This window comes from Artemia franciscana, unplaced genomic scaffold (assembly GCF_032884065.1).
Source record: "Artemia franciscana unplaced genomic scaffold, ASM3288406v1 PGA_scaffold_74, whole genome shotgun sequence".
Taxonomy (NCBI): Eukaryota; Metazoa; Arthropoda; class Branchiopoda; order Anostraca; family Artemiidae; genus Artemia; species Artemia franciscana.
Window position 1 is genome coordinate 279075 of NW_027062709.1, and position 72089 is coordinate 351163.

Sequence of the window (72089 nt, forward strand, 5' to 3'; positions counted from 1 at the left end):
ACTGGATTTGTTAAACCAAAATTTGTTCAACCAAAACCAAAACAGGCGCCTAGAGCATTTAGAGCGTCTTGGGTCATGACTTGATTCCGGTTCTCGCCGAATTGGACAAGACTTGAAATTGAGATTTTGATTTCCTTGGTAATAGTAACTAAAGTACAGTTATTGTTACTAATTCAGTTATTGATGGGCCGCTCCTGTAAATATTTTGTTTCTTATAAGGATTGACAGTCTTTGCATCGGGGCCACCCCTATATCATCATACTGAGAGAATTTGTGTTCCTAACTTGTCATCTCAGTCAGGAGTCAGTATTTGACTTCTACCAGTCTTACCTCGCCTGCTAAATTATTTAGAAGTTAGAGCATATTTTGTATGTTTCAAAATTACAACCAAGTATTTCAACACATTCTATACCCATTCTATATACAACCCATTATATAGAAGTGTTAACATTTTTTATGTTTCAAAATTATTTCAGTATTTCAATATCGATAGTGCTGCAAGCGAAATAATAAAATGACAAAATGTTCGAACTATAGTGGCTCAGAAAAAAGTATCTTTGCTACAATTGTGGATACTTTTTGTTGTTTAAAGCTTTTTCAAAGTTCTTTAATAAGTCATGGTTAAATTGATTTAGAAAATCTAAAACCAAACTCATCCCCTAAGGTTTTGTTTCATGACAAAATCTCATTTCCTAATGTCTTTTTCTTGACTTATATAAGCGTGCATCACATACGTACGTACAAACGTGCAGACGTACGTACGTGCGTCTTTCAGAATCCCACGACTCAAAAATTTTCGTATTTACTCACAAATTTTCTGTGTCATATAACTTGAACTTTATCAGTTAATTATATAACCCTCAACCCCCCCCCCCTTCACTGGGATCGAACCTCTTGAATAAAAGACTCATACGTGCGTGCATCAGCTCAGTTACATAGAACTTGCAACATGTTAATATTTATTTTGGTAGTTATGCCCCATGACTTGCAATCAATCTAACTTATTTGTCTCTTTCATGGAAATTATATGCGAGATATACCTCAGTAATTACAATAGATTCATTAATTATTTTAATTATATTGTAAATTTTTAATTATTTAAACTGATTAATGTTAGTAAGACGCAAAATAGCATATTTATGTTAAAGCTCGTTCAATCTATAATAATCTAAATGTATGGCCCTTGCTCTATCACACTCTGTCTGTCTGGGTCTCTCTGTCTGTCTGTCTCTCTCTCTCTCTCTCTCTCTCTCTCTCTCTCTCTCTCTCTCTCTCTCTCTCTCTCTCTCTCTCTCTCTCTCTCTCTCTCTCTCTAGAAAATAGGGAGAAACACCCCCTAAAAGTCATAGGATCTTAATGAAAACCATCAGACTCAGCGTATAAGAGAACCCTATTGTACAAGTTTCAAGCTCCAAGCTACAAAAATTTTTGTTTTTATCTTATTTTTTTTTATCCCCAGGGGTCGTAGTATTGACCCAGTGGTCCTAGAATGTTGCGAGAGGGCTCATTCTAACGGAAATAAAAAGAGCTAGTGGCCTTTTTAAGTGACCAAAAAAATTGGAGGGCACCTAGGCCCCCTATCACGCTAATTATTTTCCCAAAATCAACAGATCAAAATTTTGAAATAGCCATTTTATTCAACATAGTCAAAAAACCTTATAACTATGTCTTTAGGGACGACTTACACCCCCACATCCCCCGTGGGAGGGGCTACAAGTTACAAACTTTGACCAGTGCTTGCATATAGTAATGGTTATTGGCAAGTGTACAGATGTTTTCATGGGGGAAGAAAATTTCCATGAGGGGAGCGCACGATTTTCTAGCATTACTTAAAAAAAAACAAGTGACATTAAGGAGCGACATTAAAACTTAAAACAAACAGAAATAACTTCGTATATGAAAGGAGCTGCCTCCTCATCGACACCCCGCTCTTTACGCTAAAGTTAGACTCTTTCTCTCAACTCTTTTTTTTAAATCAGCAAAAAACTTTAGTGTAAAAAGCAGGGCGTTGATGAGGAAGTAGCCCCTTTCATATACGAAGTAATTTCTGTTCGTTTTAAGTTTTAATGTCGCTCCTTACTTTCAGTTAAAAAACTTGTCTTTTTTTTATTTAATCATAACAAGAAGCTGCTGGTTTTCCGCCTCTTAGGACACTCACCTGTTTGAATCACCAAATTTGAATGTTTGTTGAAAACTTTTTTTTTCATGTATTTGAACTTTCGTTCTTTACTCGACAACGAAATGTTCAGTCGGCTTGCACAGTTTCTAAAATACGGGATTTTCTTCAGGATTTCAGCAAATTTAGGGGAAAGTGGTCAGAACTTATTTTTCGGATTGAAAAGACAGAAAGAGGCAAATTACATGGAAATATAAGAAATCCTGGGAAAGTCCATAAGAACATCCAGGATGTAATTATTGCTGAGTATGACATCGTCTCCATGGAAAAAAAAATCTAATTTTAAGCAGAACAATGGCACCAAAACAAAAAAAATGGAAGGGAAAAAGATTTTTTATTTTTTTTATGTACATACAAAATAAGAGCATTTCCAAAATCGAGCGGATCGTTGAGGACGGAATTGCCTTTTTCATATACGGAGTATTTTCTGTTTGTTTTCAGTATTAATGCCGGTCCTTACTTTAATTTCTGAATGTTTTGAATTAATGCATGTTTTGATTTCGGCTCTCCGCACATGAATAATTGAACTAAATTTGCATATTAATTTGTTGTTGTTTTTTGGCTCACTGCCTTTCCCATAGTTTTGATCTGACAGTTTTGAGAAAAAAGGGGTGGGGGTGGAGGCCTAGTTGCCCTCTAGTCTCTTGTCTACTTAAAAAGGCAACAAGAACATTTAATTTTTTAAGAACGTTTTTATTAGTAAAGAGTAAACGTAACTTACGAATTAACTAACCTCTATATTCGTTTACTTTTATTACGTATATGAGAGGGTTTGCACCCTCTTGAATACCTCGCTCTTTACATAATTAGTTGGAATTACTAAAAGACTTCAGAGTAAAGAGCGAAGTATTTAGGAGGAGATGAACCCCTCAAATTTGTACTAATTTCTGTTCGTTTCAACTTTTAATGCTGGTCCTTACTTTTAGTTGAAAAAAAAAAATATTGATATTTTTTTTTATTGTTTTTGTTTTAAATAATGCTAGAAAATCCTGCACCCCTTTATGGAAATTCTCTTCTTCCAAGACAAATTCCTCCAAGGAAAGATCCTCTCACGTAGTCCCCTCCCCTCAAACCCATCCCCTCCTCCCAAACAAAGAAAAAACCCCCTGAAAATATCTGAACACTTCCCAATAACCATTACTGTATGTAAACACTTGTCAAAGCTTGTAACTTCTAGCCCCTTCCCCTGGGACTGCGAGAAAGTAAGTCATCCCCGAATACATATTCATTAAGTTTTTCGACTATGTTGAACAAAATGGCCATCTCAAAATTTGATCGGGTGACTTTGGAAAAAATATGAGCGTGGGAGGGGGCCTAGGTACCCTCTAATTTTTTGGTAATTTAAAAACGGCGCTAGAACTTTTCATTTTAGTTAGAATGAGCCCTCTTGCGACATTCTAGGACCACTGGGTCTATACGATCACCCCTTGGAAGAAAAAAAGAAAAAAAAACGTATCTGTGATCGGTCTGCTGATAAAAATTACAATTTTCTACAGATATGAGTTTGAAACTTCTATGGTAAAGTTCTCTGAGACGCTGAATGCGATGGTGTGCTTTTCGTTAAGATACTGTGATTTTAAGGGCGTGTTTCTCCCTAAATCCAAAATAAGGCTATTTTTCTCAGGCTCATAACTTTTGGTAATTAAGATTAAATTTGATGAAACACAATTTTTTAAATCAGCATAACAATTTGATTTTTTTGATGTATCTATTAGTATCAAAATTCGATTTTTTAGAGGTTTGTTTACAATTGAGCTGGGTCGCTCCTTACTACAGTTTGTTACCACGAACTGTTTGATAAAAAGTTTAGCTCACTCGCTATAGTGGTCAGAAGTGCAAAGGCAAAAAATTAGGCAGAAAATATTAAATTTTTTTATAGATGGTGAACAGCTTCTTTTTTTTTTTTATTTCGGGGCGGCTTTTATAACTTACCATTTTTGTATTAATATTTTTATACCATTTTAATTTCAACCGATTTATTAGAACTTTAACCCTCAACAGATTTTAGATTAAATTTGCGACCATTTCGACTACCTACCTACGACACAAAATTGTCAAGGTTCCCTTTAAATTTCAGGTATTTCTCTGTTCACAAGTTTATTGAAGTATTCTATTATGCCCCTCCCACCCTAAAGGAAATCCTGGATCCGCCCCTGCCCCCAGAAAACTTTCCTCCCCATCAAAAGTTTCCATGTGGAAAATCCCCAAGCAGAAATTTCACCGTACCCCCCCCCCTAAAAAAAAAATGTACGCACTTTTCAATAACAAATATTATGCGTAAACAATGGGTGAATACTATAATTGAAAGACCTTTGGCCAGAAGTTGTGGGGGTCACGGTTGTTTCGTATGGCAAAGTTATTGGCCTTTCAACTAATTTGAACAAAATAACTGCCTTCAAATTTTGATAAGACAACTTCGAGGTAAAAGGGAGGGGGGCCTAGTTGCCCTCCAGTTTGTTTGGGCACTATAACCTTTAAATTTTGTTCAAATAGTTCAAATAGGTTCAAATTTCCTTTTCCCGATATTCTAGGACTATTGGTTTGATGCAATCACCCCATGGGATAACAACAAAAAAAAGAGACAAAAAAAAAACAAATAAACACCCATCTGTGATCTTTCTTTTGACAAAAAGTACAAAATTCTGCATTTTTGCAGATGGGAGTTTCAAAGCTCTACAATAGGGTTGTTGGGTACGCTAAATCATATGATATGATTTCCATTAATATCCATTAATATTTAGAGGGTTTACCTTCCTTTCGAAAATCAGGGAAATTTTTCTCAGGCGGGTAGTTTTTTTATAGGTCACATTAAACGTTTTCATTATAACGAACTTTTAAATAAATATCAAATGAATTATCTGGAAATACTTAAAGAAATGTTTAACTAATTTCGGAGGTTCGACAAATGATGATGCAGCGCCATTTATTTTGAATTGTGTTTCTAATAGAGCGGATTTTTTTTTTAAATAACCACATGGTAAAGATGAATTCTATAATTGTTTAGTTCATTATTTTTTTTTTTTGCAATGTGTTAATATTTGTGATTTGGTAAATTTATCATATTTAGTTTACCTATTGTTGCTAAAAAGAGGGATATATTAACAGGATAAGCTTGTTTTGGTGTTACTTGGTTGTTTTACATTTGCTGGTTTTTCTTTCATAGGCATGTATTTTGGGGGTGATACCTGACACGGGTATGCCAGGGATATTCTGTGGTAGCCACAACACTTGGCTGGGTAGAGAATTTAAAATGGCAAAACCCTATAGGCCAGTGTATTCTCCTGATGAGCCCTTGTGTTGGGTTGTTGCCTCTGAATTATTTGTCTTTATTATTTTTTCTATTATTTGGTAAATGACGACTTATACTTATTGACGACATGACTGCCTGTCCATGGATTATTCTTTATGGTTGATTGTGTTTGGCTATGCTGTTTAACCTATGTGATTGTATGGATGAGTAGGTTTAAGCCTCATTCAAGTGCTGGTTTATATTAATCACTAATTTAGGAAAACAGTCTTCCTTTTCTCCTTCTGTCCCTTTTTTTTTTTTTTACGAGTTTGTGCTGTTGCATTGGTGATTTCTCTTTTCATGATATATATATATATATATATATATATATATATATATATATATATATATATATATATATATATATATATATATATATATATATATATATATATATATATATATATATATATATATATATATATATATATATATATATATATAGATTATACATATATAGATATATATATATATATAAGTTGTCTGTATATATATATATATATATATATATATATATATATATATATATATATAGATTATACATATATAGATATATCTATATATATAAAAATAAGTTGTCTGTGTGTGTGTGTGGGTCTGTCCGGTGACGTCATGTTTGTGTGTTGACTGACGTCATGTTTTCGACTGACGAAATTACAGACCGGGACATCGGGACACAAATGACAACCGGGACACCGGCATATCTATCTTCTATATATATAAAAATAAGTTGTCTGTCTGTGTGTCTGTCTGTCAGGTGACGTCTTGTTTCTGTGTCGACTGACGTCATGAAGTTAGTTGTCGTCATTTTTGCTATGACGGTGACGTCATTAAAGATATTTAAGACATATATGTTCACGTAGAAATCTATTAATGTTTAAGTTTAAAGTGACTGATGAACTTACAATGGCAAAAGCCGATGAAGATACTCAAAGAGTCTATGCCAAAAAACTTGCTGCTGATAGAGAAAGTCAGAAAAGAAAGCGTGCCGAGGAATCAAAAGAACAGCAAGGGAACAGGCTTGAGGCTAAAGAACGCAAAACCGCGCAGTGAGATGAAAATCCACCTGGACAGCGAGAGTCAAAACATATCAAAACTGAAAATGATAGCGATGATGATTGGGTTTGGGATTTTGACTTGGATAAGGTCATCAATCCCTACCAGGTTTTAGTTAAAAAAACAAAGGTTTGGCGATATGTATTTCATAGTGAAGCTGAAAAATAAAGAAGAAAAAGAAAACTGAAAAAAGAAAAAATGTAAAAAACTAAAAAATACTAAAAAGAAAAAACACTCAAAGAGAAATTACAGACCGGGACACAAATGACGACCAGGACAGAAGGAATATAAATAACGACCGGGACACTCAAAGAGAAATTACAGACTGGGATACCGGGACACAAATGACGACCGGGACACAGGGAATATAAATGACGACCAGGACACAGGTATTTAAGAATATCGTTCAGAGACAAATTTTTAATTGTAAGAAGACCGTTGAAAGAGAAATTTCTAATTGTAAAATGACTGAAGAACCTACAATGGCAACGGTACCACCATCGAAGTAGATAACCAGTGGGTTGTTCCATATTCCCCATTATTATCAAAAACATTTAATGCACACTTAAACGTTGAATACTGTAACTCCGTAAAGGCAATCAAATACATATGTAAATACGTCAACAAAGGCAGTGACATGGCAGTTTTTGGCTTGCATCCCGAAATCAAAGATTTCGTACAATATCAGGCTGGAAGATACATAAGCAGTAATGAAGCTGTTTGGCGAATTCTTTCATTTCCGATACATGAACGTAGTCCAGCTGTTGTTCACTTAGCGGTACATTTACAGAATGGTCAACGTGTTTATTTCTCGGAAACCAACGTGCAACAAAGAGCCATGAATCCACCGGATACAAAGTTAACTGCTTTCTTTTCGCTATGCAAAAATGATTCTTTTGCAAAAAACTGCTGTATACTGAAGTGCCTTCGTATTACACGTGGAATACTAAAAATGAAGTATTTGAACGTCGAAAACAGGGTAAGTCAGTCGACGGCCAACCTACCATCTTCAAAGATACCACGATAGGAAGACTCTACACCGTTCACCCCAATCAACATGAATGCTTCTTTCTACGCCTGCTTTTGGTGAATGTACCCGGTCCGACATCCTTTGAGTATTTGAGAACTGTAAACAGTACTATACATGACACTTACCGTAGTGCATGCCAAGCTCTGAATTTATTGGAGAATGACCAACACTGGGATAACTGCATCAATGACGCGTGCGAAACGTCAACCCCAAGTCAAGTTCGTGCATTGTTTGGCATCATTTTAACAACTTGCTCTCCATCAGCTCCAACAGAGTTATGGGAAAAATATAAGTCAAAAATGTCCGAAGATATACTCCATCGAAAACAGTTAGAGACGTCAGATATGACTTTTGATTTTACATCAGAAATTTATAACTACACTTTAGTTATTATAGAAGATTAGTGCGTACGTATGGCAAACAAACCTCTTCAGGATTTGGGAATGCCTTCACCTAACCGTATCGCTGCTGTTTCGACATGTGTAGAATTTGATCGTGAACAAAGTTACAGTATGAGTGATCTATTGTCGTATGTACAAAATAACATTTCCAAGTTAACGTCGGAACAAAAAGACATTTATGATACGATAGACTCAATTTCAGGACGTATACAACTACCTGCTGATTAGTGTAATTTAGTGACGTCCAAAAATGAATTGATTGAAAAAGTATTTCTGAATATTCTAAAAAATTATAAAAATAATAAATGGCTAAGTGAAAGAGCGATTCTCACACCCAAAAATATAGACGTCCACGAAATCAACAATATTGTTTTGAACAAGATTCGAGACCAGGCAGTCCTTTACAAGTCAGTCGACACAGTTTTGGAACCAAATGAAGCGGTTAATTATCCATCTGAATTTTTAAATTCCATAGATCCTTCAGGGTTTCCACCACATGTGCTACAACTAAAAATAGGCTTACCAATAATACTTTTAAGAAATATCAACCCACCAAAGCTTTGCAATGGCACGCGACTTGCCGTAAAAAAAAACAATGGAAAACCTAATAGAGGCCACAATCTTGACAGGGCCTTTTGAGGGTGAGGCTGTTCTTATTCCTCGCATTCCCATGATTCCAATGGATCTGCCTTTTCAATTTAAAAGATTGCAATTCCCAATTCGATTAGTATTTGCAATCACCATTAACAAAGCTCAAGGTCAATCATTAGAAAAATATGGTATAGATCTTAATACTGATTGTTTTTCCCATGGACAATTGTACGTTGCATGTTCGAGGGTCGGTAAGCCTGACAATCTATTTATATGCAGCGACAATTAGACAGCGAAGAATGTTGTATATTCGCAAGTTTTACGCAGTTAATTTGTATTGTATCTATCTATCTATCTATCTATTTAAAAACGAGTTGTGTGTATGCATGTTTGTTTGTTTGTAAAAAGAGCGTTTGCATATGACGTCATTATTAGTACATACGGCTTTGTATATGCACAGACAATGGGAAAGCCAAGAATGTTGTATATTCGCAATTTTTACGTAGTTTAACTCTTGCAGACGAAATGAATGCTTGCCTGAAAAATTCTAATTTATGGGCACACGTAAAAATATTAAAATTAACTACAAATATGCGTGTCCGATTGCAAAACGATGACTCTGGTCAAACATTTTCAGATCAATTGCTGGCAATTGGAAACAGAAAGCTCCCAGTAGTGGGAAAGCCAAAAATTTTGTATATTCGCAATTTTTACGTAGTTTGAAACACATATATAAATCCATCTATATTCACAGGTGGGACACAGGGACACAACTACAATGACGCGTAACTAATATGGCGCGTAACGACTTACGCGCGCAGGGGGGCTTGGGGGGCGCGAAGCGCCCCACCAACTAGGTGTTGGGGTGGCGCGAAGCGCCACCCCAACAGCTAGTAGGGAATATAAATGACGACCGGGACACTCAAAGAAAAAGCGACCGGGACACAAGGAATGTTCGATTAGCAATCACCATCAACAAAGCACCGGGACACAAATGACGACCGGGACACAGGGAGTATAAAGGACGACCAGGACATAAGTAAAAGAAACTAAAAAAACTAAAAACAGTTCAAAACTACAAAAAAAACTAAAACGAAAAAAAAAGAAACTAAAAACTATTAAAAAAACTAAAAAAGCTAAAAAACTAAAAAAACTAAAATAGAAAAAAAATAAAGGAGAAAAAAAATAAATAAATAAAAAGGGGAAAAATACAAAAATTGATTTCATCATATACAATTTCAATAACGAATGTATATACAGACCGGGACACCGGGATACAAATGACGACCGGGACACAGGGAATATAAATGACGACCGGGACACAGGGACACAACTACAACAGGGACGCCGGGGGGGCACAGGGGGATATATAAATGACGACGGGGACACAGGGAATGTTCGATTAGCAATCACCATCAACAAAGCTCAAGGGCAATCATTAGAATCATGAGGTATAACTAAAAAAAACTAAAAAAAGGTAAAAAACTAAAAACTAAAAAAGACACCAATTCAAAAACGAATGTATATACAGACCGGGACACCGGGAAACAAATGACGACCGGGACACCGCGACACAAGGAATATAAATGACGCCCGGGACACTCAAAGAGAAATCAAAGACTGGGACACCGGGACACAAATGACGACCGGGACACAGGGAATATAACAGACGACCGGGACACAGGGACACAACTACAACGGGGACGCCGGGGGGCACAGGGGGATATATAAATGACGACGGCGACACAGGGAATGGTCGATTAGCAATCACCATCAACAAAGCTCAAGGGCAATCATTAGAATAATGAGGTATAGATCTGAATACGGATTGTTTTCCCATGGACCATTGTATGTTGCATGTTCAAGAGTCGGTAAACCTGACAATCTATTTATATGCACAGACAATGGGACAGCAAAGAATGTTGTATATTCGCAAGTTTTACGTAGTTAAAAACATATATATATTTATCTATCTATATTCACAAGTGGGACACAGGGACACAACTACAGTGGCGCGTAACTAATATGGCGCGTAACGACTTACGCGCGGGGGGGGGGGGCAAAGCGCCCCCACCAACTAGGTGTTGAGGTGGCGCGAAGCGCCACCCCAGCAGCTAGTCTATATATATAAAAATAAGTTGTCTGTGTGTTATGTATGTCGAGTGTCGTCATGTTTGTGTGTCGACTGACGTCATGTTTATCGACTGACGTCATTATAAGGATTGAGCTGTATGCGTCATGAAGTTGTTTGTCGACTGATGTCATGTTTGTCAACTGATGAAATTACAGACCGGGATACCGGGACACAAATGACGACCGGGACACCGAGACACCGGGAATATAAATGACGACCGGGAACCTCAAAGAGAAATTACAAACTGGGACACCGGGACACATATCACGACCGGGACACAGGGAATATAAATGACGACCGGGACACAGGGACATAACTACAACTGGGACGCCCGGGGCACAGGGAAGATATATAAATGACGACCGGGACACAGGGATTGTTCGAAGAGAAATTACAGACCGGGACACCAGGACACAGGAAATATAAATGACGACCGGGACAATCAAAGAGAAATTACAAACTGGGACACCGGTACACAAATGACGACCGGGACACAGGGAATATAAATGACGACGGGGACAAAGGGACATATCATTAGAATAATGAGGTATATATATATATATATATATATATATATATATATATATATATATATATATATATATATATATATATATATATATATATATATATATATATATATATATATATATATATATATATATATATATATATATATATATATATATATATATATATATATATATATATATATATATATATATATATATATATATATATATATATATATATATATATATATATATATATATATATATATATATATATATATATACTAGCTGTTGGGGTGAAGCGTGTCTGTGTGTGTGTGTCGAGTGACGTCATGTTTGGATGTCGACTGACGTCATGTTTGTCGACTGACGTCATTATAAGGATTGAGCTGTATGCGTTATGAAGTTGTTTGTCGACTGACGTCATGTTTGTCAACTGATGAAATTACATACCAGGACACAAATGACGACCGGGAGACAGGGAATATAAATGACGACCGGGAGCCTCAAAGAGAAATTACAGACTCGGACACCCGGACACAAATCGCGACCGGGACACAATGAATATAAATGACGACCGGGACACAGGGACACAACTACAAAGGGGACGCCGGGGGCACAGGCGGGATATATAAATGACGACCGGGACACAAGGATTGTTCGAATAGAAATTACAGACCGGGACACCGGGACACAAATGACAACCGGGACACCGGGACACAGGGAATATAAATGACGACCGGGACACTCAAAGAGAAATTAAAAACTGGGACACCGGGACACAAATGACGACCGGGACACAGGGAATATAAATGAAGACCGGGACACAGGGACACATCATTAGAATAATGAGGTATAGATCTGAATACGGATTGTTTTTCCCATGGACAATTATATGTTGCATGTTGAAGAGTCAGTAAACCTGACAATCTATTTATATGCACAGACAATGGAATAGCGAAGAATGTTGTATATTCGCATGTTTTACGTAGTTAAAAACATATATATATATATATACATATACATATATATATATATATATATATATATATATATATATATATATATATATATATATATATATATATATATATATATATATATATATATACAGGTGGGACACAGGGACACAACTACAATGGCGCGTAATTAATATGGCGCATAACAACTTACGCGCGCGGGGGGGCTTGGGGGGCGCGAAGCGCCCCACCAACTAGGTGTTGGGGTGGCGCGAAGTGCCACCCCAACAGCTAGTATATATATAAATGTAATGTCCGTCCATCTGCCTGTCCGTCTGTCTTCACTAAGTATGACGTCAATATATAAAAAAACTAACTAAAAAAAACTTAAAAGAATTAAAGAATTTAAGAATAAAAAAAAAAATAAAAACTAAAAAACTAAAATAGAGAAACCAACTGAAAGAGAAAAAAAAGAAACTTTAAAAAAAAACTAAAAAAAACCCTAAAAATAAGGAAAATAAAAAAAAAACTAAAAAAAAAAGAAAATTAGAAGGCAGACAAAAACTAAAGAAAATTACTAAATGAAAAAAAAACTAAAAAAAGAGAAAAAAAGAAGAAAAAACTAAAAAAGGAAAAAAACAAAAAAAAAACAGATGAAACTAAAAAAAGAAAAACTAAAAAAGAAACAAACTAAGAGAAAAAAACTAAAAAAAGAGGAAAAGCTAAAAAAAAAACTAAAAACAGGGGAAAAACTAAAAAAGAAAAAGCCAAAAAAAGAACAACTAAAATAAAAGACAAAAAGAAAAAACAGAAAGAGAAAAAAAGAAAAAAGGGCCAAAGAGAAAGGGCCAGATTAGGAATGTCCAATTTACATGATCAATTCAATCCAAAAATAACATAGCGTTGCCAGGACCTGGAACACAAGGAACGATAAGAATCCATATATAAACGCCTGCCGCGCGCCATGCTGGGGCCCGGCGGTGAAGCCGCTGGGGCCCAGCACAGTCTGTGGTTTGAACACAAGGGACAATGAGAATCCATGTATAGAAGCCTGCCACGTGCCATGCTGGGTCCGGCGGCGAAGCTGCTGGGACCCAGCACTGTCTGCGGTTAGAACACAACGGATAAAGAGAATCCATATATAGAAGCCTGCCACGTGCCATGCTGGAGCCCGATGATGAAGCCGCCGGGACTGAGCCGGTATATAAATATATTTCACATAATCATCAATATTTGATTCTTTGATGTTCATTGTTATTAAGACTCTGTTTCTTTTAGTTACGGTTACTTATGATTTTTCCGGTTATTTCTTATCTTATGGGGGGGGGGAGAATGTTTGGCTGCAATTTTAGAAATTTTCTAAGAAGAAATAACTCAATTCTTGCACGAGTATGTTCCTAACAATATCGTATGATTTTTACTTAAAATTGTTCTTTCTAAGTTTAAGAAAGTTTGTTGCAAAAATAAAACAAAAAATTGAAATTAAAGAACAATGAATTATTATTTCCTCGCGATAGCAGGGCACGAACCTGAATGCCGACATTCTAGCGGCAGAGACGTATACCAGATACCAGTATATAACCAGTATATACCAGTATATAAGGAATACCAGATACCAATACATAACCAGAATAGGAATGTCTAATTTACGTCATCAATTCGATCCAAAAATGACATAGCGTTGCCGGGACCCGGAACACAAGGGACAATGAGAATCCATATATAGAAGCCTGCAGCGTCTCATCCTGGGGCTCGGCGGTGACGCCGCCGGGGCCCAGCAATGTGTGCGGTTAGAACACAAGGGACAATGAGAATCCATATATAGAAGCCTGCCGCAGTTCATGCTGGGACCTAGCACTGCCTACTGGGTCAATTTTTTGTCTGCCACGTGCCATGCTGGGGCCCACCGGCGAAGCTGCTGTGACCCAGCACCATCTGCGGTTAGAACACAAGGGATAATGAGAATCCATATATAGAAGCCTGCCGCGTGCCATGCTGGGGCCTTGCGGCGAAGCCACCAGCTAGTATATATATATTTTACATAATCATCAATATTTGATTCTTTGATATGTTCATTGCTATTAAGACTCTGTTTCTTTTAGTTATGGTTACTTACGACATTTCCGGTTATTTCTTATCTTACGGGGGGGAAATATTTTGCTGCAATTTTAGAAATTTTCAAAGAAGAAATCACTCGATTCTTGCACGAGTACTTTCCTAACAATATCGTATGATTTTTACTTAAAATTGCTCTTTCTAAGTTTAACAGAGTTTGTCGCAAAAATAAAACAAAAAATCATCATTGAGTCAATAAATTATTAAATTCCTCGCAATAGCAGGGCACGAACCTGAACGCCTTCATACCAGAGGCAGAGACGTATCTGCTATACTATCCCGAGGTACATATTTATAGGATTTATTGAAATAGTGATTTGTGTAATCAATTATAACAGCTGATGTCATTTGAAATAATAATTTATTGACAGTTTTTACCAAAATAAACAAGTTTTAATAATTAATTAATCTGTCATGTTTCTTTTGCAAAAAAAAAAAAAAAAAACAAAATTCCGCAATTTTGCAGATGGGAGCTTCAAAGTTCTGCAACAGGGTTGCTGGATACGCTGAATCATATGATGTGATTTCCATTAAGATCCATCAGTTTTAGGGCGTGTCTACCCCTGTCGAAAATCAGGGAAATTTATCTCAGGCGGGTAGTTTCTAATGGGTCACATTAAACTTGATCAGATATATATATTTTAAATAATCATCAATATTTGATTCCTTGATATGTTCATTGTCATTAAGACTCTGTTTTCGGCCACTTATGAGGTTTTCGGTTATTTCTTATCTTATGGGGGAAAATATTTGGTTTCAATTTCATAAATTTTCAAAGAAGAAATCACTCAATTCTTGGACGAGTATGTTCCTAACAATATCTTATAATTATTACTTTAAATTGATCTTTCTAAGTTTGAGAAAACTGGTTACAAAAATAAAAACAAAAATTAAAGTTAATATAAGAGTAACAAAATTCCTCGCGTCAGCTAGGACCGAACCTGATCTTATTTCTGATCGGTTATTTCTTATCTTATTGGAGAAAATATTTGGTTTCAATTTCATAAATTTTCAAAGAAGAAATCACTCAATTCTTGGGCGAATATGTTCCTAACAATATCTTATAATTATTACTTTAAATTGATCTTTCTAAGTTTAAGAAAACTGGTTACAAAAATAAAAACAAAAATTAAAGTTAATATAAGAGTAACGAAATTCCTCGCGTCAGCTAGGACCGAACCTGATCTTATTTCTAATCGGTTATTTCTTATCTTATGGGGGGAAATATTTAGTTTCAATTTCATAAATTTTCGAAGAAGAAATCACTCAATTCTTGGACGAGTATGTTCCTAACAATATCTTATAATTATTACTTTAAATTGATCTTTCTAAGTTTAAGAAAACTGTTACAAAAATAAAAACAAAAATTAAAGTTAATATAAGAGTAACGAAATTCCTCGCGTCAGCTAGGACCGAACCTGATCTTATTTCTGATCGGTTATTTCTTATCTTATGGGGGAAAAATATTTGGCTTGGAAACAAATTTAATCACATATAGAAAAAAGAGGGATAAGGAGATGAAAACAACCTAGCCTATAAAGCGCTTTAATACCTAGCTTGGCAGCTAATTTTTCGAAAGCACCAGTAATATCTGTCGCACAATACTTTTTAACTAGTTTTGTATTCTGACAAGAACGAGGTAGATATAAAAGAAATTTACAGTACAGATAATAATTTATACGAATGCGTTTTAGATCACCGGCCAACAGAATTGGCCGAATACCAGTACAGAAGAGTATAGAATGATCACAAAAATTTGAGTAAACCGAGTTAGCGCTCTTCTCCTATAGTGTCCACAATTTGCTACAATCTTAGAGTAAAAGAGCCTCAGCTTATCACTAATATCTTTGACAGCACGAGACCGGAGAGCATTCATAGAATCGCAAACTGTTATATCAAACCAACGAAATGATTTAACACGCGGAATACTAAAACCATCACAGTATAGTGATTCTGAACAATTACTACCTTTGAAAACAATAAATGTACACTTGTCAATATTTCGGTACAGGCCGATATCGCAGAAAACAGAAGTAACTGACTTCAGTGAACGGGCAAGACCAGATTCAGTTTGACAAATCAGTAGAAGGTCATCCGCATAAGCCAGATAAGAGCTATCAGATGGTCCTAGTAGGTACGTAGTCGATATATTTGATAATACATTTTCAATACAAGCATTAAAAATACACGGTGAAAGAACTCCCCCTTGTCTTACACCGCAAATAACAGGGATATGACCAAAATAAGAATTATCTAATGACTTAAGGCAAAGGTAAGAATGGGTGTACCAAAAACGAAGCACGTGAATTACCAACTGATTTACTCCTCTCTGGCATAATGCTGTCCATGCTTGAATATGACAAACTCTGTCAAATGCTTTAGACAAGTCTACGGTTGCGAAATGAAGTACTCGCCAAATCAGTGAACCCCTCCCCCCAACTCCCTCAAAGAGAGCGAATCCAGTACGATTCTGTCAATCACGTATCAAGAACATTTGTTTATTCTATCCACCAAGCTTTATCCCGATTCTTCCTCTCCAAGTGTTTTTCCAAGATTTCCTCCTCCAACTCCCCCCAATGTCAAAATATCTGGTCGGGATTTGAAATAAGAGCTCTGAGACATGAATTCCTTCTAAAAATCAAATTTCATTAAGATCCGATCGTCTATTCGTAAGATAAAAATACCCCAATTTTCACGTTTTCCAAAAATTCCGGTTTTCCCCTCCAACTCCCCCCAATGTCACAGGATCTGGTCGGAATTTAAAATTAGAACTTTAAAGCACAAGATCCTTCTAAATATCAAATTTCATTAAGATCTGGTCACCCTTTCGTAAGTTACAAATATCTCAATTTTCAAAATTACCCCCCCCCCCCAATTCCATCAAAGAGAGCATATCCGGTCCGGTTATGTCAGTCACTTATCTTAGACAGGTTTCTATTCTTCCCATCCAGTTTCATCCTGATCTCACCGCTTTAAGTATTTTCTAAGATTTCCGGTCCCCCCAACTGCCCCCCCCCCCCCAATTACGCTTGATCCGGTTGAGATTTAAAAGAAAAGATCTGAGTTACGGAGTTCTTCTAAATATGAAGTTTCATAAAGATCCGATCACTCCTTCGTAAGTTAAAAATACGTCATTTTTTCTTATTTTTCAGAATTAATCCCCCCCCCCATTAGAGCGGATCCGTTCCAATTATGTAAATCACGTATGTAAGACTTCTGATTATTTTCCCCACCAAGTTTCATCCCAATCCCTCCAATCTAAGCGTTTTCCATGATTTTAGGTTCCCCCACCCCAAACTTCCCCCAATGTCACCAGATCCGGTCAGGATTTAAAACAATTGCTTTCAGATACGATATCCTTCTAAATATCAAATTTCATTGAGATCCGATCATCCATTCGTAAGTTAAAAATACCTCATTTTTTCTAATTTTTCAGAATTAACCCCTCCCCCAACTACCCCAAAGAGAACGGATCCATTCCGTTTATGTCAATCATGTATCCAGGACTTGTGCTTATTTTTCCCACCAAGTTTCCAAGTTTTATGTTTCCCCTTCCCAACTCCCCCCCAATGTCACCAGATCCAGTCGGGTTTAAAATAAGAGCTCTGAGCCACGATATCCTTCTAAATATCAAATTTCATTGAGATCCGATCACCCGTTCGTAAGTTAAAAATACCTAATTTTTTCTAATTTTTCAGAAATACCCCCCCCCCCACCAACTACCCCAAAGAGAGCGGATCCGTTCCGTTTATGTCAATCATGTATCTAGGACTTGTGTTTATTTTTCCCACCAAGTTTCATCCCAATCCCTCCACTCTAAGTGTTTTCCAAGTTTTAGGTTTCCCCCTCCCACCCCCACCCCCCCCCCCAATGTCACCAGATCCGGTCAAGCTTTAAAATAAGAGCTCTAAGACACGATATCCTTCTAAACATCAAATTTCATTGAGATCCGATCATCCGTTTTTAAGTTAAAAATACCTCATTTTTCCTAATTTTTCAGAATTACCCCCCCCCAACTACCCCAAAGAGAGTGGATCTGTTCCGATTATGTCAATCATGTATCTGGGAATTGTGCTTATTTTTCCCATCAAGTTTCATCCTGATCCCTCCACTCTAAGTATTTTCCAAGATTTTAGGTTTCCCCCTCCAACTCCCCCCAATGTCATCAGATCCGGTCGGGATTTAAAATTAGAGCTCTGAGACACAATATTTTCCAAACATCAAATTTCATTAAGATCCCATCACCCACTCATAAGTTAAAAATACTTCATTTTTTCTATTTTTTACGAATTAACCGGCCCCCCACTCCCCCCAGATGGTCAAATTGGGAAAAAGACTATTTCTAATTTAAGCTGGTCATGTCCCTGATACGTCTGCCAAATTTCATCTTCCTAGCTTACCTGGAAGTGCCTAAAGTAGCAAAACCGGGACCGACAGACCGACAGACAGACCGACAGAATTGGCGATTGCTATATGTCACTTGGTTAATACCAAGTGCCATAAAGAGAAAAAACAGCATTACCATATAAAACTGTATTTGATCTTTCGAATGACGCCGAACTATCCGTAACACCGCATTCACTAACAGTTAAATAAACACTGAAGTGACGCTGAAATATCCGTACAGAAACTGAAACTGATCCGTACTTTTAAACTGAAAGTAAGGAGCAATATCAAAGCTTACAACTATAAGAAAATATTGCACGTTTAGGACTTATACGGCTAAAACATACCCGTAAATATGGAGGGGGGATGAACCCTGAAAAAAAGCTTCAAATGAACGTTATAAGTCCATACACAATCAATTTTTATTAAATGATATTAATAATCTATTTTTAATGCGCTACAAAACGACAATACACAAGGGGAATGCTAGAAAAAAAGAAACAACAAGTAAAAAGAAATTACCATCTAAACCTGTGTTTGATCTTTTGAACTACGCTGAAATATCCGTATTCACTAGCAATTAAATAAAAAATAAGTTTTTTCAACTTAAAGTAAGGAGAAATATCAAAGTTTAAAACTAAAAGAAAATATTGCTTATATAAGAGGTCTGCTCTCGCCTAATTACCTCGCTCTTTACGCTAAAGTTTTTTTTATAACATTTAAAAAAGCTTATTATTCTAATTAAACGGTCCAGGAGTATCAAGAGTCGTTCGTAAGAAATTTGGGCAAAAATAAAACTTTAAGGTAAAGACCGGGGTATTGAGGACAGGTTGGCCCCCCTCATATGTGTGATAACTTCTGTTCGTTTTAAGTTTTGATGTTGCTCTTTCTTTCAGTTGATTTTTTTTTAATTTAGTTTCTGATCGCTTTTGAATAGAGTATTTTGAAAATTTATTCTCATGTATAGTACCCTCCCCTGTCACCAGGAAGATTACCTTCAGACACTTCCATTTTAACTTAAAATTACCCTGAAAAATTTCCCAGGGCCCGTTTTCAGGTGAATTTTTGTCTTAGCGCACTTTCATTTGAAAAAGACTTTCATTTAAAAAGATTATTTTAAAATCACGTCAAAATATTCTGCTCTGTGGAAAAATTTTCCTGCAAATAACCAACTCCCTAATAGAAAGTTGCTCCCACAAAAAAATTCTCTTTGGCAAATTTATCCCGTGGGAAACTGCCCTACGGTAAATTTCTCCAGTAAAAAATCCTCCCTCGTGCCAAAATATACTCTAAATACCTCCAGCCTGGTAAATTTTTTCCCCATGACAATTCACCTTAAAATCTCAAATGTAAAATTGAGTCGGCAAAGCAAAAGTATGAATACAAAAAGAAAAGGAAGTATAAGAATTTTGGCAAATTTCCAAAGCGCAAAACTTTCAAAGTAATTCAAAGTAATTTCTGCTCGTTTTAAGTTTTAATGTTGCTCCTTACTTTCCGTTAAAAAAAAAACCTTTTTTTATTTAATTACCACAAAAGCCAACTGGGAGGTGAAAATCTTTATTTCATAATCACAAGGAAGGGAAATTTAAAATCCTAACTTCTTTAGGCTGTCGAAATGATATTTCGGGATTGTGATTTCCCAACGGGGTTGAGAAGCAAAATATTCACTTGTTTTTACTGTCAAAAATTTATTTTCGAGTCTTGCTATGGCAGTGGTGCAGATAAATTGATATTTTTACTGTTTTGGTTTTTTGGGTTTGATTTTCTTGCAAAACAGGGTGGTTTTTACAACAGTGTTGTTTTTTAGGGGATTTATATAATAGAAAGTAAATGTATAGGGAGTGCAAAAATTATTAATTTAAGTTTTAGATTTTGGTAAGCAAATGGTGGGCACTTTACTGCCTATGTTTTACGCTAGAGTTTAACTCTTTCTCACAATTCTACTTTTTAAATCAATAAAAACTTTAGCGTAAAGAGCGATGCGTTGAGGAGGGGACAACCCTTTTAATACACGGAATAATTTTTGCTCGTTTTAAATTTTAATGTTGCTCTTTACTTGCAGGTAAAAACTTGTTTTTTAAATTTAATTTCTACCTCATTTTAATTAATGCATGTTTCGATTATGACTCAGCGCACATGAATAATTAAAACAAATTTGCATAATTGTTTTTTTTTGGCTAAATGGCTGTCTCATAGTTTTGATCGGACAATTTTGATAAAAAAAAGGGTTGGACGAGGAGGCCTAGTTGCACTCCAATTTTTGGTTGCTTAAAAAGGCAACTAGAACTTTTTTTTACGAAAGTTTTTATTAGTAATAAATATACGTAACTTACGAATTAAATTAAGAAACTTAATTCTATATTTTTATATTTTTATTACGTATATGAGGGGGTTCTCCTCCTCGTCAATACTTCACTGTTTACACTGAAGCTTAAATATGGTCCCAATCCTTAAAGAATGACCCCTGAATCACAAAGGCCGTTGAATAAATAGTTGAAGTTTCTAAGACTATTTTAGCGTTAAGAGTGAGGTATTGTGGAGGAAACGAAACCCTTTATATACGTCATCATTTATGTTCGTTTTAGGTTCTAATGCTACTACTTACTTCCACTAGAAAAACTTTTCTTTTATTTATTTTCTCTTTGTTTTTGTTTTTTTAAATAATGCTAGAAAATAGTGCGGCCCCTTCATGGAAATTGTCTCCCCTCATGATAAATTTCTCGAGCGAAAGATCCTCCCACGCAACCCCCTCCCCTGATCCTCCTTTATCTTCAAAAAGTTTCCCTGAAGGTTTTTCACTTGCAGCCCCTCCCCCGGAGACTGTAGGGGATTAATGCAACCCAAAAGACATAAATATTAGGTTTTTTGACTATGGTGAACAAAATAGCTATCTCAAAATTTTGATCCAGTGACTTTTGGAAAAATGAGCGTGAGAGTGCCCTAAGTGTCCTCCAATTTTTTTGTCACTTGAAAAGGTCACTAGAACTTTTAATTTCCGTTAGAATGAGCTCTCTTTCGACATTCTATGACCACTGGATCGATACGATTACCCCTGGGGAATAAAAAAAAACAAATAAACACACATCCGTGATCTGTCGTCTGGGAATGAATATAAAATTCTACATTTTTCTAGATAGGAGCTTGAAACTTCTATAGTAGGGTTTTCTGATACTCTGAATCTGATGGTGTGATTTTTGTTGAGATTCTTTTATTTTTAGCGGGTGTTTTCCCCTATTTTCTAAAATAAGGTAAATTTTCTCAGGCTTGTAACTTTTGATGAGTAAAACTAAACTTGATAAAACTTAAATATTTAGAATGATCGTATTAATTCAATTCTTTTGATGTAACTATTGGTATCAAAATTTCATTTGTTAATGTTTCGGTTACTATTCAACCGGGTCACTCCTTACTACAGTTCGTTACCACGAACTGTTTGATTTTAGGATAAATAGATGACAAAATACTTACAAAGAGCACTAAACTAATAGAAGCCTATTGATGGGACTAGCCATTATAAACACTCACCAAAATATTGAGGTAGACATCGACCCTGTAATAAATGGATATGGCGGTTGTGGAAATACAGAATTAGACTTTTTTTTTTTATAAAATTGTGAATTCTGTAACTTAAGCGAAATATATAGAAATTTATAAAGTGGAATGATAAGCTACGTTGTTATGAAAAGTAAAATTTTGATTTGCTAATTTTTGAGATTTTTTCAAAGTTGGCACTGTTTATTAAAACACTATTTTTAAAAGTAAGAAGTTACTAATTGATGCTCTATACTTTGCCTATACTTAAAACCCTCGTTTTATATACAAATTGTCACAAAGAGTGCATGACCACAAAAGATGATTCAAGACTAATCTTTTTTTACATTAAAAGTTTAACTCATTCGTTATAGCGGTCAGAAGTGCAAAGGCAAAAATCATGCAGAAAATATTAAATTTTTTTTATTTATTTATTTTTTCTATTATTTTTTTTATTCATGGTGAACAGCTTACATTTTTTTTTATGGCGGAGAGGCTTTTATAACTTACTATTTTGGCATTAATATGTGTATGCCATATTAATTTAAACATATTCATTAAAACTTTAACCCTCACCAGATTTTAGATTAAATTTACGACCATTTCGACTATCTACCTACGATACATAATTGTCGAAGCTCCCTTAAAATTGCAGGTAATTCTTTGTTCACAAATTTATTGAAGTAACCTATTATGGGCCCCTTCCTAGAGAAAATCCTGGATCTGCCCCTGCCCACAGAAAGACCTTTGCCCAGGGAATTTGGAGGTCATGTTGTTATCTATGGCATAGTTATTGGCCTTTCAACTAATCTGAAAAAACTACTGTCTTCAAATTTTGATAAGATAACTTTGATTGAATGAGGGGGGAGGGGTATGTAATTTACTTGCAGTTCTTTAACACAAACTGTTTGATATCATGATTATGGTAAGATCGAGACAAATAAAGTAGGTATTTAGACACCGAAAGTACATCACTCGAATTGATTTTAGTCGCTTCTTTTTCTGATTAGCTTGATTTGATGCCCCCCCCCTTGGCACTCATCACTAATATCTCTCCCTGATAGCCCCTTTACATGATTAATTAATGATTAAAGGTATAGAAAACATACCTTCTATTTCTATTTCGTTATTATTAAAAGTTCAGAAGAAATATTCAAGTACCGAAATTCCTGTACATTCAACAGGGAAGTAATAATTTCTCAGCAAATATAAAGTAGTTAGTTAGGTTCAAAAATAAAAAATCTGTACACTCAGCAATCGTAATGTAGTCATTCATGCTCACTAAGATTTTGTTTATTTACTTTATTAGACCAAAATTCTAGATGTATGTTTCCAGCTGTGGTGAAAGGCGACACTTGCCCCCCCCCCCTCCACCGCTTAGAATTTGGAAAAAAGCATAATTTACAAAGTGCTTTGAAAATGATGCTCTTTTTAAGTGTAAAATTTTTCCTCTTTGATTTCTGCAGATACCTTTTTAAATTTAATCCACGATCGTTTTTAACACAGGAAAAAGAGAAAAACTTGGATACATTACACTTGATATTAAGTTCTGCAAACGTAAGCCCCTTGCTCTATAACACTCTTTTCTCTCTCTCTATCTCTCTTGCTCTCACTCTCTCTCTCTCTCTCTCTCTCTCTCTCTCTCTCTCTCTCTCTCTCTCTCTCTCTCTCTCTCTCTCTCTCTCTCTCTCTCTCTCTCTCTCTCTCTCTCTCTCTCTCTCTCTCTCATCTTTAGTACTATCCTCATTTTTTCTCTTTTTATGGTATGGTAACAAGAAGCTGGTTTTCCGCCTCTTAGGAGACTCACCTGTTTGAATCAACCGATTTGAATGTTTGTTGAAAGCTTTTTTTTTCATTTATTAGAGCATTCGTTCTTTACTCGACGACGAAATATTCAGTAAGCTTGCACAGTTTCTTAAAAAGGGTATTTTCTTCAGAATTTCAACAAATTTAGGGGAAAATGGTCAAAGCTTATTTTTCGGATTGTGACAATACGCAAGAGCTTATTTTTATCTAAATTAAAAAAAAGTCAGAAACAGGAAAATTACATGGACATATAAGATATCCCGAGAAAATTCATAAGAACATCCAGGATGTAACTGTTGCTGAGTATGATATTGTCTTCTTGGAAAAAAGAAATCTCATTTTAAGCAGAACAATGACACCAAAACACAAAATGGAAGGGACAAAGACTTTTTATTTTTTTAATGTAAATACAAAATAAGAGCATTTCCAAAATCTAGAAGGATAATTTGTTATGTTTTTTAAAACAGAGGAACGAAAAACATATCATCATAATTCTAGGCGGAAGATACCCCACATCCCGATTGGCGTATCTGTTTCTACCTAAGAAAGGCATAGAAAACATACCTTCTATTTCTATTTCGTTATTATTAAAAGTTCAGAAGAAATATTCAAGTACCGAAATTCCTGTACATTCAACAGGGAAGTAATAATTTCTCAGCAAATATAAAGTAGTTAGTTAGGTTCAAAAATAAAAAATCTGTACACTCAGCAATCGTAATGTAGTCATTCATGCTCACTAACATTTTGTTTATTTACTTTATTAGATCAAAATTCTAGATGTATGTTTCCAGCTGTGGTGAAAGGCGACACTTGCCCCCCCCCCCCACCGCTTAGAATTTAGAAAAAAGCATAATTTACAAAGTGCTTTAAAAATGTTGCTCTTTTTAAGTGTAAAATTTTTCCTCTTTGATTTCTGCAGATACCTTTTTAAATTTAATCCACGATCGTTTTTAACACAGGAAAAAGAGAAAAACTTGGACACATTACACTTGATAATAAGTTCTGCAAACGTTTTTTGTAGTTTTTACCTTTTTTAGTTTTTTTCTTCTTTTGTATTAATGCTAAAGCCAAGGTTCAAACCTGGAGCCTCTCGGACCTAGAACCTGAAACATAACGCTTTACCAACTCAGCTACTTCGGCTTGAATACATTCGTTTTGAGCAGCTTCCTCGGGTGTTGCCATTGTAGGTTCTTCAGTCATTTTACAATTAGAAATTTCTCTTTCAACGGTCTTCTTACATTTAGAAATTTGTCTTTGAACGATATTCTTAAATACCTGTGTCCTGGTCGTCATTTATATTCCCTTTGTCGCGGTCGTCATTTGTGTCCAAGTGTCCCGGTCATTATTTATATTCCCTCTGTCCCGGTCGTCATTTGTGTCCCGGTCGTCATTTGTGTCCCGGTCTGTAATTTCTCTTTGAGTGTTTTTTCTTTTTAGTATTTTTTTAGTTTTTTACATTTTTTCTTTTTTCAGTTTTCTTTTTCTTTTTTATTTTTCAGCTTCACTATGAAATACATATCACCGAATCTTTGTTTTTTTAACTAAAATCTGGTAGGCATTGATGACCTTATCCAAGTCAAAATCCCAAACCCAATCATCATCGCTATCATTTTCAGTTTTGATATGTTTTGACTCCCGCTGTCCAGGTGGATCTTCATCTAACTGCGCGGTTTTGCGTTCTTTAGCCTCAAGCCTGTTTCCTTGCTGTTCTTTTGATTCCTCGGCATGCTTTCTTTTCTGACTTTCTCTATCAGCAGCAAGTTTTTTGCCATAGACTCTTTGAGCATTTTCATCGGCTTTTGCCATTGTAAGTTCATCAGTCATTTTAAACTTAAACATTAATAGATTTCTACGTGAACATATATGTCTTAAATATCTTTAATGACGTCACCGTCATAGCAAAAATGACGACAACTAACTTCATGACGTCAGTCGACACAGAAACATGACGTCACCTGACAGACAGACACACAGACAGACAACTTATTCTTATATATATATATATATATATATATATATATATATATATATATATATATATATATATATATATATATATATATATATATATATATATATAGCTGTTGGGGTGGTGCTTCGTGCCACCCCAACACCTAGTTGGTGGGGCGCTTCGCGCCCCCCAAGCCCCCCTGCGCGCGTAAGATGTTACTTGCCATATTAGTTACGCGCCATTGTAGTTGTGTCCCTGTGTCCCACCTGTGAATAGAGATAGGTGTAAATATATGTTTTTGACTACGTAAAATATGCGAATATACAACATTCTTCGCTGTCCCATTGTCTGTGCATATAAATAGATTGTCAGGTTTACTGACTCTTGAACATGCAACATATAATTGTCCATGGGAAAAACAATCCGTATTCAGATCTATACCTCGTTATTCTAATGATGTGTCCCTGTGTCACGATCGTCATTTGTGTCCCGGTGTCCCAGTTTGTAATTTCTCTTTGAGTGTCCCGGTCGTCATTTATATTCCCTGTGTCCCTGTGTCTCGGTCGTCATTTGTGTCCCGGTGTCCCAGTTTGTAATTTCTCTTTGAGTGTCCCGGTCGTCATTTATATTCCCTATGTCCCGGTCGTCATTTGTGTCCCGGTGTCCCGGTCTGTAATTTCTATTCGAACAATCCCTGTGTCCCGGTCGTCATTTATATATCCCACCTGTGCCCCCGGCGTCCCCGTTGTAGTTGTGTCCCTGTGTCCCGGTCGTCATTTATATTCCCTGTGTCCCGGTCGTGATTTGTGTCCGGGTGTCCCAGTCTGTAATTTCTCTTTGAGGTTCCCGGTCGTCACTTATATTCCCTCTGTCTCGGTCGTCATTTGTGTCCCGGTCTGTAATTTCTCTTTGAGTGTTTTTTCTTTTTAGTTTTTTTTAGTTTTTTACCTTTTTTCTTTTTTCAGTTTTCTTTTTCTTCTTTATTTTTCAGCGTCACTATGAAGTACATATCGACGAACCTTTGTTTTTTAACTTAAATCTGGTAGGCATTGATGACCTTATCCAAGTCAAAATCCCAAACCCAATCATCATCGCTATCATTATCAGTTTTGATATGTTTTGACTCTCGCTGTCCATGTGGATTTTCATCTAACTGTGCGGTTTTGCGTTCAAATACCGTTAATGACGTCACCGTCAAAGCAAAATTGACGACAACTAATTTCATGACGTCAGTCAACACAGAAACATGACGTCACCTGATCCACAGACAGACAGACAGACAACTTATTTTTATATATATAGATATATATATATATATATATATATATATATATATATATATATGTATATATATATATATATATATATATATATATATATATATATATATATATGATATATATATATATATATCATGAAAAGAGAAATCACCAATGCAACAGCACAAACACAAAAAAAAGAGAAAAAAAAGAGAGACAGAAGGAGAAAAGGAAGACTGTTTCCCTAAATTAGTGATTAATATAGACCAGCACTTGAATGAGGCCTTAACCCTACTCATCAATACAATCACATAGGTCAAACAGCATAGCCATACACAATCAACCATAAAGAATAATCCATGGACAGGCACTCATGTAGTCAATAAGTATATGTATATATAAATAAAAATAATATATAAATATAATACAAGTTTTTGAGTAAATAAACACTTGCAACTCCCAATTGGTTATATTGGTTGGGCTAAAAAAAAAGAAATATATAGGTAAGCGTTGGTAACATTTTAGTTTAGAGAGTGGGGGATCGGGGGCGGGATTTCCTTCATATAAAGATAGTTTACATTCATTTAATGATTTTAGCTTAGTTTTTACTTTCATTTGAAAACTGAAAACTTTTTTTTCACGACTGAATAAGGACACCGACCGGTGTCCCAGTCTGTAATTTCTCTTTGAGTGTCCCGGTCGTCATTTATATTCCCTGTGTCGATTTATATTCCCTGTGTCCCGGTGTGCCGGTGGAAGCCTTATATACTTAAATCTTGCGAATATCAACATTCTTCGCTGTCCCATTGTCTGTGCATATAAATAGATTGTCAGGTTTACCGACCCTTGAACATGCAACTTATAATTGTCCATGGGAAAAAAAAATCCGTATTCAGATCTATACTTCGTTATTCTAATGATTGCCCTTTTACATTCCCTGTGTCCCGGTCGTCATTTATGTATCCCCCCTGTGCCGCCCCCGGCGTCCCCGTTTTAGTTGTGTCCCTGTGTCCCGGTCGTTATTTGTGTCCCGGTGTCCCAGTCTGTAATTTCTCTTTGAATGTCCCGGTCGTCATTTATATCCCCTGTGTACCGGTGTCCCGGTCTTCATTTGTGTCCCGTTGTCCCGATCTGTAATTTCGTCAGTCGACAAACATGACGTCAGTCGACAAACAACTTCATGACGGAATAATGCTCAATCCTCATAATGACGTCAGTCGACAAACATGACGTCAGTCGACACACAAACATGACGTCAGTAGACAGACAGACAAACAACTTATTTTTATATATATAGATGTATATATATATATATATATATATATATATATATATATATATATATATATATATATATATATATATATATATATATATATATATATATATATATATATGCTTTCTCTTTTGTATCTCAATTTTACGCACAGAGTGTTTAAGGGTAATTATCAGACAACTATAGCCGGACAACTATAGACAACTCAATACCGGTAAAAATTTACCCCGGATAATTACCCTTAAACACTCTGTGCGTAAAATTGAGATACAAAAGAGAAAGCAATATATATATATATATATATATATATATATATATATATATATATATATATATATATATATATATATATATATATATATATACTGAAGCTAAGACATTGATGTCTGGCCGCCGGCGTCAGTGTTTGCAAGATAACTTAGTGATTATAAGTACCCAGACGCCGCGTCGCCTTGGGCTTACAGGTTACACATTCTGTTTGTACTTCAGTTTGGACTCAGTTTTGTCTTCGTTGTGACATGTGTATTTACTGTGTAATTTTCAGTTGGTGTTTTTAATTATTACGTTAAAGTTCAACTACATTTTGTTTAATTATTTAACCATCTTGGATAAATGGCTAATTAAAATTCCAACTAGTAAGTATGCCACGCCGTCACAACCAAGTTGCAGTGCTTCAAATCCGACTTCTAGCAAAACAAAAAAAAGAAAATATGACGAATCATATTTGCAGTATGGCTTCACTTGCTCTTCTCACAACAATAAAGAAGAACCAGTGTGCTTAATTTGCAAATAAGTTTTGGCTGCAGAAAGCATGAAACCGTCAAAACTGCAACGACATTTGAATACTGAACATGCAACGTTATCAAAAAAGCCAATGGAATATCTTGAGCGTCTTTTGCAAACATCAAATAAAGAAAAGAACACTTTGGAGAAGTATGTTACTTTGAATAATAAATATCTATTGGCATCGTATGAAGTTTCGTATTTGATAGCAAAAACGAAAAAGCCTTTTACTATTGGAGAGCAACTTTTACTACCCGCAGCTATAAGAATGTCTGAAATTGTTCATGGAAAACAGTATGCTGCTGAAATTAGTAGAATTCCATTATCAAATGACACTGTGTCCAAAAGAATTTCAGACATTAGCAATGATCAATTTCAACAGCTTCTTATGAGAATTAAGGACAGCTCAAAGTTTGCAATACAACTGGACGAATCGACAGACATTTCAAAAATGGCAGAGTTGTTACTTTTTGTAAGATATATTTATGAGGGAAGAATTCATGAAGATATACTGTTTTGTCGTCCTCTGGAAGGTCATATTCGTGGAAAAGATATATATATAAAAGTAAATGAGTTTTTTAAAAAAGAAGGATTAAATTGGAAAAATTGTGTTGGTGTGTGCACGGACGGTGCTGCAGCAATTACCGGACAAGATCTTGGCTTTACAGCATTTGTTAAAGCTGGAAATGATCATATTACATTTACACATTGTATGATTCACCGAGAGGCACTTGTTGTTAAAAAAATTGCACCAGAATTAAACACTGTGTTTTTTGATGCAGTCAAAATCATTAATTTTATTAAAAGTCGAGCACTTAATAGTCGATTGTTTAAAAATTTGTGCATTGATATGGATTCGGATTATACAAGTTTATTGCTACATGCTGAAGTTAGGTGGCTATCAAGAGGTCGAAGTTTGAAACGATTATTAACTTTAAAAGATAAAGTTCTTATATTTCTAACAGAGCAAAATTCTAATTTGGCCGATTATTTTCACGATAATTTATGGCTTCTCAAGCTATGCTGTTTGGCAGATATTTTTGATAAAATCAATGATATGAATTTATAAATGCAGGGAGTCTGCATTAATATGTTTATGTTAAAAAAAAAAAACTTGAGGCCTTTGTTAAAAAAAAATTCTTATATGGAAGAACAGAGTGGAAAGTGGATCGCTCGAAATGTTTCCATTTACTGACGAGTATATAATTAGTAACAATATTTCAAAAAAGATACTAATATAACAAAAATTATAGTTAATCATTTGAAGGAAATGGAAGTTTACATGCATAGGTATTTTCCCAATGATATCGATACACAACAATGGATTTGCAATCCATTTTCAGTTGAAATGGAAGAAATTAATTTTTAAACTTAAAAGCACAAGAAGAATTTGCCGAATTAACAAGTGATACTACCTTGCGACTCAGATTTTCTCAAGTGCCTGTGCATGAATTTTGGATAGAAATCAAATCAGAATATCCCCTACTATCGGATATGACAGTGAACAAATTACTGCCATTTTGCACAACATATTTATGTGAATCAGCCTTTTCCACATTAACTTACATAAAATCAAAATACCGTTCAACTTTAATAAACGTTGAAAATATATTACGATCTGCACTAACTCAAATTGAGCCTAGATTTAATTATTTGTGTGAAAATAAACAATCGGATCCGTCACATTAATATTTTTTTATGTTAATAATATGTTTTTATTAAAAAATTGTAACAAAGTTTATTTTTTCTATTGAATATACAGATATAGTTTTATGTCATTCTATTCATTGTGTTTTATTACGTTCAACGTTTCCCGTCAACGTTTCCAATTACATATATGTGAAATGAATGGGCACGTATTCTTTAATCCTTATTTTATTTACATTGTAAAATAGTGCGAAATTACATCTACATCTACGGTTAATATATATTTCATTATATGGAGGAGGGGGTTGTTTAAAATTTCCTAAGCTTGAAGGGGGTCGCTATATAAAAATGTTTAAGAAGCCCTGGTCTAGAGGATATTTTTGTGGAAAAGGAGGGTTTCAACGTGGAGGTATGATTTCTCGGCATTATTAAAAAATTATAAGAAATTATATTTAAAATATTTTTTTACTGAAAGTGAAAGTTTCCTTACTGAAAGTAAGGAACAACATTAAAACTTAAAAGTATCAGAAATTCTGCGTTTATGCAGTGGATTGACCCCTCCTCAACACAACGCTCTTGAAGCTTAAGTACTCTAGTATTTTAAAAAAAAGCTTTTTATTGCTCTAATTAAACGGCCCTTGTGCGTCAGGAATCATTCTTAAAGAATAGAGACAAAATTCAAACTTTAGTGTAAAGAGTGAGGTGGTGAGGAGAGGGATATCCTCCCCTTCATATACATAGTAATTTCTGTTCGTTTTAAGCTTCAATGCTGCTCCTTACTTTCAGGTAAAAAATGGGTTTTTATTTGCTAAAATACAAAATAACTTATCTCTGTTGGACTGTTGCTGCAACATACTGTCAAATAGTCATTACTATGACAGAAAAAACAGACAGAAACGTGTTTAATTCAGAACAAGAGAATAACACGTGATTATGAAGCTATCTTTGGACGATTGTTTGGTCTTTTGGACACATTTTAAAACTTTTATGTGACTTCAAACTTTAAAGATTCTTCAAGGCCTAATCTATACTCTTATTCCCCTAATACCTAGATATGAATATGGTCTGTGGAAGGATAAGCAAAAAATAAAAAAAAAAAAACTTTAACTTAACCACTTGTACTAGATACATAAAAAAATATTTTTCCCTCTTATTTAATACTAAGTTTCAAGTCCTTTTACCCACACTCCCAAAAAAGAACTTTCCTTGAAATTTTCATCTCGGTTCCCAGCTGTAAGATCAACAGACTAAGCAAAAATTCTTTCAAAATTCGTCACTATTTCAATGAATTCTATTGACTTTATACTGAAAATTTCTCGCTAGAAAAATAAAAAAGAAAAAAAAACTAAAAAAGAAATAAACTAAAATATGACGTCAAAAATATGAAAACAAAATAATGTAATAAAAGATAAAAATATATAAATGACGTCATGTTTGCAACGCCAAACCAGGCTTCCGGCTAATAGAGATATTAAATAAAGAAGGCGTGTGGCTGCATTACAAAAGCGATGCGTGTATAATTATCCTACAATGACACCAAAAAGAGAACACCAGGAGGAAACACCAGAGCAACGCAAAACCAGGCTTGCGGCTCAAAGAGAAAGGTTCAGATTAGGAATGTCCAATTTACGTCATCAACTCGATCCAAAAACGACATAGCGTTGCCGGGACCCGGAACACAGGGGACAATGAGAATCAATATATAGAAACCTGCCGCGTGCCATGCTGGGGCCTGGCGATGGATCCGCTGGGGTCCAGCACCGTCTGCGGTTAGAACACAAGGGACAATGACAATCCATATATAGAAGCCTGTTGCGTTTCATGCTAGGGCCCGGTGGCAAAGCCGCCGGGACCCAGCTAGTATATAGCTAGTATATAATACACTTGCCAGCTAGTATATAACAGCAGCACTGCCCTTGGTTAGAACACAAGAGACAATGAGAATCCATATATAGAAGCCGGCCGCGTGTCATGCTTTGGCCCGGCGGCGAAGGCGCCGTGACCCAGCTGGTATATATACATATATTTTATATAATCTTCAATATTTGATTCTTTGAAATGTTCATTGTTATTAAGACTCTGTTTCTTTTAGTTGCAGCCACTTTTGACATTTCCGGTTATTTCTTATCTTATTGGAAAAAAGATATTTGGCTGCAATTTTACAAATTTTCAAAGAAGAAAACACTCAATTCTTGCACAAGAACATTCCTAACAATATCGTATGATTGTTACTTAAAATTGCTCTTTCTAGGTTCAAGAAAGTTTGTTGCAGAAATAAAAAAAAAATATAACCTTCCCTAATTTATAAGACAACTTACTCGCGATAGCAGGGCACGAACCTGAATACCGTCATTTGAACGGTAGAGACGTATCCACTACACTATCCCGAGGTACATGGTTATAGGATCTATTAAAATAGTGATTTGTTTAATCGATTATAACAGCTGATGTCATTTGAAATAACAACTTTTTGACAGCAGTGCATTTTACAATCAAGATCATAAGTTTATCATCAAGTTTTTACCAAAATAAACCAGCTTTAGCAAATAATTAATTAAAGGTAAGCCAATTAGATAAAATTCCATAAACCTTTGTTATTATCATAAAGTTGTATTGACTGAAGTCCTTCAATAAGGAGTATTCTGAGAATTGACGTTTACCCCTGCGTAACTCTTTTAGTTACGGTCACTTTTGAGGTTTCCGGTTATTTTGTATCTTATTGGAAAAACATATTTGGCTGCAATTTTACACTCTGTGTCTTATTAGTTTCAATATATAACCTTTAGCGACATATTTAAACACTTACTTCAATGCATAAATAAGATCATGTATGATTTTGACAATTGCAATTGTAAAGCCGAAGGGAACTTCGAGGCTATTTTTTGGATGAGCAGTGTGTATAAGTTAGTGCTTCTCTTTGAATCTAGGAGCCATTCATATTTATTAAAATAAACTCTGGCAGCAATATCCGTTATTACCCATTCGTGAATTTATTTGCAAATATTTTATTTTATATTATATTTATATTAATATTTTATGTTGTATAGTTATTTATATTCATTAGACTTCCCACTCGCTGCATCACCAGTCTGTTTCTATCAGTAATACGAATCTGAGCTAAACTAAAAAAAAAAACTTTTTAAAACGGTTCTTTTTACCATTATATTATACATACAGGAAAACAAAAGGCAGGTACTAATAAAGTCATAATCAACTGTCAAATAGTCACTACTATGACAGAAAAAACAGACAGAAACGTGTTTAATTCAGAATAAGAGAGTAACACTAGATTATGGAGCTATCAAGGCTTCACCCCTCCAGGGCATTCTTTTTCGTGGGTGGGCAAGTGGTCAGTTGCCCCCTCCCCAACAATTTGGATAAACAATTATTACATAGCCTATGTGTATTAACTATCAAGAAACGGACCCTTCCTGCCCCCATCCCCCCATAAAAATGCTAGAACTACATCCATGCATCGCGCCTTTTATTTCCTCCAAAAAAGGCCTATAAGCGGTCTGCGAAGAAAAATATTTTTGACCATAGCTACATAGGGTAGAATCTTTGGACGATTGTTTGGTCTTCTGGACAAATTTTAAAACTTTTATGTGACTTCAAACTTTAAAGATTCTTCTAGGCCTAATCTATACTCTTATTCCCCTAATACCTAGATATGAATATGGTCTGTGGAAGGATAAGCAAAAAAATTAAAGAAAAAACTTCAGCTTAACCACTTGTACTAGATACATTAAAAAATATGTTTCCCTCTCATTTGATACTAAGTTTCAAGTTCTTTTACCCACACTCCCAAAAAAGAACTTTCCTTGAAATTTTCATCTCGGTTCCCAGCTGTGAAATCCAAAGACTAAGCAGAAATTGTTTCAAAATTCGTCACCATTTTAATGAATTCTACTGACTTTATACTGAAAATTTCTCGCTTGGCTTCAGGACTCAGTTAGCTGTTGTTCACCCCTCATACAACTGTCAACAAAGATTAAGATTAGTATTAAATAACTGGGTAATTTCAAATTGTCAAACACAATTTTCTTTATCAATATTATTTCATCAAAAAATGTGTTTTGCTCACCCTCCCCCAAGGAAAAAAATCTATTGGTGTGTGTGTGTGTGAGGTAGATAGGTTCATCCCTAAATGTAGAATACATGGATATGGTTAAAAGCAATGGATTAATTGTCTATCAATGTTTGTTTCATTTATTTATCAAAGCTGATTTGGTCACTACTTACTAAGTATGACGTCAATATATAGAAAAACTAACAAAAAAACTGAAAAAAAGGAAAAAAATAAAAAAACTAAAATAAAAATAAAAGAAAACTATAAAAAAATAATAGAGAAAACAACTAAAAAAAACTAAAAATAAGGAAAAACTAAAAAAAATAAAAAAAGAAAAAACTAAAAAAAGAAAACTAAAATAAAGACAAAAACAAAAGAAAAAGAAAAAACTAGAAAAAAGTAACACAGAGAAAAAAATAAAACAGAAAAAAAAACAAAAAGAGAAAAAACTAAAAAAGCAAAAAAGCAAAAAAAAGATGAAAACTAAAAAAGAACAACTAAAATAAAAGACGAAGACAAAAACCAAAGAAAAAGAAAAAAAGAAGAGGAAACACTAAAAAAGAAAAAAATAAAAAAGAAAAAAATTAAAAAAAGAAAAATTAAATAACCTAAATTAGGTAAAAAACTAAAAGAACAAAAAAGAAAAAAAGAAAAAACTAAAACTAAAAAAGAAAAAGAAAAAAAAATTGAAAAAGAAAAAAAAGCAGAAACAAAAAAAGAAAAACTAAAAAAAAGAAAAAACTAAAAAGGAAATAAACTGAAATATGGCGTCAAAAAATATAAAAAAAATAAGGTAATAAAAGATAAAAATATATAAATGACGTCATGTTCGCAACGCGAAACCAGGCTTGCGGCTAATGGAGATATTAAAAAAAGAAGGCATGTCGCTGTATTACAAAAGCGATGCATGTATAATTATCCTACAATGTCACCAAAAAGAGAACACCAGGAGAAAACACCAGAGCAACGCAAAACCATACTTATGTCTCAAAGAGAAAGGCCCAGATTAGGAATGTCCCATTTATGTCATCAATTCGATCCAAAAATGACATAGCGTTGCCGGGACACGGAACACAGGGGACAATGAGAATCCATATATAGAAGCCTGCCGCGTGCCATGCTGGGGCCTGACGATGAAACCACCGGGGCCTAGCACCTTCTACGGTTAGAATACAAGGGACAGTGAGAATCCATATATAGAAGCCTGCCGCGTGTCATTCTGGGGCCTAGTGGCGAAGCCGCCGGGATCCAGCTAGTTTATAGCTAGTATATAATATACTTGCCAGCTAGTATATAACCGCAGCACTGCCTTTGGTTAGAACACAAGGGACAATGAGATTAAATATATAGAAGCCGGCCACGTGTCATGCTGGGGCCCGGTGGAGGAGGCGCAGGGACCCAGCTGGCATATATATATATATATATATATATATATATATATATATATATATATATATATATATATATATATATATATTTTGCATAATCATAACTATTTGATTCTTTGATATGTTCATTGTTATTAAGACTCTGCTTCTTTTAGTTACGGTCACTTTTGAAGTTTCTGGTTATTTCTTATCTTATTGGAATAAAGTGTTCGGCTGCAATTTTACAAATTTTCAAAGAAGAAATCACTCAATTCTTGCACAAGTACATTCCTAACAATATCATATGATTGTTACTTAAAATTTCTCTTTCTAAGTTTAAGAAAGTTTGTTCCAAAAATAAAACAAAAAAAATTAGAAACTTCCGAGCTGTAAATCACAAGTTCCTCGCGATAGCAGTGCACTAACCTGAATGTAGTCATTCGAGCGGCAGACACGTATCCACCATACTATCTCGAGGTACATGGTTATAGGATCTATTAAAATAGTGATTTGTGTAACAATTTATTGACAGCAGTGTAGTCAAACAGTTCGTGGTAACGAACTGTAGTAAGGAGCGATCCGGCTCAATAGTAACCAAAACTCTAAAAAATTGAATTTTGATATAAATAGCTACATCAAAAGAATCGCATTTTAATGCTGATTTTAAATATATAAGTTTCATCAAGTTTAGTTTTAGCCATCAAAAGTTACGAGCCTGAGAAAATTTGCTTTATTTAGGAAAATAGGGGGAAACACCCCCTAAAAGTCGTAGGATCTTAACGAAAATGACACCATCAGATTCAGCGTATCAGAGAACCCTACTGTAGAAGTTTCAAGCTCCTATCTACAAAAATGTGGAATTTTGCATTTTTTGCCAGAAGACAAATCACGGGTGCGTGTTTATTTGTTTGTTTTTTTGTTTTTTTTTTCCCCAGGGGTCATCGTATCGACCAAGTGGTCCTAGAATGTCGAAAGAGGGCTCATTCTAACGGAAATGAAAAGTTCTAGTGCCCTTTTTAAGTGACCGAAAAAATTGGAGGGCATCTAGGCCCCCTCCCACGCTCATTTTTTTCCCAAAGTCAACGGATCAAAATTTTGAGATAGCCATTTTGTTTGGCATAGTCGAAAATCTTAATAACTATGTTTTTGGGGATGACTTACTCCCCCACACTCCCTGGGGGAGGGGTTGCAAGTTACAAACTTCAACCAGTGTTTACATATAATAATGGTTATTGGGAAGTGTACAGGCGTTTTCAGGGGGATTTTTTTGGTTTTGGGGGTAGGGTTGAGGGAGGGGGCTATGTGGGAGGATCTTTCCTTGGAGAAATATGCCATGGGGGAAAAAATTCAATGAAAAGGGCGCAGGATTTTCTAGCATTACTATAAAAAAAAATGAAAAAATAAACATGAAAACGTTTTTTCAAATGAAAGTAAGGAATAGCATTGAAATTTAAAACAAACAGAGATTATTACGCATATGTAGGGTTCTAAAAATACTTTAGCATAAAGAGCGAGGTATTTAGGAGGAGATAAATACCTCACTCTTTATGCTAAAATATTTTTAGTGATTTCAACTATTTATTCTACGGCCTATTTGATTCAGGGGTCATTCTTAAAGAATTGGAACAAAACTTACGATTTAGTGTAAAGAGCGAGGTATTAACGAGGGTACAAACCCCCTCGTACACATAATAAAAATATAAGAATATGAAAGTTTGTTACGTAAGTTAATTCTTAAGTTACGTATATTTTTTACTAATAAAAACGTTCGTTGAATATTAAAAGTTCTAGTAGCCTTTTTAAGTAACCGAAAAATTGGAGGGCAGCTAGGCCTCCTTCCCCACCCCGTATTTCTCAAAATCGTCTGATCAAAACTAAGAGAAAGCCATTTAGCCAAAAAAAAATTAATATACTAATTTCATTTCAATAATTTATGTGCGGAGAGCCAAAATCAAACATGCATTAATTCAAAAACGTTCAGAAATTAAATAAAAAAAACTAGTTTTTTTAACTGAAAGTAAGGAGCGACATTAAAACTTAAAACGAGCAGAAATTACTCCGTATATGAAATGGGTTGTCTCCTCCGCAGTTCCACGCTCTTTACGCTAAAGTTTTTAGTTGTTTTAAAAAGTAGAATTGTGGCAAAGAGTCAAACTTTAGCGTAAAGAGCGAGGGACTGCGGAGGAGACAACCCATTTCATATACGGAGTAATTTCTGCTCGTTTTAAGTTTTAATGTCGCTCCTTACTTTCAGTTAAAAAAACTAGTTTTTTTTTATTTAATTTACATTCAAGATCATAAGTTTATCATCAAGTTTTTACCAAAATAAGCCAGTTTTAGCAAATAATTAATTAAAGGTAAGTCAATTAGAAAAATTTCCATAAACCTTTGTTATTATCATAAAGTTGTATTGACTGAAGTCCTTCAATAAGGAGTATTCTGAGAATTGACGTTTACCCCTGCGTAACTCTTTTAGTTACTGTCACTTTTGAGGTTTCCTGTCATTTCTTATCTTATTCGAAAAATATTTGGCTGCAATTTTACAAATTTTCAAAGAAGAAATCACTCAATTCTTGCACAAGTATATTCCTAACAGTAGACAAATTGCTCTTTCTAAGTTCAAGAAAGTCTGTTGCAAAAATAAGACAAAAAAATTAGAACCTTCTAATTTAAATCCCATTAACTTCCTCGCGATAGCATGGCACGAACCTGAGTACCTTCAAACGAGCGGCAGGGACGTATCCAGTATAATATCACGAGGTACATGGTTATAGGATCTATTAAAATAGTGATTTGTGTAATCAATTATAAGAGCTGTTGTCATTTGAAATAACAATTTATTGACAGCAGTTTATTTTAAAATCAAGATCATAAGTTTATCACAAGTTTTTACCAAAATAAGCCAGTTTTAGCAAATAATTAATTAAAGGTAAGCCAATTAGAAAAATTTCCATAAACCTTTGTTATTATCATAAAGTTGTTTTGACTGAAGTCCTTCAATAAGAAGTATTCTGAGAATTGACGTTTACCCCTGCGTAACTCTTTTAGTTACGGTCACTTCTGAGGTTTCCGGTCATTTCTTATCTTATTGGAAAAAAATGTTTGGCTGCAATTTTACAAATTTTCAAAGAAGAAATCACTCAATTCTTGCACAAGGATATTCCTAACAATATTCCTAACAGTAGACAAATTGCTCTTTCTAAGTTCAAGAAAGTCTGTTGCAAAAATAAGACAAAAAATTAGAACCTTCCAAGATTATAACAATTAGAACCAATTAACTTCCTCGCGATAGCAGGGCACAAACCTGAGTACCTTCATTCGAGCGGCAGAGACGTATCCACTATACTATCTCGAGGTACATGGTTATAGTATCTATTAAAATAGTGATTTGTGTAATCAATTATAAGAGCTGATGTCATTTGAAATAACAATTTATTGACAGCAGTGTATTTTAAAATCAAGATCATAAGTTTATCATCAAGTTTTTACCAAAATAAGTCAGTTTTAGCAAATAATTAATTAAAGGTAAGCCAATTAGAAAGATTTCCATAAACCTTTGTTATTATCATAAAGTTGTATTGACTGAAGTCCTTCAATAAGGAGTATTCTGAGAATTGACGTTTACCCCTGCGTAACTCTTTTAGCTACGGTCACTTTTGAGGTTTCCGGTCATTTCTTATCTTATTGGAAAAAAATATTTGGCTGCAATTTTACAAATTTTCAAAGAAGAAATCACTTAATTCTTGCACAAGTATATTTCTAACAATATTCCTAACAGTAGACAAATTGCTCTTTCTAAGTTCAAGAAAGTCAATTGCAAAAATAAGACAAAAAAATTAGAACCTTCCAAGATTATACCAATTAGAACCAATTAACTTCCTCGCGATAGCAGGGCACAAACCTGAGTACCTTCATTCGAGCGGCAGAGACGTATCCACCGTACTATCCCAAGGTACATGGTTATAGGATCTATTAAAATATTGATTTGTGTAATCAATTATAAGAGCTGATGTCATTTGAAATAACAATTTATTGACAGCAGTGTAGTTTACAATCAAGATCATAAGTTTATCATCAAGTTTTTACCAAAATAAGCCAGTTTTAGCAAATAATTAATTAAAGGTAAGCCAATTAGAAAAATTTCCATAAACCTTTGTTATTATCATAAAGTTGTTTTGACTGAAGTCCTTCAATAAGGAGTATTCTGAGAATTGACGTTTACCCCTGCGTAACTCTTTTAGTTACTGTCACTTTTGAGGTTTCCGGTCATTTCTTATCTTATTCGAAAAAAATGTTTGGCTGCAATTTTACAAATTTTCAAAGAAGAAATCACTCAATTCTTGCACAAGTATATTCCTAACAGTAGACAAATTGCTCTTTCTAAGTTCAAGAAAGTCTGTTGCAAAAATAAGACAAAAAAATTAGAACCTTCTAATTTAAAACCCATTAACTTCCTCGCGATAGCAGCACAAACCTGAGTACCTTCATTCGAGCGGCAGAGACGTATCCACTATTACTATCCGAGGTACATGGTTATAGGATCTATTAAAAGAGTGATTTGTGTAATCAATTATAAGAGCTGTTGTCATTTGAAATAACAATTTATTGACAGCAGTGTATTTTAAAATCAAGATCATAAGTTTATTATCAAGTTTTTACCAAAATAAGCCAGTTTTAGCAAATAATTAATTAAAGGTAAGCCAATTAGAAAAATTTCGATGAACCTTTGTTATTATCATAAAGTTGTATTGACTGAAGTCCTTCAATAAGGAGTATTCTGAGAATTGACGTTTACCCCTGCGTAACTCTTTTAGTTATGGTCAATTTTGAGGTTTCCGGTCATTTCTTATCTTATTGGAAAAAAATGCTTGGCTGCAATTTTACAAATTTTCAAAGAAGAAATCACTCAATTCTTGCACAAGTATATTCCTAACAATATTCCTAACAGTAGACAAATTGCTCTTTCTAAGTTCAAGAAAGTCTGTTGCAAAAATAAGACAAAAAATTAGAACCTTCCAAGATTATACCAATTAGAACCAATTAACTTCCTCGCGATAGCAGGGCACAAACCTGAGTACCTTCATTCGAGCAGCAGAGACGTATCCACTATACTATCCCGAGGTACATGGTTATAGTAACTATTAAAATAGTGATTTGTGTAATCAATTATAAGAGCTGATGCCATTTGAAATAACAATTTATTGACAGCAGTGTATTTTAAAATCAAGATCATAAGTTTATCATCAAGTTTTTACCAAAATAAGCCAGTTTTAGCAAATAATTAATTAAAGGTAAGCCAATTAGAAAAATTTCCATAAACCTTTGTTATGATCATAAAGTTATATTGACTGAAGTCCTTCAATAAGGAGTATTCAGAGAATTGACGTTTACCCCTGCGTAACTCTTTTAGCTACGGTCACTTTTGAGGTTTCCGGTCATTTCTTATCTTATTGGAAAAAAATATTTGGCTGCAATTTTACAAATTTTCAAAGAAGAAATCACTTAATTCTTGCACAAGTATATTCCTAACAATATTCCTAACAGTAGACAAATTGCTCTTTCTAACATCAAGAAAGTCAATTGCAAAAATAAGACAAACAAATTAGAACCTTCCAAGATTAAACCATTTAGAACCAATTAACTTCCTCGCGATAGCAGGGCACAAACATGAGTACCTTCATTCGAGCGGCAGAGACGTATCCACCGTACTATCCCAAGGTACATGGTTATAGGATCTATTAAAATAGTGATTTGTGTAATCAATTATAAGAGCTGATGTCATTTGAATTAACAATTTATTGACAGCAGTGTAGTTTACAATCAAGATCATAAGTTTATCATGAAGTTTTTACCAAAATAAGCCAGTTTTAGCAAATAATTAATTAAAGGTAAGCCAATTAGAAAAATTTCAATAAACCTTTGTTATTATCATAAAGTTGTATTGACTGAAGTCCTTCAATAAGGAATATTCTGAGAATCGACATTTACCCCTGCGTAACTCTTTTAGTTACTGTCACTTTTGAGGTTTCCGGTCATTTCTTATCTTATTCGAAAAAAATGTTTGGCTGCAATTTTACAAATTTTCAAAAAAGAAATCACTCAATTCTTGCACAAGTACATTCCTAACAGTATTCCTAACAGTAGCCAAATTGCTTTTTCTAGGTTCAAGAAAGTCTGATGCAAAAATAAGACAAAAAAATTAGAACCTTCCAAGATTTAAATCCCAACTTCCTCGCGATAGCAGGGCACGAATCTGAGTACTTTCCTTCGAGCGGAAGAGACGTATCCACTATACTATGCCGAGGTACATGGTTATTGGATCTATTAAAATAGTGATTTGTATAATCAATTATAACAGCTGATGTCATTTGAAATAAAAATTTATTGACAGCAGTGTATTTTACAATCAAGATCATAAGTTTATCATCAAGTTTTTACCAAAATAAGCCAGTTTTAGCAAATAATTAATTAAAGGTAAGCCGACTAGAAAAATTTCCATAAACTTTTGTTATTATCATAAAGTTGTATTGACTGAATTCCTTCAATAAGGAGTATTCTGAGAATTGACGTTTACCCCTGCGTAACTCTTTTAGTTACGGTCACTTTTGAGGTTTCCGGTCATTTCTTATCTTATTGGAAAAAAATGTTTGGCTGCAATTTTACAATTTTTCAAAGAAGAAATCACTCAATTCTTGCACAAGTACATTCCTAACAATATTCCTAACAGTAGACAAGTTGCTCTTTCCAAGTTCAAGAAAGTCTGTTGCAAAAATAAGACAAAAAAATTAGAACCTTCCAAGATTAGTACCAATTAGAACCAACAACTTCCTCCTGATAGCAGGGCACGAACCTGAGTATACGAACCTTCAATAAGGAGTATTCTGAGAATTGACGTTTACCCCCACGTAACTTTTTTAGTTACGGTCAATTTTGCGGTTTCTGGTTATTTCTTATCTTATTGGAAAAAAATGTTTGCTGCAATTTTACAAATTTTCAAAGAAGAAATAACTCAATTCTTGCACAAGTACATTCCTAACAGTATCGTATGATTGTTACTTAAAATTGCTCTTTCTAAGTTCAAGAAAGTCCGTTGCAAAAATAAAACTAAAAAATTAGAACCTTCCAAGATTTAAATCACTACTTCCTCGCGATAGCAGGGAACAAACCTGAGTACCTTCATTCGAGCGGCAGAGACGTATCCACTATACTATCCCAAGGTACACGGTTAAATGATCTATTTAAATTGTTATTTGTGTAATCAATTATAACAGCTGATGCCATTTGAAATAACAATTTATTGAAAGCAGTGTATTTTACAATCAAGATCATAAGTTTATCATTAAGTTTTTACCAAAACAAACCAGTTTTAGCAAATAATTAATTAAAGGTAAGCTAATTAGAAAAATTTCCATAGACCTTTGTTATTATCATAAAGTTGTATTGACTGAAGTCCTTCAATAAGGAGTATTCTGAGAATCGACGTTTACCCCTGCCCTCCACGCCCTTTGAGAATACCTCTGTGGAAAATATTTGGTTCTTGTCTGTTAAACAGAAAATATTCAAGAATTACACTAAGATCTGACAAAAATCGGTTTGACTCTCTGGAATTGTTTGTGATTTACCTATTTTGAGAGTGAAAAACAATGATGAAAACATATTTCAATTAATATTTAATGTTTAGGGATGGTTAGGGGCTAGGTTAAATTAGGTTAGGTATTTAATATAATAAGTGCCAGCTTTCCATTTTTCTTTTTTGTACTTTCCATATTTTTGTTTCTAAAGTATTATATTATCATAATATTTTGGCGATTATGATTACAAAAATATTTATGCTATTAGGATTAACTTAACTTCACATTTTGGGTGTTTTCTATCTTATTAGCAAGTACCAAATATCCCATGCAAAATACCCCCTTCCCCGCGAAAAAATCCTTCCGGATGATTACTACCCACATACTCTCTTTTGATAATACCAAATGTTCATTAGGAGGAAAATTGAATGTTTTACTCACCTATTTAAATCATCCTATTATCCTATAGAATTCCCTCTAGTAAAGAGCAAATGTAATAATATTTTTTATTTATTTTTTCCCAGAGGTACTTCATATGGAAGATATGGAAACTTTGGAGGGAACTCCCTGGCTCATTCGATGGCTAATTAAAAGTTCTTGTGCAATTTTAAAAGTTTTAAGTCTTATATTTTAAAATTCTTAATTTTAAAACTGATGGGCTGGCAACAATCCCTCCCATCAGCTACAATAAACCTCTACAAGAGGGTTTTCCCATACGCTGAAACTCATTATGTGATTTTTATTAAGATTCCTTGACTCTTGGAAGGTATTTCCTCCTTTTTTGAAAATCAGGAAAATATTCTCAGGTGCATATTTTTGATGGGTAGCATTAAACTTAATGAATCTTAACATTTTGTGCTAACGTCAATTTACGTTTATGTCCCCTAAATATTATGAAATTGCTGAAAATGTCTTTTGAAAATTATATTAGAGGATATGGGCACATGAATTTAGATATTTTTAAATTTTTGTTCTGCAAATGCTTCTAAAACAGTTTTCAAATCGATTTTTCTTGTGTTTTCACTTTCTCTCAACAAAATTGCTAATCTATTTAGTCTCTGCGGACATATTGCTGATATGACATAGTTGTTTTTTATTGGTCATAGGCTGAAAAATGATCTCTCTCCAGAAGCAAACATTTCAATATTTTGTTATTTCTAATATCATTTAAAAATTTTGAAAACCAATTGTTCATTTTCATGGCAGCACGGCGCCCTTTCAAAATCCAATCCAACATAGCTCCAAAGGCTCTTATTTCTAAATGAAATACCTATTAAGTGTTGATGATTTTCTATTCCTTACGTTCTGGATTCAAACTCAAATATATAACTACCTCGGTGTAAAATACCATGCTAATATTTGCTAATATATAATAATGTTAATATACCAAACTAATATAAAATATGTGAAAGGTGTATTTAACGTCTCCATTTGGGTCTAAAAAGTACATTTGGCCATATGAATTTGGTTCAAAATAGCCTTCTAGGGTCTGTGATGGACTAAATTGTTTTTGTGATAAATTTGTCCAGTTATTTTAAACCTGAAGAAATTATGACTCTTTTTGACAAATCAACGCTTAACTTGTCGTCAAAGTCAGTATTGGACTTGTCATCTAAACCATTGGACTTCCTAACTTGTCATCAAAGTCAGTATTGGAGTTCCACTAGTCTTACCTTGCCTGGTAACATTATTTAGAAGTTTGAGCAGATTTTTTATGTTTCAAAATTACATGCAAATATTTCAACTCATTATATGCCCATTCTATATACAACCCATTATATAGAGGTTTTAACATTTCTTATGTTTCAAAATTATTTCAGTATCGATAGTGCTGTAAGCGAAAATGACACAATGTTCGAACTATAGTGGCTCAGACAAAAGTTTCTGCTAAAATTGTGGATACTTTTTGTTATTTCAAGTTTTTTCGAAGTTTCTTCATAAGTCTTGGTTAAATTGATTTAGAAAATCTAAAACCAAACTCATCCCCTAATGTTTTGTTTCTTGACAAAATCTCATTTCCTAATGTCTTTTTCTGTACGTATATATGCATACGTCACGTACGTACGTACATAGTTGCAGACGTACTATGTGCTTGTTTCAGAATCCCTTGACTCAAAACTTACAGCTTGACCTTTATCAGTTAATTCGATACCCCTCCCCCTTCACTGAGAGCAAACCTTTCGAATAAAAGACTCATGCATACATGCATCACCACAGTTACATAAAACTTGTAACATGGTTGTTATGTATGTTGGTAGTTATGTCCTAACTTATTTGGCTCTTTAATGGTGTTTATGTGCTAGATATACCTCAGTAATTACAATAGATTCATTAATTATATTTTTGATTTTTTATTATTCAAATTCATCAATGTTAGTAAGACGCAAAATAGCACATTTATGTTAAAGCTCGCTCAATCTATAATAATTTAAACGTAATCCCCTTACTCTATCACTCTCTCTATCTGTCTCCTTCCCCCTCTCTCTCTCTCTTTCTCTTTCTCTCTCTCTCTCTCTCTCTCTCTCTCTCTCTCTCTTTCACTCTTAGTACCATACTTATTTTTTCTCCTTTTATGGTATGATTAAATATAAAAAAAAACAATTTTTAAACTGCAATTAAAGAGCGACATTAAAACTTAAAACGAACACAATTTACTCCATATATGAAAGAGATTGTCCCCTCCGCAATGCCTTGCTTTTTGCGCTAAAGTTTGACTCTGCCACAAATCTACTTTTTAAAACAATAAAAAAAACTTTAGCGTAAAGAGCGAGGCGTTGCGGAGGGGACAACCTCTTTCATACACGAAGTAGATTCTGTTCGTTTTAAGTTTTAATGTCGCTCCTTACTTGCAGTTAAAAAAACTTGATTTTTTTTATATATAGTTTCTGAACTTTTTTAAATTAATGCATGTTTTGATTTTGGCTCACCGCACATGACTAATTAAAAAAATTTTGCATATTATATTTTTTTGCTAAAAGGCTTTCTCATAGTTTTGATCGGATGATTTTGAAAAAAAAGGGTTGGGGACTTACAAATGCTACTAGATTTTTTATTTTTTTGTACGAACGTTTTTGTTAGTAATAAACATACGTACCTTACGAATTAACTTACGTAACGAACTTCTATATTTGTTTATATTTATTACGTATCTGAGGGGGTTTGACCCCTCGTCAATGCCTTGCTCTTTACGCTAAAGCTTGAATTATATCCCAAATCCTTAAGAATGATCCCTGAATCACAAAGGCCGTAGAATAAATAGTTGAAATTACTAACAATACTTTAGCGTAAACAGCAAGGTATTGTAGAGGAGACGAGCCCCCTTATTACCATAATATTTTTTGTTCGTTTTAAGTTTCCATGCTACTCATTACTTCCAGGTAAAAAAAAATTCATTTTCTGATAATTTTTTTTAATGATACTAGAAAATCCTGCACCCCCTTCATGGAAATTCTATTCCCTTATGATATATTCCTCAATGGAAAAATCCTCCCACGTAACCCCCCCCCCGACCCGCTCCCACCTTGACGCGAAAAATTCCCCCTGAAAACATTAGTACACTTCCTAATAACCATTGCTATATGTAAACAATGGTCAAAATTTGGAACTTGCAGCCCCCCTACCAGGGACTCTGGGGGATTAAGTCGTCCCCAAAGACATAGGTATTAGATGTTCAACTAAGTTGAATAGAATGGCTATCTCAAAATTTTGATCCGGTGACTTTAAAAGAAAATGTGCTTGGGAGGGGGCCTAGATGCCCTCGAAATGTTTTGATCACTTAAAAAGGGTACTAGAACTTCTGATTTCCGTTAGAATGTGTGCTCTCGCAACATTCTAAGACCACTGGGTCAATACGATCACCTATGGGGAAACAAAATAAACACGTATCCGTGATCTGTATTCTGGCAAAAAATACAAATTCCATATTTTTCATAGCGTCCAACATAATAAGGCTGATGCTTTAAAAAGAGGGTTTTGATTATGAGAAATCCTCATTCTTCTTAGGGATGAGGAATCTGGATAAATCTTGTGGAATTAACCCCTACGCTGTTCCCTCAGCATTTGGGTATATTTTTGACCATGGGCTCTTAGGAAAAATCGGATGATTCCAACAGGACGGTGTTAGAGGACTAACAGATTATTTTATTTAAAAATTTTCCAGCAGTATCTTGCAATTATTCTCAGAGATACAATATTTTTGTAACAGTTTAAATGCTATTGATCCAATTTTTGTAGATGTTATTTTTTCAGTGAGTGTTATTTTTTTGTTATAAGTGATTCTAGGGAATATTTTGAAAGACAAGGTTTTTTTGTATGGTTGTTGTGACATATTTTTACAAGTTTATGAATATACGACAGCAACAAGAGGACCAGTAATGGGGATATAAATTCAGGGTTACATCTTGTTTCGGATACTGGGTATCTCTTAGCAAGGTCTAAAACAATTTAGTAGCGATCTGTTTGAAACGTAGCTTCTGTATTTTTTTTTCATGTGTTGCTAAGGTGTACCCAAAATGCTTCTTACTGCTGAGTATAAGTAGAGTGCTTGCACTTTTTTTTTTGGGTGAAGGCAAACATAAATGAGTTCCCTAAGCCAGGAGAAGGAGAAAGGGGCAGTGTCATATTTTTGTTCAATGCTAAAAGAATGGGGCTGTTTTATCTTTTGATCTTTTAGGAAAGAGGGGGTGGGGTGGGGTTTGGGGAGATAGGGCGATCCAATACCCCTGTTTGCTCCCTCTGCAGGTGCTTTGTTTCTGTTGGCCATTTGTTACTTATCAAAGAGGTAGAAAAATTAAGTTAGAGTTAAAGATTTTTAATTGTGACCATGTTTATTTTTTGTATTAAGATAAAAGCATTTAAAGGCTTTGACCAAATTACTAAACATCATGCAAGAATTTCTTATGATTGTTGGGGATTCCACCAAAATTTAATGCTAAAAGTTCAATCTTAGATTTAAGTTAATTAGAAGTTAAATTTAATCTAAATTAAATTTGTAAATATATTTAACTTTAAATTAAATGCAAAGATGCATTTTTCAAAAGTTAAAATTAATTTGATTGAGTTTGAGATTACAAGGAAATTTTAGATTACAAATATAAAGATTTGATGGCCTATTTCTTCTAGAATCTTGCAATAAAATGTTTTAGGGCTTAAGTAGTATATTTATAAATCTGTACAAAAAAAAAGGCTTATATTCCCTCATGAGTAGATATTAAGTTTTTGTACCTAGTAGCTTGTCTGTCAGTGTGCATATTAAGCATCAAATTCATGTTGCATTTTAATTTAATGTTTTGAAATTGCTTTGTAGGTGGACGCTGAAAAACACATTTCCGGTTTATTACAGGTAGGCCACAAAAGAACAGGGAATTTATTGGTAAAAAAAAAAAAAAAAAAAAATCAGGATCAGATCTTTAGTCAAAATCTGTTGGGAGTTTTTACTGTTTTAGAATTCCACACGGAAAAACCAATCCATAAAATTTAAGTGTTCTTCTTATTGGCTTAGAATTTTAAATGAGACCAATCCAGTTTGTAAAAAAGACGAGGTTTTTGAATTTTTTTTATTGCTTATGATATTTACAGTCATAAGTCAATAAAATTAAGGCTACTTTTTACCCCAGAATTATAGGAAAGTAATCTCTCCTTTTCTCGTATGTTAGACTATTGGCAAACCGACCAAAAGCTGTTGTGTAGAGCGAGAAGGACGTGGTTAGCTCAAGAGGCCTTATGTTGCGTTGTTTAAATCTTACGAAAGAGTAGAAAAGCAAAAAGGGTGTTTCGAATTAGTTGACTGCTATTAAATACCCATTGTTGATGTATAGAAGGTTCTTTTACGTGTCAAGATACGTCCAACATCATGTCATACAGCCATAGTATAAGCATCATACGGCCATTACTCAATATCAAGCGTGTCCTTTCCCAGCTATTTTCATTAGTCTGAACAGGGGATATAAAGCATTTTATGAGCTGTATGTAACGAGAAAATTGAGGGGTAGTTAGAAGGTTTTTCAGGAAAAATAAGTTTTGCAATCATAATACATAACATCTTTCGAATTACTCAAGGTGAAATAAAGAAATAGGGTCCATCATAGAACAAGACATGAATTAAGCTGCATTTCATTGTTTAATTGGTCATCAAATTTGTACATTGTTGTTTTCAAACAGCAATCCAAGAAAAATTTTGTTTCTAAAAGATGTACACTTCCAGTGACAAGAAAAAACACCTTCGTTTCATTCCATATTCGACAGCGATTGTCCAGTTTTTATTCGATTTTTCTACCTCAGTAAGGTTGTTCCCAGCTATTGTCCCATAATGTCTTCAAGTCCATCCAAAGGATTTTAGTTTCATGTTGTTTTTTTCTGATTTACCGGCTTGCTACACACTAACTACGCGACAAACGTGAACTAAACCTATTCAGTTCATGTTCTCTCTTCAGGTTATGCTACTTATTTGTAGGCTTTGGTACTACCTACCTAATGTAGGAACAAAATGAAAATGCCGTCTCTTGTATTATTTTAAATCTATATATATAAATATAAAAATAAGTTGCTTGTTTGTGTGTCTATCTGTCGACTGACGTCATTATAAGGATTGAGCTGTATGTCGTCATGAAGTTAGTTGTCGTCATGTTTGTTATGACGACGCTTAGTATATGACGTCATTATAAGTATTTAGGAAGATCGCTAAAAGAGAAATTTTTAATTGTAAGAAGATCGTTCAAAGAGAAATTTTTAATTGTAAAATGATTGAAGAACCTATAATGGCAACAGCCGAGGAAGCTGCTCAAAGAGTCTATGCCAAAAGACTTGCGGCTGATAGAGAAAGTAAGAAAAGAAAGCGTGCCGGGTAATCACAACAACACATGAAAACAGGCTTGCGGCTGATAGAGAAAGTAAGAAAAGAAAGCGTGCCGAGGAATCACAAGAACAGCAAGAAAATAGGCTTGCGGCTAATACAGAAAGTATGAAAAGAAAGCGTGCCGAGGAACCAAAACAACAGTGTGAAAACAGGCTTGTGTCTCAAAGAGAAATCACCAAAAGAAAGTGTGCCGAGAAATCACAAGAGCAACCTGAAGATTTTCACCTGGCATTCAGGTACAGACCAGTCGATGATTATAGCTTGAGTAAATGTGTTCAAATCGAGACTATGTCTAAAATTCGTCCCTATTGCAAGGCCTTGAGATTCAATGGTGAAACAATGGGAATGTGTTGCGCCTCAGGAAAAGTTAAACTTCCTCAACTGGCTGCACCACCAGAGCCATTGAAAACTTTGCTTACTGGAACTACGTCAGAATCTAAGCGTTTTTTTTTTATATCACAGATCAGAAAATATAACTCATGTTTCCAAATGACGTCGTTTGGTGCCCAAATCGAAAATCCAGATCAATTTATGCCTACTTTAGCCTACTTTATCAATTATGCCTACTTTAAGTCCCTTCCAGTCCCTTCAGGGTCCCTTCTACCATTCTCAGGCGAAAATCATAAATTTTTACATCTACACTTCATCAGTGATAGAAATTCTGGATTGAATGCACATTGCGAAATTTCTCCCGAAGTTGAAAGGACTATCATATCCCAATTGCAACATCTTTGCCATGAAAATAATAATTTAGTGCGTCTGTTCAAAACAGCCATCGATTTGATGCCTTCTGATACGCATAAAATTGTTATTTCCGCTGACAAAACGCATCCTGGCCAACATGTGCGTAGATACAATGCTCCAACTATCGACGAAGTGGCAATCGTTATGGTCGGTGATCGGTTTTTACCTCGAGATATTATCCTTCATAAGCGAAACGCTCAGTTGGCAAGAATTGCTGAAACTCATCGATGCTACGATGCCCTACAATATCCTATCATTTTTTGGGATGGAGCGGACGGCTATCACTTTAATATTAAATTGATAAATCCAGCCACTAATAAAGAAATGAATAAGAAATGCAGCACAATATATTATTATTCCTATAGACTAATGATTTGGCAGGATGAAGACAATTTATATTTTAAAATGCCGTCAGTTGTTTCACCAATACATCGTTGATATGTATGAAAAAATTGAATCGGAACTTTTGCTATTTATCCGTCTGAATCAGACCAAGCTCTGCTCTGAACAATACATTCATTTGCAAGATGTAGTTGTATATGACGGTAATACAACAAACGTTGGAAGATTAACGATTTTACCTTCGTCATATGCTGGCAGTCCCCGTCATATGCATGAATATGCTCAAGATGCTATTGCGTATGTTCGTCTCTATGGGCGTCCAGATTTATTTATTACATTTAAATGTAATCAATCTTGGGACGAGATACAGCAGCTTTTACTTCAAGGACAATTGGTGGTTCATAGACATGACAATTGTCTTTTGGCAAAAGTTGAAATCACTGATAAACTACATAGTAAAACTTAAAGTGTTTAGGTCAGTGCGATGCTGGATGTACTCAGTGGAATGGCAAAAACGAGGATTGCCACACGCACATATACTAATCTGGCTAAATGATATAATTACTTCTAATGAAATTGATGATGTGATATCCGCTGAAATACCTGATGAGAATGTCGATAAGGGCTTATATGGTATTCTGGTAAAAAATATGATACATGGACCATGCGGTGCACTGAAGGAAAAATCACCATGCATGGCCAAAGTAAGGTGCACAAAGCAATATCCTCGACTTTTAGTACCCAACACAATTACTGGCAATGATGGTTACCAACAATATAGAAGAAAATCTACTGAAGATGGAGGTAAAACAGCAATGATAAAGAAGCGTAATGGTACCACCATCGAAGTAGATACCCAGTGGGTTGTTCTATATTCCCCATTATTATCAAAAACATTTAATGCAAACATAAACGTTGAATACTGTAACTCCATAAAGGCAATCAAATACATATGTAAATATGTCAACAAAGGCAGTGACATGGCAGTTTTTGGCTTGCAGTCCGAAATCAGTGATATCGACGAAATCGTACAATATCAGGCTGGAAGATACATAAGCAGTAATGAAGCTGTTTGGCGAATTCTTTCATTTCCGATACATGAAAGAAGTCCAGCTGTTGTTCACTTAGCGGTAAATTTACAGAATGGTCAATGTGTTTATTTTTCCGAATCCAACGTGCAACAAAGAGCCCTGAATCCACCGGATACAACGCTAACTGCTTTCTTTTTGTTATGCAAAAATGATTCTTTTGCAAAAAACCTGCTGTATACTGAAGTACCTTCGTATTACACGTGGAATACTAAATGAAAGTATTTGAACGTTGAAAACAGGGTAATTCAGTCGACGGCCAACCTACCATCTTCAAAATACCACGATAGGAAGACTGTACACCGTTCATCCCAATCAACATGAATGCTTCTTTCTACGCCTGCTTTTGGCGAATGTACCCGGTCCGACATCCTTTGAGTATTTGAGAACTGTAAACGGTACTATACATGACACTTACCGTAGTGCATGCCAAGCTCTGTATTTATTGGAGAATGACCAACACTGGGATAACTGCATCAATGACGTGTGCGAAACGTCAACTCCAAGTCAAACTCGTGCATTGTTTGGAATCATACTAACAACTTGCTCTCCATTAGCTCCTACAGAGTTATGGGAAAATATAAATCGAAAATGTCCGAAGATATACTCCATTGAAAACGGTTAGAGACGTCAGATATGACTTTTGATTTTACATCAGAAATTTATAACTACACTTTAGTTTTTATTGAAGATTAGTGCGTATGTATGGCAAACAAACCTCTTCAGGATTTGGGAATGCCTTCACCTAATCGTGCCGCTGCTGTTTCGACATGTGTAGAATTGGATCGTGAACAAAGTTACAGCACGAGTGATCTATTGTTGTATGTACAAAATAACATTTCTAAGTTAACGTCAGAGCAAAAAGTCATTTATGATACGATAATGCATTTTGTCGATAACAACGTTGGAGAAATTTTCTTTTTGGATGCACCAGGAGGTACTGGTAAAAGGTTTGTGATAAAACTGATTCTGGCATCAATTCGATCAAAAAATGATATAGCGTTGGCAATTGCATCGTCCGGAATAGCTGCAACGTTGCTGCCTGGTGGAAAAACTGCTCATTCCGCTATGAAATTACCTCTAAATTTGCATTCTACAGAAACTCCCACGTGCAATTTCCAAATCATCTGGGATGGGTAAAGTATTGTAGCAATGCAAACTTATTATTTGGGACGAGTGCACAATGGCACACAAAGAATCGCTCGAGGCTCTGTTTCAATCTTTGAAGGATTTGTGGGGAAATTCGAAAGCCTTTGGCAGCACATTAATATTGCTTGTGGGAGATTTCAGGCAAACATTACCTATAATACCTAGATCAACCCCATACCTAGATCAATTCTAATTTATGGGCACGCGTAAAGACATTAAAATTAACTACAAATATGCGTGTCTGATAGCAAAACGATGACTCTGGTCAAACATTTTCAGATCAATTGCTGGTAATTGGAAACGGAAGGCTCCCAGTAGACTCAATTTCAGGACTTATACAACCACCTGCTGAATTCTGTAATTTAGTGATATCCAAAAATGAATTGATTGAAAAAGTGTTTCCGAATATTCTAACCAATTATAAAAATCATAAATGGCTAAGTGAACGAGCGGTTCTGGCACCCAAAATTATAGACGTCCACGAAATCAACATTATTGTTTTGACCGAGAAGACCTGGCAGTCCTTTACAAGTCAGTCGACACAGTTGTGGAACCGAATGAAGCGGTTAATTATCCATCTGAATTCTTAAATTCCCTGGATCTCACAGGGTTTCCACCACACGTGCAACGACTAAAAATAGGCGTACCAATAATATTGTTAAGAAATATAAACCCTCTAAAGCTTTCCAATGGCACGCGACTTGCCGTAAAAAACAATGAAAAACGTAATAGAGGCAACAATCTTGACAGGGCCTTTTAAGGGTGAGGCTGTTCTTATTCCTTGTATTCCCATGATTCCAATGGATCTGGCTTTTCAATTTAAAAGATTGCAATTCCCAATTCGATTTGCATTTGCAATCACCATCAACAAAGCTCAAGGTCAATCATTAGAAAAATGCGGTATAGATCTTGATACAGATTGTTTTTCCTACTATATCTATATAAAAATGAGTAGTATGTATGCATGTTTGTTAGTTTGTAAAAAGAGCGTTTGCATATGACGTCATTATAAGTAAATAAAGCTTTGTATATGCACAGACAATGGGACAGCCAATGTTGTATATTCGCAAGTAATATATATATATATATATATATATAGTAGCTGTTGGTGTGGTGCTTTGCGTCACCCCAACATCTAGTTGGTGGGGGCGCTTCGCGCCCCCCCAAGCCCCTCCGCGCGCGTAAGTCGTTACGCACCATATTAGTTACGCGCCATTGTAGTTGTTTCCCTGTATCCCACCTGTGAATATAGATAAAGGAGAAAATATTACTCTTTTCGTTATAGATATATATGTTTTTAACTACGTAAAACTTGCGAATATACCACATTCTTCGATGTCCCATTGTCTGTGCATATAAATAGATTGTCAGGTTTATCGAATCTTGAACATGCAACATAAAATTATCCATGGGAAAAACAATCCATATTCAGATCTATATCTCATTATTCCAATGATTGCCCTTGAGCTTTGTTGATGGTGATTGCTAATCGAACATTCCCTGTGTCCCGGTCGTCATTTGTATTCCTAGTATCCCGGTCGTCATTTGTGTCCCAGTGTCCCAGTCTGTAATTTCTCTTTGACTGTCCCATTCGTCATTTGTGTCCCAGTGTCCCAGTCTGTAATTTCTCTTTGAGTGTCTCGGTCGTCATTTATATTCCCTGTGCCCCGGCTCTTAGGTTTATTTTTCTCCTTTATTTTTCAGTTTTTTTCTTTTTTTATTTTTTTTTCTTTTTCAGTTTTTAGTTTTTTTTAGTTTTTAGTTTTTTCTTTTTAGTTTTTTTTGTAGTTTTTACCTTTTTTTTAGTTTTTTAAGTTTTTTTTCTTCTTTAGTTTTTAGTTTTTTACCTTTTTTGTTTTTGTTTTTTTAGTTTTTTAGCTTTTTTATTTTTTTAGTATTTTCTTTTTAGTTTTTTCGTAGTTTTTACCTTTTTTAGTTTTTCCCTTCTCTTGTATTAATGCTAAAGCCAAGGTTCAAACCTGGAGCCTCTCGGACCTAGAACGTGAAATATAACGCTTTACAAACTCAGCTACTTCGGCTTGAATGCATTCGTTTTGAGCAGATTCCTCGGGTGTTGCCATTGTAGGTTCTTCAGTCATTTTACAATCAGAAATTTCTCTTTCAACGATCTTCATACAATTAAAAATTTGTCTTTGAACGATATTCTTAAATACCTGCGTCCTGGTCGTCATTTATATTCCCTGTGTCCTGGTCGTCATTTTTGTCCCGGTATCCCAGTCTGTAATTTCTCTTTGAGCGTCCCGGTCGTCATTTATATTCCTTCTGTCCTTGTTGTCATTTGTGTCCCGGTCTGTAATTTCTCTTTGAGTGTTTTTTTCTTTTTAGTTTTTTTTTAATTTTTTACCTTTTTTCTATTTTCAGTTTTCTTTTTCTTCTTTATTTTTCAGCGTCACTATGAAATACATATCGCCGAACCTTTCTTTTTTTAACTAAAATCTGGTAGGCATTGATGACCTTATCCAAGTCAAAACCCCAAACCCAATCATCATCGCTATCATTTTCAGTTTTGATATGTTTTGAATCTCGCTGTCCAGGTGGATTTTCATCTAACTGCACAGGTTTGTGTTCTTTAGCCGCAAGTCTGTTTTCTTGCTGTTCTTGTGATTCCTCGGCAAGCTTTCTTTTCTAATTTTCTCTATCAGCCGCAAGTTTTTTGGCATAGACTCTTTGAGCAGCTTCCTCGGCTGTTGCCATTGTAGGTTCTTCAGTCATTTTACAATTAAATATTTTTCCGTCCACGATCTTCTTACAATTAAAAATTTGTCTTTGAACGATTTTCTTAAATACTTTTAATGACGTCATCGTCATAACAACATGATGACAACTAACTTCATGACGACATGATGACATGACCTCACTCGACAGACCAACAGACAAACAACTTATTTTTATATATAGATATATATCTATCTATATTCACAGGTGGGACACAGGGACACAACTACAATGGTGCGTAACGACTTACACGCGTGGGGGGGGGGGGCTTGGGGGGCGCAAAGCACCCCCACCAAGTAATAAAGTTAGTAATAAAGTTAAGTCTTGTGACACTTGTTGCGATGGGAAATTATTGTCCTGTGTGAACAGATTGAAATCTTGTCCTGTGTCCTGTTGTCTTTTGTGAAATCTTGTGCGAGTTTGAACAAAGGATGTAGCCTACAGCATCTTGCTAACTATATAAAATAAGAATAAACGGGATTTACTTTTCGAAAAGGTATAGGAAGTTTGAAACGTATGCATCTTCAGTGGCAAAAACATCATTTCTGCCCACTGACCCTACACCAGTTGGCCAATTATTTGTTCCAAGGTCAAAATATTTTTTCTTTCTTTTGTCTGTTTTACATTAATTTAATTTTTTCAAATTAAATGTGTAAGAAAATGAGTTACATGAGGCAGGTTATACCAAGGGCATGTCAGGTTGTAATCTCAGGTATGTGAAAAATCATTATATTTAATCTAGCACTGGGAGGCATTTAAATTACCAGAACATCAACTGGTACCTAAATAGTGCATGTGCTAATGACAATATGTTGTTATTTCATTCAGTTGATTTTTTTTTAATTTGGGGCATATGCACATTTTGTCTCTCTTTTGACTCCTTTAAACAAGTTCTGGTTTAATGTAATAGGTAATTTATTTTTTTGATTTTATTTAGAGTTTGGTTTTGTCCGAAACCAAAAGTCCATAACCAAAAATATTTGGTTTTAGACTTTGGTCCTTTTGGCTTTGCATTTTTTTTCCAATTGATTTATTTATTTTGTGCTTACTACAAATTCTATTAGCCTGAAGTAGCTGACCCGCCGGAGGTGAAAATTGTATTCCAAACTTGAAATTTTCAGACTTATAAGTGTCAGGCCAGAAAAAAACTGAGGCCAAGAAACTACTTTAAGAATTCTTGGCCGTAAATATGGCTAAAAGGGAAATTTGTGAAGTATTCCTAGAAATATTGCATAAATTCATTTGAATTTCTTCTAATAAGGTTTCTCTGTTGTGCTTAAAAGGCATTGATCTCCCACACTAATTTCCCACAATTCAGAAAACAAGCCATTCTCCCTTGGGATCCTAATTAAATGCTTTGGTTTTATGCCTTAAAGAAGCTCAGGGCTTATTGTCAAGTTTATATTTGTCAAGTTCATTAAGTTCGTATTCAGCTTCATCTCCGTTATTATTGCATGTCAAGTCAATTTTAGTTGTTTTTACATATTATTTCTTAACTGCTTTAAGTTCTTTTTTGAACATGTTTCAACTATCTTGTTTTTTGTTTTGTTTGTAATGACAAGTAGGTGATTAGGTGTTTCCAATTTAGGTTGTTAACCCTAGTCTTATTTAAATACTGATCTCGAATTTGTTTTGTATATAAATGTGATTTACTGCTTATTATATTTATTTTTTGTACTAATTGTGTTTCATTTTTGGCTGAAGTAAGATTTACGAGATTAACTACTACTACCAACAACTCACTACAGCACCAATCCACCTAAGGATGGCAAAACTACGAACGCCCCTCCTCAATCTCAATCTATTCAGAGCCTCTCTCTTTACGCCCTCCTCGGAAGTTCTAATTTCACTTAAGTGTTTTCTTTATGACCTCTTTCCACCCCTTTCGCAGACAAGGACAAACTTTCGTAATTGATCATCGGTCATCCGCAAAACGTGCCGTAGCAATCTCAACTTAACCTAGATATGATTAAGTTTAAAGTTAAAAATTATAGATACTTAGTGAATATTTTGTGTCATTGAGATATAAAAAGGTTATATTTCTTCTGATTGTATTTTACACCACCGGAGAGCCTCTTGTTTGGCTTGGAGACCGTAGGAATCCCCATGGTGGCAGCAATCCACTTCATTCATTGGATTTTATTGTTTGAAGTTTCAATTTCACTTATTTGAAAAAAAGTTTAAAGCTTTGAGCAACCCTTTATTGTTTTTTTCTCCATATAAAAATCGAAAAAATGCCCCCTGTCCCTTCCTAGATTTTGAATTATTTTTCTTTCTTCATTAGAAAAAAAAGGTTGAAAAAATCCCTACTCATTTTCCCACATGCACGCATTGTATTTTTTTTACGTTTCTTCTGATGAAACAGTAAGAATAAGCTTCTATGTGTGTATATATAGCTTAATTGCTCACTGTGTTTTAAAATGTAATTTAAAGGGCTATAAAAACAGGAAAAAGGAGAAATTTTAAATAAGTAAGAAAGAGTAAAATACAATGGGCTGGAAAAGCACTTTGATTCATAATTTGAGTATTAGTTGTTTCTATAGAGACGTTGTCAAAATGATAAGGAAAGTGTTCAATTAATTAAATTATTTTATTTTATCTAACTGATTTTCTCTAACTAAAATAATTTTGTTCAGAAGATTTCACCAAAAGAACGAAGAAGGGGTCTACCTCCCAGGGATATCTCTAATGGTATTTCAAGTAAGAGTTTTTTTGCTTTCAATTTCTACATACCAGACGGCCTGACGCTGCAGTGAGTTATTCTGGCACTAGTAGTTTTGTTTGAAACATTGTTTTGAAAATGATTTATAGTTCAAAAAACTTTTTCCTTTTAAAAGGGTGGTCTATATTAAAAAAAATACCTCTGTTGTTGTATTTTTTGTGGAGGGAGGGGTACATACACTCTTTTCTAGTGGAGATGGTGGTATGTGAGAAGCGCTTGAAATATATTTCAATTATATATTTTGTTTGGGGAGGGGATTTAAAACTAAGAAAAACTGTTGTTCATGTTTTACTTTAAATATTTAATTTGAAGTGAGTTTACTTGAGGGGGACGGGAATCGAATACAGTTAGGTAATAACGAAACAAAACCGCGGAGGCTTAAAACATAGGGCTTGTATAACAGTATCTTGTCTTTGCTAGTAAAATGTAGTTGCCACAGGAAAATTTCTTGAAAGTATTAATGGGATTGGCCAACTCATTAAGTCGAATTATAACGAAATGTGACGTCAAGCTTATAAATGAAAAGAAGAAACACCGCTTACAATCATACACATTGGATTTTTTGTTGGAAATAGCAGTGAAATCAGTAATATAACCCATAAAACACAACAAAAGTACCAACACACAACAAAAGTACCAATAAAACACAACAAAATAACTTTTTTTGCCTCCAAGCCATCTTAGATCTATCAAATAACGAACTGTAAGAAAGGGGGATTGAGGGACAATAATACCGAAATTCTATAAAAAGGAATTTTAATGATAACTAATTCATCAAAATAATTAGCTTTTTATGCTGATTCCAAGTGTATGTAATCCATTAAGATTGATATTATCCATGAACAGCCAGGATTCTGAGAAAATGTGCCTGATTTTCGAAAAAGGAGTAATCACTCCCAAAAAGGTAAGTACTCTTAGTGAAAATCACCCCATTAGAGTCAGTATGTCAGAGAACCTTACTGTAGAGGTTTCAAGTTCCTATCCACAAAATAGACTATGTCCACAATTTACACTATCATTTTGAAGACATTTACTTAATGATATCGTTTACATGCATTATACACTTAACTGGTAGATCAGGATGGAAGGAGTGATCAGTCAAATGCATTAGATCATCTTAAGTAAAAATCATCACAAAGCATGAATTATGCAAAAAGGAATATATCAAATAGTTTGTAGGAGCGAACTGTTAGCAAGGAATGACAAAGCTTAATAGTAACCAAAACTCTAGAGTTGGAAATTACATATAAATTGAAATATCAAAATATTTGGCCATATAAATAAAATTAATCAAGTTTAGTGTTAACCATCAAAAACTAACTGTAAACAAGGAGTGACGCTTAGGTAATACGCTTAATTATTACTTAAGAGTAACCAAAACTCTAAAAACGGAAATTTATATGTCATAAGTTAAACCAAAAGATTTGCCCAAATACAATGCCAGATTTTCAAAAAAGGGGAAACAACCCCTAAAAGTTAAGGAATCTTAATAAAAATTAGAATATCAGATTAAGAGTATCAGAAAATTGTACTTTAGCTGTTTCAAGCTCCTATATACTAAATAATTTTTTTTATTAATACTAAATTAACTATATGCTAATAATTTATATACTATGGGCTGCCTCCCCATAGTAGCATAATATTTGTTGGCATGAATATATAATGAGTTGGAGGTAATAGGCTTGGGACTATCTGTGCAGGATTTCGACTCTTGTTAATAGAAGAGTATCGCCAAATGCTAAAAAACATGTTGTGACCAAGATGGGCCTAAGATTGCACACAGCGTCCAATCATACTGGAGGCCCCAGGGACTTCTTTCTGTCCAGCTCTAAGCCGGCTAAAGTACTTCGGTGTAGACTTGTGAAGATATGTTGGTCCCCGTCCTGCACTAGTAACCGAGACCAATGCTTTTCCTGAGGCCAAAATAATTTCAATGATTTAAAGAAAATAAAAATTAGAACTTGAAATGTTCTACGACGTTAAAAAATGACTATCGTATCGACTTGTTGACTGACGAATTCAGACGGTTTGAACTGGACTTATTAAGAGTCTCAGGAACTCAAATCCTAAGGGTAGGAAGCATGAAATTAGGTGATATAGAATTTGTTTACTCAGGCGGGAAGGATGTGGTACACAGGCAGGGAGTAGGGCTCATAGTAAATAAAAAAGCGGCTAAGTCTTGTTTAGGCTGGGAAGGTATTAATAATGGAATACTAGTTGCTCATTTTATGCCTAAAAAGTCCAGGGTATCAGTTATAGTAGCATATGCACCCGTTGGTCGACTGATGGAGATACTGGTTACTTAGATGAATTTTACTTACGGTTACAGGAGCAAATAAATAGGAAACTAGGTAGAAATATGGTGTTTTTATTAGGAGAATGTAAGGCCCAGGCTGGTAGAAATTGGGATAGAAGGTATCCTAGCCTAGATAAATTTGGTGTAGGAAAAGAAAACTGTAATGGCTACAGGCTTTTGCAAATTTGTAGGTGTAAAAACCTAGTGATAGCCAATACAGTGTATGGTCATAAATTGGCTCACAAGTTAACATGGTATCCGCGTGATCGTAAGACAGCAAACCTTATTGATTATGTTATCGTAAACTGAACCTGATTAATAGTAATATTAGTAAAGACGGGGAGTGAAGATGTTAAAAATAGAATAGCCATGGCTCAAGGTGTTTTTTCACAGTTTTTTCAAAAGCTTGGAAAAATAGGAAGATAATTCTGCAAACCAAGATTAGAATAATGTAAGCAACAGTGATGACCGTGGTCAATTATGGCTCTGAAGCATGGGTGGTCCGAAAAGCGGATGAAAATTTACTAGATGTATTGAAGAGAAATTGCCTACAGATTGTTCTGGGTACCCGCTAACTGACCATATTTCAAACAGTAGCCTGTACAAAAAATGTAGTTCAATCCCGCTTTCTAGGGCTATAATGAAAGAAAGGTTAAGATGGCTAGGCCACGTTCTGCAGATGAAGGATGACAGATTGCCGAAGATTGTCCTTTTAGGTCAACCTTCTAGGGCTAAATGGAAAACAGGTCATCCTCATCAGGGGTGGGAGGGTGTCATAAATAAAGGTTTAAAAGAAATAGGAACTTCTTGGGAAGGGTGTAAAGAGGGAGGCTTTGAATATATTGAGTTGGAGGAGGAGCGTACGTAGCTATGTTGGCCTTGGGCGTCTTGGTACTGTGGTGAGTTATCTGTAGTATTAGTAAATACTAAAATGTTTAATTATCGTTTTTTACCAAAAAGATCAAAAAATACATGTTTATTTTTTATTCTTTTTTTGTTTGTATATTTCTAGAGGGATGATCGTATCAAACCAATGCTTCTAGAAGATCGGGAGAGGACTAATTTGATTGGGAATCAAAAGTGATAGTGCCCTTTTAAAAGCAGCCATAAAGATTGGAGGGCAGATAGCCCCCCTCCTATACTTTTTTTCTTAGAGTTCAGTCGATCAAAATTTTAAGATTTTTTCAATATAGCTGAAAGATTCAGCAATAATTGCCTTTTGGATAATATAACCCCTCAAAGCCCAAGGCAAAAGGGCTACCAGTTACGTATATTTTTCTGAAGGTGACGACTGTGACGGAACTGTTTGAAGTGGATTTTACGGGAGAGAAGATTTTTTTTTCTTATGTGGGAGGAACTCTCCTCGAAGAAATTTACTGTCACGGGAGGAATTTCGTCATGAAAATGAAGCCTGATTTACCCTTATTATTTGTAATAACTAATCAAAAATTAAATAAAAAACAATTTTTTGGACGAGTAAAATTATTGTGTATGTGAAGGAATTAATTCCTCCTCAATGTCTTTTTCTCTTCATTGAAATTTGACTTTTTGTCCCAGTTTTTCAATAGTGACACCTAAATACAGTAGATGTTTAATTTAAACAAAAAGCTTTTCTAAAAGTGTTAACTGTATTTTTCCAGAAGGTACTTTTAAGAGTATAGAAAGGAAAATCATCCTGGGTCAAGTACAGAAGTCGGAGGAAGCGTGGTTCATATTCATCAATATAACATCCTGGATGTTCTTATGGACTTTCCTAGGATTTCTTACATTTCAATGTAATTTGTATCGTTTCTGACTTTTTTTTTCAAACTTATGATAAAAACAAGCTCTTGCGCAATGTCACAGTCTGAAAAATAAGTGTTTGACCATTTTCTCCTAAATTTGCTGAAATTCTGAAGAAAATACTCTTTTTTAGAAATTGTGCAAGCCTAATGGCAATTTCGTTGTCGAGTAAAGAAAGAATGTTCAAATACAGGGAAAAGAAAATGTTTTCACCAAAAATTCAATTCCGGTGAATCAAACAGGAGGTTGTCCTAACAGGCGGAAAATCAGCTTCTTGTTATCAAACAGCTCGTGGTAACGAACTGTAGTAAGGAGCGACCCGGCTCACTAGTAAACGAAACTCTAAAAAACGGAATTTTGATGATAAAATATACATCAAAAGAATCGGATTTTTATGCTGATTTTAAATATATAATTTTCATCAAATTTAGTCTTTGTCATCAGAAGTTACGAGCCTGAGAAAATTTGCCATATTTTGGGAAATAGGGAGAAACTATATTTTGGAAAATAGGGAGAAAATAGGGTAAAAGTCATAGAATCTTAACGAAAATCACAACATCGTATTCGGCGTATCAGAGAACCCTAGAGCAAAAAATTGAAGCTCCTATCTACGAAAATGTGGAATTTCGTATTTTTTGCCATAAGACAAATCACGGGTGCGTGTTTATTTGTTTTTTTGTTTTTGTTTTGTTTTTCTTTCTTTTCCCCAGGGGTCATCGTATCGACGAAGTGGTTCTAGAATTTCACAAGAGGGCTCATTCTAACGGAAATGAAAAGTTCTAGTGCCCTTTTTAAGTGACCAAAAGAATTGGAGGGCACCTACGCCCCCTCCCACGCTCATCTTTTCTCCAAAGTCAACAGATAAATATTTTGAGATAGCCATTTTGTTCATCATCAGAAATGATGCAAATTACACTGAAATATAAGAAATCCTGGGAAAGTCCATAAGAAGATCCAGGATGTTATATTGATGAGTATAACCACACTTCCTCCGACTGCTGTGCTTGACCCAGGATGATTTTCCGTCCTATACTCTTAAAAGTACCTTCTGGAAAAATAGAGTCAATATTTCAAATTGCTTCGTTAGAACCTCCATTGACTTTGAGCCTCTCCAAACTGAATCGTAGGCTCCACCCCTGTTTCAATGCTAGATTAAGTGTTATGGGATGGCTACCAGGGAGTGACAGATAACTTCATCTCCTTGGAAAAAAGAAATCTCATTTTAAGCAGAACAATGGCAACAAAATACAAAATTTGAAGGGGCAAAGATTTTTATGGCACTTGGTATTATATTATATATTAACCAAGTGACATAAAGCGATCACAAATTTTGTCAAGTTTCAAGTTCAAGTTCCAGTTTTTATTTCAACATCCACAAATAAATAAAAAAATTTACAACACTTTCGCGCTGGGGAAAACCTATGAGGGTTTGTATTCGCGCTAAAGTCCACATATCTACTTACCTATAATAACAAATCCAATCTCTCTTACTCATTAATACACAACTCTCCCTCCCCCCTTTCATCACTCCCAACCCCACCTTACCCTTCTGCCCATCCTTACCTCTCTAGCCCACCCGTACTTCCCTAGCCCGCCCTTACCTCACTTGCCCACCCCTTTTCTCCCGAACCCACCCTTCTTCACCTAATCACCCTACCACCCATAGTAAAATTCAGCATTTATCCCCTAAAAAATAATCTTTTCATTTCTTTTTAAACTGAGGTACGTGTTCCGCCGCCCTAATGCTCACTGGTAGTTCATTCCATACACTTGTACCCAGGTGTTTAATTGAGAATGGTGACCGGGTACCATGACGTAAATCCACAACGATATCACTACTATGCCTTGTTCCATAATTATGCAGATCACTAATGCTTGGTAAAACTCTTAAAGACATCCGGGGCTAGGCCATTCATACACTGAAACACAAATACAGCAGCCTGGTAATCTCTTATCTGACCGACATTAAGGAGCTTCAGCGAAGTAAAGCAAGCACAGGTGTCACGCACATACTGGACATATCTACCTATTGTTCTAACAGCTTTATTTTGTAGAATTTGCACTCTTGTATAGTTGGATAAGAAGTTGCTGCTCCGTAGGAGGCAGCCGTAGGAGATATATGGATAAACAAACGAATAATATATAGTTAGAAGTATCCTCTGTGGGAGAAAGTGCTGCACACGACGAAGTGTGCCAACCCCACGGGCAATTTTTGATGAAATAGCGTCACTGTGACATCTCCATGACAGGTGGTAATCCAGATAAAACCAAGATAGCGGAGATGATCAACTTGCTGAATTGCTTTGCCACATAAAGTTAAGAGTCCATACACATCTAGCGGTGTACCAACTCTGCAGAACGTCATTAAAAATGTCTTGTACACATTTACGCACAGTAGACTTAATGAAGTAAAGACCTCTAGCCTTTCCAGTGCAAGATTCGCTTTTCTCACCCGCTCCTCCACAGATGAGGCAAACACAGTTAAAACGGTCTCATCAGCAAACGAGGTAAGACACACATCTTTCAGGTAAAAACGCATGAGATCAGCATATATAAGGTAAAGAAGCGGACCCAGCACTGAACCTTGTGGTACTCCACACATCACTGGAAATGCTGTTGAGTTCACATCACTCAAGACTACTTTAAGAGATATTCCTGTTAGATAGCTTTCAAACCATTTCAGGCACCTTCCTCGGACACCTAACGACTCCAACCGACTTATTAGCGTTTGAAAATTAACTGTATCGAATGATTTACGAATATCAATAAATATAAACAATGGTGTTTCACTTCTATCTATACCACTATTCACTGATTCTGCGACATGTTGCAGAGCATTCGTCGTCGAGTGCCCTTTGTGAAATCCGAATTGGGTCTCAGTCAGTAAACTATTAGACTTTAGGAAGCTATGTAGACGATTATGAACCACTTTTTCTAGTAGTTTAGAAAACAATGGAAGAATAGAAATTGGTCTCCAATTCTCAATTTCCTTTTTAGGGCCACCTTTATGATGTGGTATCACTTTTGCAACTTTTGGCTGATCAGGAAAACTACCCTTTTCAAGTGACAGATTAATGATGAAGAGCAGGCATGGGAGTATATAATGCATTATTGCTTTAAACGCTCGAAAAGATAAACCGTCTACTCCAGCAGAATTTGATTTAAGAGATTTAACTATTTTAAGTAGTTCATCGGGTGTACACGGATCAAACGCTAATTCAAAACTTTTATCACATATGATATGTTCTTGAACCTGTTGACATCCATTTTTTACACTATTTTGCACTTCACAACCAATATTAGAGAAAAAACTACCAGATTTATTTACAATATCACTCTTATCTCCACGGGCAAAGCCCTTAAGTTGGTCCCAGTTTTGCTACTTTAGGCACTTCCAAGTAAGCTAGGACGATAAAATTTGGCGGGTGGATCAGGGACTGGAACAGATTGAATTAGAAATAGTCGTTTTCCCGATTTTATCATCTGGGGGGTGGAGGGCAGGTTAATTCGGAAAAAATAGAAAAAATGAAGTATTTTTAACTTACGAATGGGTAATGGGATCTTAATGAAATTTGATGTTTGGAAGGATATCGTGTCTCAGAGCTCTTATTTTAAATTCCAACCAGATCTGGTGTCATTGGGGAGGGTCGGAGGGGGGAACCTAAAAACCTGGAAAACGCTTAGAGTGGAAGGATCGGGATGAAACTTGGTGGGAAAAATAAACGGAAGTCCTAGATACGTGATTGACGTAGCCGGAACGGATCTGCTTTGTTTAGGGGAGCTAGGGGGGGGGGGTTAATTTTGAAAAATAAGAAAAATGAGGGATTTTTAACTTACGAAGGAGTCATCGGATCTTTATAAAATTTCATATTTAGAAGGACCTCGTAACTCAGATCTGTTTTTTAAATCCCGACCGGATCCAGAGTCATTAAGGGGGAAGGGAGTTGAGGGGGGACCAGAAATCTTAGAAAAAAGTTAAAGCTGAGAGATCAGGGTGAAACTTGGGGGGAAGAATAAAAACTAGTCCAAGATACGTGACTGACACAACGCGAACGGATCCGCTCTGGATCTGATGACATATAGGGGAGTTGGGGGGGACCTAAAATCTTGGAAAACGATTAGAGTGGGGGGATCGGGATCAAACTTGGTGGATATAATAAGCAGAAGTCCTAGATACGTGATTGACACAACTGGAACATATCCTCTCTATTTGAGGGAGTTGGGAAGGGGGGAGGATTAAATTTGAAAAATTAGAAAAATGAGGTATTTTTAACTTACGAAGGAGTGATCATATCTTAATGAAATTTCAAATTTAGAAGGACCTCGTAACTCAGATCTTTCATTTTAAATCCCTACCGGATACAGCGTCATTTGGGGTGGGGAGAATCTTGGAACACACTTAAAGCAGAGAGATTAGGATGAAACTTGGTGGGAGGAATAAAACATGTCCAAGATACGTGACTGAAAGAACAGGATTGGATCCACTCTCTTTGGTGGATTTGGGGAGGGGGGAGGGAGTAATTCGGAAAATTATAACAAAATGAGGTATTTGTAACTTACGAACGGGTGATCAGATCTTAATGAAATTTGATATTTAGAAGGATCTTGTGCTTTAAAGCTCTTATTTTAAATCTCATTGCGGGAAATCCCAAATCCACATTGGGGGGAGTCAGATGGGGAATCCGGAATTCTTAGAAAACGTGAAAATTGAGGAATCTTTATCTTACGAATAAGTGATCGGATCTTAACGGATCTTGGTATATTGAAGGGCCTTATATCTTGTATGCTCCATTTTCAATTTGTATTGGATCCACGGGCATAGGGGACTGTAGGGGGAGGGGAAGAGAAATCTTGGGAAACACTTAGAGTGGAGAGATGGAGATGAAACTTGACTGGAAGAATAACCACAAGTTCTAGATACATGATTGGCATAATTAGAACGGATATGTTCATTTTTGAGGAGCTGGGAGATGTTGATTTGGAAAAATTAAAAAAACTGATGATTTTTTAACTTATGAACGGGTAACTAGATCTTAATGAAATTTGATATTTAGAAGGAACTCATGTCTCAGTTCCAGACCAGATCTGTTGACATGTGGGGAGCTGGAGAGGGAAACCAAAAATCTTGGAACACGCTTAGAGTAGAGAGATCGGGATGAAACTTGGTGAGTAGAATAAGAAAATGTCGTAGATACGTGATTGACGTAACGGTACTGGATTTAATCTCTTTGGAGGAGTTAGGGAGTGGAGTTCAGTGCTTTGGCGAGTTTGGTGCTTCTGGACGTGCTAGAGCGATGAAAATTGGTAGGTGTGTCCGGGAGCTGCACAAATTGACTTGATAAAGGCGTTTTCTTCGATCAGACCATCTGCGGGGCTGTAGAGGGCTTTCCCCTTCTGTCTTTCTTTTTTGTTTTTTTTTTATATGGTTGTTTTTGTTTGTCCTATGTTAAAAACCAGCGTAGATCCATTTAAAGAATGTAATTCCTTTCTCCTGTGATTTTCATTTTCATTATATATATATATATATATATATATATATATATATATATATATATATATATATATATATATATATGTATGTATAAAAGGTATTAAAGGTCTAAAAGGTACATTTGGTGATATGAATATGGTTCAAAATTGCGCTCAAGGGTCTCTAATGGGCTAAATTGATTTTGCGATAAATTGTTCCAGCTATTTTAAAGCTGAAAAAATTATGACTCTTTATCCAAACTTTATCCCAACTACATGCTACGTAACTACGTGCCGACTTAATCACTGACAGAAGTTGCGAAAAGTCAGTTGTAGTTGGAGGATAAAACAGTCAGAATCGTTGTGACTACGTGAGAACGCTATTCAACAAGGCAACACTGATGAAAATGCTATAGCTACTGGACTAAAAACCTTAAAACTCTAACCAACAAAAAGAAAATTCACGGTACTCAGGTATATGGATAGACTTTAATTATGCCAAGGAACAGAAAGTGTTTTTATTTTGATTTTTTGCTAGTTGAAGCTTGTTTCTGATCTTGGTCGAATTTCAAGAGTTTCATTCGTAGATCAATTGGTAGATGTACATTACCGAAAGAATTTGCTATTGAAATTCTAATTTAAATAGCTTTTCAATAAACTTTCTTAGGGAATTTCACTTTCAATCATATATAACGGGAATTTACATGGCAACGTTGCTTGGTCGTTGTCACTTGAGAAAATTGATGATCTGTGTCAGAACGTGGATTCTGACAAAGTTTGAGAAAATTAGTTTAGATGGTAATGCTGTTTCTTCTCTTTTTGTTTGTTGTTTTTTTTTCTATCATTCCCCTTGCGTTTTGTCGTTTTGTAGCACGTTAAAAATTGATTATTAATATTGTTTGATAAAAATTGAGTGTGTATGGGTTTATAACGTTCATTTGAAGCTTTTTTGCAGGGTTTGCTCCCCCCCCCTCCACGATTATAGCCGTTTAAGCCACATCTTTCAACCACTGAATTCTCTACCAATGTAGGCTAGGTAATAAAGATTTATGTGCCTTTGTCTATTTGCAGTAATTTCCGAAAACTACTAAATACAATGATATTGAAACTTTTGAAACAAACAGTTGACATTTTTTTTCAGTGTTTAAAAACGCTTTTCTTGGGATAGCTTCAACTTAAGGCTCTAAATCAAGGCTCTAGTTAAATTTAGATCAAATTTAAGGCTCTTGAACATAACAAAAGGAAAAAATTGAAACACGAAGTTTTGGGGAGGTTTCGGGAACTAATAAAAGCAATGATATGGAAACTTTTGAAACAAACAGTTGAAACTTTTTTTCAGAGTTTAAAAACACTTTCTCGGAATGGCTTCAACGTAAGGCTAGAAATTAAGGCTATAGTCAAATTTAAGGCTCTCGAATATAATAAAAGGAAAAGATTTAAACACGAAAAAATTGAATATTTCTAAAAGCTTTTGACAAACATTGATTGACAATTAATCAATTGCTTTAACCATATCCATGTATTCTACATTTGGGGATGATCCTATCTACCTTTCACACGCACCCATAGATTTTTTTCCTTGGGGGATGGTGAACAATACATATTTTTGGATAGGATAATCTTGATAAGGCCAATTCTGTTTGACAATTTGAAAGGGATCACTCAGAAAATCAAGAGTTTCAGGGAGGTGGAAGCCCCTTATCCACCCATAAATCACTTAGTGTTGCAAACTCTTAACCGATACTTATATTTAGCTCAGAGGCACCATTTGGGGGGGGGCAGGGGTGGTCAAATGCCCACCCCAGATTTTCCAGGGGGCCCAAGCTTCCACCAAAAAGGGTCCTTTGCCGGCCATAATAATAACAATATTTGCTATTAACCATTGTAAACTTTGAAAGTAAGTTAGATACATAATATAATTCTCAGATTCTTTCAAATGCCCGTTTCCTAGATGATTATATTAATATTATAAATTCTGAATATTTGCAGTAATTCCTCAGAGTTGATAGACTAAAATAGGCCAGGTCCTGGCCTATCATTTCTCGATGGAATCGTTCCTTGTTATCTTCCGATTGCACTACATCAAAGCAATTACAAGAGCAACGAAATCGCTGTCTCACCAACTCCATTCCGTCGCCGTCGACTTGGTTATTTTTCGGTCACACACCCTGATTCAGGCCACAAGAAGCAAACTCACCGACCTGCGTTCAGATGCTTCATTTGTATCGCTTTTCAAGAAGGCTAAAGAGTTTGCAACAGAACTCGAAATTGAAGTGCCTGCTGTGAATGGACCCGCAACTAGACCCTGCTCTGTTGGTCAGAAAGGACGACCTTGAAGAATTCAAAAGATCACCAAGCATCGGAAACAATTTTTGACAACTTTGACGCTAGGAAAGAATTTCATCGAATCTGGAAATTGTACTGCTACTTTGGAGGGTGTAATGAAGCAAGAATACTTCAAAACTTTTGACCGTCTACTAGCAGAATTTGACAAAAGGTTCACAGATAACTTGCCAGTGCTGAGTGCGCTCGATGCCTTGGATCCAAGCTCAACCAAGCTTATGGACACAGAGCTGCTCAAGCTTTTCTCTTCTCTTTAGGGCGAGCTGGATATAGACAACATTCTTCTCGAATCTCAAGCTGGTATGGCCAAGCGTTTCTTGCTCAATGAGAATAAAAAGCCCGAAAACTTCCTAGACATTGTCGACCATCTTCAGGCATTACCAGTGGCTTACTCAGAAGTAATTAAAGTACTTCGTATTGCTGCCACACTTTCTGAGACAACAGCGAGCAATGAGCATTTCTTTTCTAGCCTAGAAATAGTGTAAAACTACCTGTGGTCTACATCAGGAGATGATCGTCTCAGTCACCTCCTTTTGATATTTGCAGAGAAGGATTTAGTAAAAAATTTGGACTAGAACCAGCTTGTTGACGATTTTGCAAAGATGAAAGCTCGGCGGTTCCCCTTGTTACCTTGAATGTTGTTATATTTTTTTTCT

At 35.1% G+C, this 72089-nt stretch overlaps 1 protein-coding gene across 1 annotated transcript; it reads left to right on the top strand.

Annotated features, from left to right (window-relative positions):
- The first annotated feature begins 29283 nt into the window (after positions 1-29283).
- LOC136042167 (zinc finger MYM-type protein 6-like) lies at positions 29284-30324 on the top strand. The gene has a single exon (XM_065727093.1). It carries the CDS (start codon positions 29284-29286, stop codon positions 30322-30324), a length of 1041 nt encoding a protein of 346 aa, XP_065583165.1.
- The last annotated feature ends 41765 nt before the right edge of the window (positions 30325-72089 follow it).

Bases quoted from the DNA above. Each gene is read 5' to 3' on its own strand.
- LOC136042167 (XM_065727093.1), top strand. From the start codon at position 29,284: ATGAAACCGTCAAAACTGCAACGACATTTGAATACTGAACATGCAACG.